The 50,737-nt window shown below is 45.2% G+C and overlaps 4 protein-coding genes across 7 annotated transcripts; 3 read left to right on the top strand and 1 right to left on the bottom strand.

Moving 5' to 3' along the window:
• Window positions 1-25,295: 25,295 nt before the first annotated feature.
• LOC123139979 (uncharacterized) lies at window positions 25,296-27,321 on the bottom strand. Its single transcript, XM_044559705.1, has 4 exons — window positions 27,078-27,321; window positions 26,897-26,974; window positions 26,100-26,192; window positions 25,296-25,538 (listed from the first exon to the last, which is right to left on the bottom strand). The coding sequence occupies exons 1-4, from the start codon at window positions 27,078-27,080 to the stop codon at window positions 25,434-25,436; spliced, it is 279 nt and encodes a 92-aa protein (XP_044415640.1). The 5' UTR covers window positions 27,081-27,321; the 3' UTR covers window positions 25,296-25,433.
• Window positions 27,322-29,077: 1,756 nt separating this feature from the next.
• On the top strand, window positions 29,078-36,076 carry LOC123139978 (FHA domain-containing protein DDL). Of its 2 annotated transcripts, XM_044559702.1 has the most exons (12): window positions 29,078-29,220; window positions 29,536-29,595; window positions 30,179-31,142; window positions 31,527-31,558; window positions 33,047-33,113; window positions 33,286-33,343; window positions 33,523-33,615; window positions 34,973-35,087; window positions 35,177-35,224; window positions 35,348-35,393; window positions 35,507-35,577; window positions 35,705-36,076. In XM_044559702.1, exons 3-12 carry the CDS (start codon window positions 30,186-30,188, stop codon window positions 35,742-35,744), a joined length of 1,527 nt encoding a protein of 508 aa, XP_044415637.1. In that variant the 5' UTR covers window positions 29,078-29,220; window positions 29,536-29,595; window positions 30,179-30,185; the 3' UTR covers window positions 35,745-36,076. The 2 variants fall into 2 exon arrangements, with proteins under 2 accessions (XP_044415637.1, XP_044415639.1); XM_044559704.1 differs by lacking the exon at window positions 29,536-29,595.
• A 709-nt stretch (window positions 36,077-36,785) lies between these two features.
• Window positions 36,786-39,267, top strand: LOC123135172 (rop guanine nucleotide exchange factor 3). The gene is made up of 7 exons (XM_044554262.1): window positions 36,786-37,098; window positions 37,185-37,301; window positions 37,425-37,579; window positions 37,678-37,752; window positions 37,829-38,110; window positions 38,291-38,626; window positions 38,878-39,267. Exons 1-7 carry the CDS (start codon window positions 36,816-36,818, stop codon window positions 39,043-39,045), a joined length of 1,416 nt encoding a protein of 471 aa, XP_044410197.1. The 5' UTR covers window positions 36,786-36,815; the 3' UTR covers window positions 39,046-39,267.
• A 3,117-nt stretch (window positions 39,268-42,384) lies between these two features.
• LOC123139977 (uncharacterized) lies at window positions 42,385-48,083 on the top strand. Of its 3 annotated transcripts, none has more exons than XM_044559701.1 (6): window positions 42,385-42,822; window positions 43,746-46,544; window positions 46,730-46,783; window positions 46,929-47,245; window positions 47,379-47,544; window positions 47,651-48,083. In XM_044559701.1, the coding sequence occupies exons 1-4, from the start codon at window positions 42,430-42,432 to the stop codon at window positions 47,187-47,189; spliced, it is 3,507 nt and encodes a 1,168-aa protein (XP_044415636.1). In that variant the 5' UTR covers window positions 42,385-42,429; the 3' UTR covers window positions 47,190-47,245; window positions 47,379-47,544; window positions 47,651-48,083. The 3 variants fall into 3 exon arrangements, with proteins under 3 accessions (XP_044415636.1, XP_044415635.1, XP_044415634.1); XM_044559700.1 differs by having other exon boundaries at window positions 46,929-47,273; window positions 47,364-47,544; XM_044559699.1 differs by having other exon boundaries at window positions 42,386-42,822; window positions 46,929-47,273.
• Window positions 48,084-50,737: the final 2,654 nt, after the last annotated feature.

The following is a 50,737-nucleotide window of genomic DNA, read 5'->3' as shown; positions in this document are numbered from 1 at the left end:
TGGAGCTTTGCATACTTGTTAGCATCTTATAGGATTGACAAAACCTTCTGGTTGTATCATATACAACCTTTCCTCAAGAAAATTATCGAGGAAACAATGTTTTGACATCCTATCTGCAAGAGTTCATAAATAATGCAGTAACTGCTAATACAATCTCAACAGACTCTTAGCATCGCTATGAGTGAGAAAGTCTCACCATAGTCAACTCCTTGAACTTGTCAGAAAACATATTAACGACAAGTCGAGCTTTCTTAATGGTGATACTTACCATCATTGTCCGTCTTCCTTTTAAAATCCATCTGTACCCAACAGCCTTACGACCATCAAGTAGTTCTTCCAAAGTCTATGGATCCTCTCGGATTTTATGGCCTCGAGCCATTTGTCGGAATCCGGGCCCACCATCGCTTCTCCATAGCTCGTAGGTTCATTGTTGTCTAGCAACATGACCTCCAAGACAGGATTATGTACCACTCTGAAATAATACGCATCCTTGTCGACCTACGAGTATTGGTAGTGACTTGATCTGAAGTTTCATGATCACTATCATCAGCTTCCACTTAAATTGGTGTAGGTGCTACAGAAACGACTTCATGTGCCCTGCTACACACTGGTTGAAGTGATGGTTCAATAACCTCATCAAGTCTCCACCATCCTCCCACTCATTTATTTCGAGAGAAACTTTTTCTCGAGAAAGGATCCGGTTCTAGAAACAATCACTTTTGCTTCCGGATCTGAATAGGAGGTATACCCAACTGTTTTGGGTGTGCTATGAAGATGCATTTATCCGCTTTGGGTTCGAGCTTATCAGGCTAAAACTTTTCACATAAGTGTCACAACCCCAAACTTTTAAGAAATGACAGCTTAGGTTTCTCTAAACCATAGTTCATACGATGTCATCTCAACGGAATTACATGGTGCCCTATTTAAAGTGAATGCGGTTGTCTCTAATGCCTAACCCATAAACAATAGTGGTAATTCGATAAGAGACATCATGGTATGCACCATATCCAATAGGGTGCAGCTATGATGTTCGGAGACACCATCACACTATGGTGTTCCAGGCGGTATTAGTTGTGAAACAATTTCCACAATGTCTTAATTGTGTACCAAACTCGTAACTCAGGTATTCATGTCTATGATCATATCATGGACATTTTATCCTCTTGTCATGACGACTTCAACTTCACTCTGAAATTACTTGAATCTTTCAATAATTCAGTCTTGTGTTTCATCAAGTAAATATACTTAGCATCTACTCAAATTATCTGTGAAGTAAGAACATAACGATATCCACTGCGTGCCTCAACACTCATTGGATTGCACACATCAAATGTATTACTTCCAACAAATTGCTCTCTTATTTTATCTCACTGAAAAACGAGGCCTTTCAGTCATCTTGCCCATGTGGTATGATTTGCATGTCTCAAGTGATTCAAAATCAAGTGAGTCCAAATGATCCATCTGTATGGAGTTTCTTCATGCATATATACCAATAGACATGGTTCACATGCCTCAATCTTTTCAAAAATGAGTGAGTCCAAAGATCCATCAACATGGAGCTTCTTCATGCGTTTTATACCAGTATGACTCAAATGGCAGCGCCACAAGTATGTGGTACTATCATTACTATCTTATATCTTTTGGTATGAACATGTGTATCACCATGATCGAGATTCAATAAACCATTCATTTTAGGTGCAAGACCATTGAAGGTATTATTCAAATAAACAGAGTAACCATTATTCTTCTTAATTGAATAACCGTATTGCGATAGACATAATCCAATCATGTCTATGCTCAACGCAAACACCAAATAACAATTATTTAGGTTTAACACCAATCTCGATGGTAGAGGGAGCAGGCGATGCTTGATCACATCAACCTTGGAAACACTTCCAACACACATCGTCATCTCACCTTTACCTGGTCTCCGTTTATTCCGTAGCTCTTTTATTTCGAGTTACTAACACTTAGCAACCGAACCGGTATCTTAATACCATGGTGCTACTAGGAGTACTAGTAAAGTACACATTTAATATAATGTATATCCAATATACTTCTGTCAACCTTGCCAGCCTTCTCATCTACCAAGTATCTAGGGTAGTTCTGCTTCAGTGTCCGTTCCCTCATTACAGAAGCACTTAGTCTCGGGTTTGGGTTCAACCCTGGGTTTCTTCACTAGAGCAGCAACTGATCTGCCGTTTCATGAAGTATCCCTTCTTGCCCTTGCCCTTCTTGAAACTAGTGGTTTTAGTAACCATCAACAATTGATGCTCCTACTCGTCTTCTAGTTTCGCGGTGTCAAACATCGCGAATTGCTCAAGGATCATCATGTCTATCCCTGATATGTTATAGTTCACCACGAAGCTCTAATAGCTTGGTGGCAGTGACTATGGAGAACCATCACTATCTCATCTGGAAGATTAACTCCCACTCGATTCAAGTGATTGTAGTACTCAGACAATCTGAGCACATGCTCAATGATTGAGCTTTTCTCCCTTAGTTTGCAGGTTAAGAAACTTGTCGGATATCTCATACCTCTTGATGCAGGCACGAGCCTGAAATCCCAATTTCAGCTCTTGGAACATCTCATATGTTCTGTGACATTTTAAAATGTCTTCGGTGCCTCAATTCTAAACCGTTTAACATTACGCATTGAACTATCACGTAGTCATCAAAACGTGTATGTCAGATGTTCGCAACATCCACAAAAGACGCTCGAGGTTCAGCACACCGAGCGGTGCATTAAGGACATAAGCCTTTTGCGCAGCAATGAGGATAATCCTCAGTTTACGGACCCAGTCCGCATAATTTCTACTATCAACTTTCAACTAAAATTTTCTCTAGGAACACATCTTAAATAGTAGAACTAAAGCGTAAGCTATGACATAATTTGCAAAGACCTTTTGACTATGTTCATGATAATTAAGTTCATCTGGTTATTTAATGAACTCCCACTTAGATAGACATCCCTCTAGTCATCTAAGTGATACATGATCCAAGTCAACTAGGTCGTGTCCGATCATCACGTGAGACGGACTAGTCATCATCGGTGAACATCTTCATGTTGATCATATCTACTATACGACTCATGTTCGACCTTTCGGTCTCTTGTGTTCCGAGGCCATGTCTGTACATGCTAGGCTCGTCAAGTCAACTAAGTGTTTTGCGTGTGTAAATCTGGCTTACACCCGTTGTATGTGAATGTTAGAATCTATCACACCCGACATTACGTGGTGCTTCGAAACAACGAACTTTTGCAACGGTGCACAGTTAGGGGAAACACTTTCTTGAAATTTTAACGAGGGATCATCTTATTTATGCTACCATCGTTCTAAGCAAATAAGATGTAAAAACATGATAAACATCACATGTAATCAAATAGTGACATGATATGGCCAATATCATTTTGCTCCTTTTTGATCTCCATCTTCGGGGCGCCATGATCATCATCGTCACCGGCATGACACCATGATCTCCATCATCATGATCTCCATCATCGTGTCTTCATGAAGTTGTCTCGCCAACTATTACTTCTACTACTATGGCTAACGGTTTAGCAATAAAGTAAAGTAATTACATGGCGTTATTCAATGACACGTAGGTCATACAATAAATTAAGACAACTCCTATGGCTCCTGCCGGTTGTCATACTCATCGACATGCAAGTCTTGATTCCTATTACAAGAACATGATTGATCTCATACATCACATATATATCATTCATCACATCCTTTTGGCCATATCACATCACAGGGCATACCCTGCAAAAACAAGTTAGACGTCCTCTAACTGTTGTTGCATGTTTTACGTGGCTGCTATGGGTTTCTAGCAAGAACGTTTCTTACCTACGCAAAAGCCACAACAGTGATATGCCAATTGCTATTTACCCTTGATAAGTACCCTTTTCATCGAATCCGATCCAACTAAAGTGGGAGAGACTGGCACCCGCTAGCCACCTTTATGCAACAAGTGCATGTCAGTCGGTGGAACCTGTCTCACGTAAGCGTACGTGTAAGGTTGGTCCGGGCCACTTTCATCCCACAATACCGTCGAAACAAGATAGGACTAGTAACGGTAAGCAAATTGAACAAACCAACACCCACAACTACTTGTGTTCTACTCGTGCATAGAATCTATGCAATAGACCTAGCTCTGATGCCATTGTTGGGGAACGTAGCAGAAATTCAAAATTTTCTACGCATCACTAAGATCAATCTATGGAGATTCTAGCAACGAGAGAGAGGGAAAGGATGAGCATCTTCATCCTTTGAAGATCACTAAGCGGAAGCGTTACAAGAACACGGATGAAGGAGTCGTACTCTTAGCGATTCAGATCGCGGTTGATTCCGATCTAAGCGCCAAACAACGGTGCCTCAGCGTTCAACACACATGCAGCCCGGTGACGTCTCCCATGCCTTGATCCAGCAACGAGAGAAGGAGAGGTTGGGGGAGACAACTCCAGCAGCAGCACGACGGTGTGGTGGTGTTGGAGCAGCGTGGTACTCCGGCAGGGCTTCGCCAAGCACCGCGGAAGGAGGAGGAGGTGTTAGAGGAGGGAGGGGTTGTGCCACGGAAGAGGTGATGCAGCCCTCCCACCCCCCTCTATTTATAGGGTGAAGGGGAGAGGGGGCCGGCCCCTCTAAATCCCATCTAGAGGGGGCAGCCAGGAGGGGAGGCTTGTCCCCCAAGCAAGGTGGAGGCGCCCCCCTCCCCTAGGGTTTCCAACCCTAGGTGCCTTGGGCCCTTGGGGAGGGGCGCACCAGCCCACTAGGGGCTGGTTCCCTCCCATATTCAGCCCCTTAAGTCCTCCGGGGCAGGTGGACCCCCAGACACCTTTCGGTGGTCCCGGTACAATACCGATAAACCCCGAAAACATTTCGGCGACTAAAACTGGACTTCCCATATATAAATCTTCACCTCCAGACCATTCAGGAACTCCTCGTGACATCCAGATCTCATCCGGGACTCCGAACAACATTCAGTAACCACATACTAATTCCCATAACAACTCTAGCGTCACCGAACCTTAAGTGTGTAGACCCTACAGGTTCGGGAATCATGCAGACATGATCGAGACATCTCTCCGGCCAATAACCAACAGCGGGATCTGGATACCCATGTTCGCCCCCACATGTTCCACGATGATCTCATCGGATGAACCACAATGTCGAGGATTCAAGCAATCCCATATACAATTCCCTTTGTCAATCGGTACGTTACTTGCCCGAGATTCGATCATCGGTATCCCAATACCTCGTTCAATCTCGTTACCGGCAAGTCACTTTACTTGTTCCGTAATGCATGATCCCGTGACTAACTACTTAGTCACATTGAGCTCATTATGATGATGCAATACTGAGTGGGCCCAGAGATACCTCTCCGTCATAGGGAGTGACAAATCCCAGTCTCGATTCGTGCCAACCCAACAGACACTTTTGGAGATACCTGTAGTGCACCTTTATAGCCACCCAGTTACGTTGTGACGTTTGGTACACCCAAAGCATTCCTACGGTATCCGGGAGTTGCACAATCTCATGGTCTAAGAAAATGATACTTGACGTTTAGAAAAGCTCTTAGCAAACGAACTACACAATCTTGTGCTATGCTTAGGATTGGGTCTTGTCCATCACATCATTCTCCTAATGATGTGATCCTGTTATTGAAAGGATCGAGATGGACCTAGAGGGGGGTGAATAGGTACAATTACAAATTTTAATTGTTACTTGGCAATTTTAGGCAATAATGCAGAATATGAAGATGAGCCTAACAATTGCCGTGAGCACAAAGTACTAAGCAAACAATCACAAACATGTAAGTAGGCAGGCACAATATAATGTACGTAAGTCTAATGAGACAAGTAACCACAAGTAGAGAGTTAGGGGTAGGAATAACCGCAACTCCGGGAGACGAGGATGTATGCCGATGTTCACTTCCTTGGAGGGAAGCTAGTCACCGTTAGAGGGGTGGATGTTACCACGAAGGCACACCTATGCCACGAAGGCTCACCCTATTATCCCTTTGAGACAACACCATGGAGGCGTTTCTCAACCACTAGTGGTAGACCTTGGGGTGGTCTCCAAACCCTCACAAACTTTTCCGAGGGTAATCACAAAGTTTGATTCCTCTCCGAATGACTCCTACCGCCTAGGAGTCTCCAACCTCCAAGAGTAACAAGAACTATGGGAAAAAGCTCAAAACTTGCTCAAGTCACGAATTCCTTTGGTGCAAAGAAGGGGAAGGAGTGGATCTATCACTTGATTGGAGAACTTCTCTCAAATGCTCCTAGAACACTTGGGAATCTAGGATTTAGTGTGGATGAATGAGAGAGAGAGTGAGGAGTGTTCTTGAGAGGCTCAAAGTGAATGGTCAACCTTATCCCGTGGAAGGGAAAGGTATATATATAGGTGGTGGGAAGAAGTGACCGTTTGGGGTACAGGATGGCCGGACGTCCGGAGAACGTCGGACGTCCGGAGGCCCAAATAGGTTCGGACGTCCAACAGCCATCGGACGACCGGCCGCTGTGAAAAGTGTGACCCACAACCCAGTGTACAGGATATGGACGTCCGAGCGGGGCCGGGCATCCGTAAAAACGCTTCTGTTGTGAAAGTGTCGGACGTCCGGAGGGTTCCGGACATCCGTAGAAATGTTTCTGTTGTGGAAGTGTCGGACGTCCGGAGGGTTCCGGACATCCGTATAAATGCTTCTATTGTGGAAGTGTCGGACGTCCAGAAGTGTCCGGACGTCCGGGCAATCAGGAAAGACCGGACATCCGTAGAACACCGGACGTCCGAAGGCAAGGTATAGAGATAGTAGCTTTTGAGCAAGTTTTTCACTAGATCCATCGATCCCCTCTTAATAGTGCGGGATCCCTATACTCAAGAACAAACCATAAATGAAGTCAACATCTTGTATCTCCATTCTTGAGTTATATGCTTTTTGTCCCTAGTCATGATCCATGCACACGGTCTTTGGAACATAATCCTGAGATATACTTGATAAATATGATTAGTCCCGAGCATATGTGTTGTCATCAACATCAAAATATGATTAAGGGCATGATTGCACTTTCAATCTCCCCCTTTTTGGTAGTTGATGACAACTCATATGCATACTCATAATAGTAATCGGAAGTATTTGTTGTGGAGCTCAATAACCATAATAAGAATGAGTAGCGAGCGAGCTCCCCCTCATGGTGATACCATAGATACTACTAAAACAAAATGATGAGGGCTCCCCCTCAAACTGATGCCTCCAGTATAGCATACGATAATCAAGAGTTAAACTTCATATAGATTCACCAAATCTCAGATTCAACAAAGTCATAACATAGTTCAACAAACTCATAACATAGGTTCAGTACAGGCTAAAACACAACCATAACAATAGGTTTGTACATAATGATCTAGAATAACATGCATATGGAGCCTACTCCCCCTTTGGCATCAAGTATCCAAAAAAAGAACTAGGGGGGATGACATAACAGCATTAGAGATCATCCTCATCATCATCAGCATGAACACCACTGCCACCAGCCTCGTCGAAGAAATCAGCCCACTCAGGACCAGAGGGAAAACCAAAATCAGAAGGGGGGTCTGCAGGAAGACGCTCATCGTCACTCACATCATACACGCCTGAGTCTCTCAGACGAGCCTTCAGAGCGTTCTTGGAAGTGACCATGCGAGTGACCACATCGTGGTGTTGGGAGCAATGGTAGGTGAACATCTTCATCATGGCTGAATGAGCCTTCCCAAGAAAATGAGCAATGCGCCCAAAGGGGGCAGCACTGGAAGGAGGATGGGTAGCATGAGAAGGAAAACTAGCGGCGGTGCGACTAGCAGTAGCGGGAGGAGGAGGAACATGATCAGCCGCCACATGAGCTGGAATGACCCATCTCTCATGTATATGAGTGCGTGCAATAGGAAAGGGAGCTACACTCTCGATAAAAGCCTGAATAAAAGGTGCATGAGGAAAAGCCCGCTTGTGCTGGAAGCTAGCAAGGCGGATCTCATGCCATAGAAAGTGTGGAACATTGATCTTCCCTTTAGGAGATGTGAAGAGGCGATGCATGAGATCAATGCAGTAGCTACTGCAGGAGCCCTTGTCACCCATCTTGGGATAAATGGTGCGGATGACACACTTATAAATGATGTTGAACGGAAAACGCCAAATGAAGACTTGATTTAGACCCTTTTGTTTTTCAGTGTTAGACAAATATGGTATGGGTCTAAGGAGATCCGCACAGACCGCAATGCCTTTGGGCTTATGGTTTGGGTCATCCATGTGGATTTTGAACCCAGTGTCGGGAAATCCAAGTGCAGTGACAAACTGAGCATAAGATGCTGTGAGTGAAGTGTCGGAGGTCATCCATGTGACAGTGTTATCAGGAGCAAAGTAACATGTGGCATAAAACTGATGGATGGCAGCGTGGTTAAAATCGTGTTGAAAAGCGAATGGAGCAGCTAGATTTGATGACTCAATGAGCTCAATGGCTCCCGGATATTTCTCCGGATGAGTGCGAATGTGCTCAAGATCAATGCAAACATGAAGTGACAAGCCTTTAGGGATGACAATCGTGGTGAAGATGTCGGCTTGGACGTTTGTGCGAAATCGACTATCCTGAGAATCCCTAACAACAGTAAATTGATCTACATCACGATGCAATTTAAGATATGAAGCTTTGGGGACCTCGTTGAAATGCTTAACATGACGGCCTAGTGACAGTGGAGGCTCAATTGAGATGTGACGGTCATCACCGTGGGGTTGCACCGGAGGAGGAGGAGGTTGAAAGGTTGGACAACGAGTGCCTGGCTTGGGTGCAGCGACGCGGACGCCAACCATCGGGGATGGATCCACCTCTTCAAGCTCATCCTCAAAGTCCGACCCCTCCGAAGAGGAATCACTGGACGAGCTGGGAGGACGAGCGGCACGTTTCCGAGGGCGATCTTCCTCCTGGGAGTCGTCGGAGCCACCACGACGAGACGGACGAGCCGGCCCTCCGGTGACTTGCTTGCGAGCGGAGTGCTTGGACCGAGGCATTGTACCTAGGGGAGAAGGAAGGCACATGTCAACACCCCTCCATAGATCAGGGTGAATGCATGAGGGGGGGAGGTTGTGCCCTACCTTGAGAGGAAGAACACGGAGGAGCCGAGCGGCGTGCTGGAGCAGGGGGTCGACGGGCTGGCCGGGGAGAGAAGCCCCGGGCTGAACGGGCTGGACGGGCCGGACGGCGAGCCGCAGATCCGCGGTGGAGAGAAAACCCGGCGAGGGGCATGGCGGCGGGCGACCGCGGGAAGTGGTCGCACGGCGGGAGCGGCGGCGGCGGCGGTGGGGAAACTAGCGGGTAGGATGTGGTTGGTTGAGAAACCCTACGACGCAGTTTATATAGTGCCCAGTAAAAACGTCCGGACGTCCGGAGCCTACGGACGATCGGAGTCGAATATGCGTCCGGACGTCCGGGAGCGGACGGACGACCGATGGCTTCGGACGACCGGATAGATTGTAACAGAAAGTTTATTACGGACGTCCGGAGTCTTACGGACGTCCGGAGTTTCGGCGTCTAGGCCAACTTAAGGGAACCAGAGTGAATTTTACGGATGTCCGGAGAGGCCGGACGACCGGTCGATGGTAGTCAGAGAAGAATTTACGGACGTCCGGATGTCTACGGACGTCCGGATGTCTACGGACGTCCGGATGTCTACGGACGACCAGTAGTGAAGAACCACACGGACGTCCGGAACCTACGGACGTCCGACGCCAGAAGTTTTGTTAGGAGGGAAAGGTGCAAGTGCTGATCATGATGAGGAGAAGGCAATTTTCGTCCATAGTAAAAATTTACTAATGTAGTAACTAATACCCTACCTCACTCAATCATAGCCATATACTACAAGTGGTGGCTACTGCCACAATATGTCTGAGTAGACATGACATGACACGGAAAGATTTGAACTTTGAGTGCATAGTCACTACTCCATCATGTTAAAGCACCATAGGCCTAGACCCATGGATACTTTGAGAGTGTTGGTTCTTTTTATGCATTGAGTAGGGCGAGAACATTCATGAATTGAATGTCTCCCCCTAAGTATATGCCTACATCATGACAAGACATTAGATTCATGCATGAATGGGTACTAGATTTCACATAATGTTGTCAAGCTCCAAGATACCAAGTTCACGCCTAAGTCGACAGAACCTTGCTTCATCTAAAGGTTTGGTGAAGATATCTGCTAGTTGAAAATCTGTGCCAATGTGAGCAATGTGAATATCACCCTTTTCAACATGATCTCTCAAGAAATGATACCTAATATCAATGTGTTTGGTGGGGAGATGATATTTGGGGTTCTCAGCAATATTGATGGCACTTTCATTATCACACAGAAGAGGCACATTTCTATAGGTGATACCGTAATCCTCAAAGTTTGCCTCATCCATAACAACTGAGTTGCACAACTAGCGACAACAATGTATTCAGCTTCTGCGGTAGAGAGAGCAATACAATTTTGTTTCTTCGAGGACCAACTCACCAAGGATCGTCCAAGAAACTGACATGCACCGGATGTGGACTTACGATCCACTTTGTCTCCAGCCCAATCCGCATCCGTGTACCCAATGAGATCAAACTTAGCATCCTTGGGGTACCAGAGGCCCAACTTTGGGGTGTGAACAAGGTATCTAAGAATATGCTTAACCGCCTTATGATGACTTTCCATAGGGAAAGCTTGAAATCTAGCACACATGCATACACTAAACATGATGTCTGGTCTAGATGCACAAAGATAAAGCAATGAACCAATCATAGAGCGGTAAGTAGATGGGTCGAAAGGAGTACCATTTCTGTCTTCAGTGAGAGTAATTTTGGTTGGCATGGGTGTCTTGCATGGACTAGCATCAGACATACCAAACTTTTCTAGAATATCCTTGAGGTACTTTGCTTGAGATAAGAAAATTCCTTCTTGAAATTGTTGAATTTGAAATCCGAGAAAGAACTTCAAATCCGTATTGAGTGACATTTCAAAATTCTTGGTCATTGAAGCCGCAAACTTCTTGCACAAATGAATGTTAGGAGAACCAAAAATGATGTCATCTACATAGATTTGGCATAGGATCAAATCACCCTTGTCCCTCTTAGTAAAAAGAGTGGGATCAATCACCCCTCTCACAAAACCATCATCGAGTAAAAACTTCTTCAGATGATCATACCAAGCACGAGGTGCTTGTTTGAGGCCATACAAAGCCTTATGAAGTTTATACACATAGTCTTTGTGAAAAGGATCAACGAACCCGGGTGGTTGTGACACATATACTTCTTCTTGTAGAGGACCGTTAAGGAAAGCACTCTTCACATCCATTTGATGTAATGTAAAACCATTGAAAGTGGCATAAGCAAGTAAGATGCGAATGGATTCAAGACGGGCAACGGGGGCAAAGGTCTCACCAAAGTCCAAACCTTCAACTTGTGAGTACCCTTGTGCCACTAACCTTGCCTTGTTGAGGATGATTACACCATTTTCATCTTGCTTGTTCTTGAAAATCCATTTTGTTCCAATGACGTTGTGCTCGGTAGATGGCCTCTTGACTAATGACCATACTTGGTTGCGTTCAAAACTGTTCAACTCTTCTTGCATGGCAACAAGCCAATCGTTGTCCATCAATGCCTCTTGTACCTTGAGTGGCTCAATACTATACACAAACGAGAAGTGAGCACAAAAGTTTGTCAAATGTTTACGAGTGACTCTACCTTCCGAGATGCCGGTGAGGATTTTGTCAACATCAACACGACCGGCCACTCGAGGCATGATGGAGGTGAGGGTTTCACGAGGTTCAACTTCATGTCCATCATCCACATCTTCAACATATGGATCATTCATGTGTGGAGGAAGATCTTCTTGTTCATGTTGCATCTGTTGAGGTTCATCATCAATGATTGGACTTTCTTGTTCTTGCTCTTGATGATGATATTGTTCTTGATGATTATCATTAAGAGAGACTTGATCATCCTCTTCAACTTGGGCTAAGGGTATCCGTTGAACAATAGGAGCTTGTGGTGGTATGGATGTTGAGGTTGTTTGATGATGTGTGAGACCTCCATTTTCTTCTTCATCATCATGAGGTTCTTGTTCCATAGGAAGAAGTGCACCAACACCCATGGTTAGAATGTCTTGAGAAGAATCTTCTTCACCTACATCACTTAGATCAACTTGCTCCCCATGGGAGCCATTAAATTCATCAAACACCACGTCACAAGTTTCTACAACACATCCATTGGATTTGTTGTAGACTCTATAGGCGTGAGAGTTTGATCCATAACCAACAAATATACCCTCAATTGTTTTGGATTGAAATTTTCCTAACCGTTCCCTTTTGTTGAGAATGAAACATTTGCACCCAAACACACGAAAGTACTTGACATTTGGCTTGTTTCTAGTTAGCAGCTCATATGGAGTCTTTTCCAATATAGTGCAGAGGAAGAGCCGGTTTGATGCATGGCATGCTGTATTGACAGTTTCGGCCCAAAAACTATGTGGTGACTTGTATTCATCCAACATGGACCTTGCCATCTCTACAAGTGTACGGTTCTTCCATTCGGCTACACCATTTTGTTGAGGAGTGTATGGAGCTGAATATTGATGTTCAATCCCTTCATCACTAAGAAATTCTTCCAAAGTATAGTTCTTGAACTCAGAGCCATTGTCACTTCTTATTGCCCGGATTTCTTTGTAAAACTTGCGTTGGGCTTGCTTGGCAAAATCAATGAAGGTGATCTTCGTTTCGTCCTTGGACTTGAGGAAGAACACCCATGTATATCTTGAGTAATCATCAACAATGACAAGCCCATACTTTTTCCCACCAAGACTATCCCATGAAGGAGGCCCAAAAAGATCCACATGAAGGAGCTCCAGGGGCCTTGAAGTAGATACTATGTCCTTGGGTGGGTGCTTTGATTGATGTTGCTTCCCAGCTATGCATGCACTACATGCACGATCTTTCTCAAAAGAGACATTGTTTAGCCCAAGGATGTGATTCCCCTTTAAGAGATCTTGAAGATTTCTCATGCCGACATGGGCTAGCCGGCGATGCCATAGCCACCCCTTGTCAGCCTTGGCCATTAGACAAGTTGCATGGAATGTGCTCTCTTTCGAGAAATCAACCGTGTAAAGGTTGCCATCCAACTCTCCAACAAAAGCCACTTCGAGAGTATCTCTCTTAAAGACTTTCACATCCGTTAGTCCAAAAAGTGTATCATAACCAACAGAAGCCAATTGGCAAACAGAAAGCAAATGGTATTTAAGGGATTGGACAAGCATAACATTTGCAAGAGACATGTCGTTTGTGATAGCCACCTTGCCCAACCCGAGTACCTATCCTTTTGAACCTCCACCAAACATAATGCTCATGAATGGTTGAATAGCTTCCATGAAATCGTAGAGCAATTTGCTATCTCCGGTCATATGATTTGTACATCCACTATCAATCACCCATTTCACTCCACCGGAGAAGCTTACCTACACACAATTAGGACTTGGTTAGAGGCACCCATTTTGCAATGGGACCTCTCAAGTTAGTTACAAGGGTCTTAGGGACCCAAATAGCATAGAACCGGAATGCATTTCGAGGACCAACAAATTTTGCAAAAACTTCTCCATCCTTAGTCTTACGAAGTACATAGGAAGGAGGCATGAACTCTTTAGGCTTGTTGAGAGTGGGCATGCCCCTTGTGGCCTTCCCACTCACAACCTTACCTTTCTCCTTGTGCCCTTCTCTTACAAATGTTTCGTTTAGAGGAGTTGTGCACTTTTGGGAGGACGTCTTCTTCTTGCTTGTGCTCGGGTCAAACCCAAGTCCCTCTTTGGCAAACACCTCATTGTGTTGGCTCAAAATCTCATCAAGGTTCTTTTGCCCTTGAGCACATGTCATGAGACCTTTCTCAATTTGAGCCTTGAGAAAATGATTTTCCTCAAGAATAGATACTAGATCACTACTAGAGTTAGTAGCACAAGCATCAACATTTATAATAGGGGAAGAGTAAGCCTTGGCTAAAGTTTCAAGATAAGTAAGTTTGAGCGTCTCAAAACTCTTTCTAAGAACGGTGAGCTCTCCTTCCTTAGTCTTGAGAGACACGGATAGAAGCTCACAATCCTTAGATAGAGAAGCATGAGACTTCACAAGCTTACTTTTATCATTCATTAACTCTTCGCAAGAGTCAATAGCCTTTTTCAAGGAGGCAAGATCATTTGTGTGAACATCAATATTTGCACCAATTTTTAAGCATAGTTCATCATTTCGTGCTTCCTCATATTGGACTTTTCGCTCAAGGATTTCACACTTTTCCTTTTCCTCGGTGACGAGGGTTTCGAGTTCCTTAATGGTGATGGTGTGCTTACTCACCATCTCCATAAGCATACGAAACATAGTGAGTTTCTTTCCTTTGAGGGAGCACATAGTGGTGATCATCTAGATCATCATCCTCATAGCTATCCTCCGCATCAATATACTCATCACTAGAAGTAGAAGGTGTGAAAAGAGGAGGATTTGATCGTGGAGTTACCTTGACCTTGTCAGAAGAGTTTTTGTCCTCTCCTTCTTCAACCATGGCCTTTGCCATTAGGCACTTGTGAGCGTTGCCCTTGTAATCTTTCATGTAGTTGTAGGTGACCACGTCACCACTCTTGTTTACTAACCTCAACGTGTTTTGAGAGTCTTGAGAAACTCCGGCAACACCACTAACATCATCCGGATCAGATTCTTCTTGAGCAACCATTGCCATTCCATCTCTCTTCTTGAGCTTGGAGTTCAAAGGATTTGGCAACTTCTTCTTGGGAAAGGTCTTGGGAAACCTTGGTTTATCTTCTCTCTTCTCATAAGGGCACTCGTTGGAGAAGTGATTGGTTTCTTCACAGTTGTAGCATTTTCTTACTTTCTTCTTTTGAAATCTTCCCTTGAATTTTCCGGCGCTAAACTTCTTGACAAAAAGAGCCATGTCTTCATACGAAGGGCCCTCGTCGGATTCAATCTCATTACCATCTTCATCATCTTCATCTTCTTCTTCTTCTTCACTTTGCTCATCTTCACATACTTGCTTGGCCTTCAATGCAAGATTGATCTTTGATGATGGTGAACCATGCATGGCAAGGTGTTTTGTCGCATTGGCCTTTGACTCTTCAAATAGTTGGAAGGTGGATATGATGTCATCTGTAGTCATTTCCTTGAAGGTATGGTGTTGTCTTATGTCCCACACCATTTGATGATGATATGGAGCAAGAGCATGAAGCAACTTATCCACAAGAAACCTCTTAGTCATATTGAATCCATCTTGTGTCTTGTCACACTCACATGACTCAATATCCGCAGTGAGAGTCATGAGACGCTCAAGGAGTTGATTGGGGGTTTCACCTTTTTCCATACAAAAGTTTTGCAATTGCCCCTTGGCAATTTTATATTGAGCACTCCGGAGGGTAGAAGTGCTAGTCCTGGATCATATAATACTTTCCCATAGTTCCTTGGCACTTCTGATGTGTATGAACGGTCTCCTTTGCTTTTCATCCATACCTCTCCTTATACACATGATTGCCATGTCATTGAGGTTCTTGTCATATATTTCTCTTGGTGTGGGGTTCTTTGGATCAACCACATGGTAGCCATACTCTATAATCTCCAGCATCTCATCGTTTCCATGTCGAAGATGATCCTGCATAGCAACTTTCCACAAAGCAAAATCGGAAGTAGCAGAAAGTAAAGGAGGTTTGCCTTGAGGATTATATCTTGGTTTCTCAACCTGAGGTCTTGCATAAAGCCAAGGAACACTGGTGTGTTCATTGCTAGGAGGTTGTTGACCAAGTGATGATGTAGGCACGGTTGGCCTCAAACCCACACCACTTGAGTGTGGTGCAAGCACCGCGGACAACGTGGCTAATCTCAGTTGGACCAAGGCCTCAAGAGAAGCATCATGCTCCTCTTTTTGCTTAGCAAGGGCCCGTTCTAGATCCTGAGACGTAAAGGACTTGACTTTAGAGGAAACCTCGCCTTTATCCTTAGGATCTACAACCAGGGGGTCCCATCTGGGTTCATCTCGCTCTAGGGCGGTTAAGCCACAAGAATAGAGCACGAGGCTCTGATACCAATTGAAAGGATCGAGATGGACCTAAAGGGGGGGTGAATAGGTACAATTACAAATTTTAATTGTTACTTGGCAATTTTAGGCAATAATGAGGAATATGAAGATGAGCCTAACAATTGCACGTGAGCACAAAGTACTAAGCAAACAATAACAAACACGTAAGTAGGCAGGCACAATATAATGTACGTAAGTCTAATGAGACAAGTAACCACAAGTAGAGAGTTAGGGGTAGGAATAACCGCAACTCCGGGAGACGAGGATGTATGCCGATGTTCACTTCCTTGGAGGGAAGCTAGTCACCATTAGAGGGGTGGAAGTTACCACGAAGGCACACCTACGCCACGAAGGCTCACCCTATTCTCCCTTTGAGACAACACCACGGAGGCGTTTCTCAACCACTAGTGGTAGACCTTGGGGTGGTCTCCAAACCCTCACAAACTTTTCCGAGGGTAATCACAAAGTTTGATTCCTCTCCGAATGACTCCTACCGCCTAGGAGTCTCCAACCTCCAAGAGTAACAAGAACGATGGGAAAAAAGCTCAAAACTTGCTCAAGTCACGAATTCCTTTGGTGCAAAGAAGGGGAAGGAGTGGATCTATCACTTGATTGGAGAACTTCTCTCAAATGCTCCTAGAACACTTGGGAATCTAGGATTTAGTGTGGATGAATGAGAGAGAGAGTGAGGAGTGTTCTTGAGAGGCTCAAAGTGAATGGTCAACCTTATCCCGTGGAAGGGAAAGGTATATATATATATAGGTGGTGGGAAGAAGTGACCGTTTGGGGTACAGGATGGCCGGACGTCCGAAGAACGTCGGACGTCCGGAGGCCCAAATAGGTCCGGACGTCTGACAGCCATCGGACGACCGGCCGCTGTGAAAAGTGTGACCCACAACCCAGTGTACATGATACGGACGTCCGAGCGGGGCCGGACATCCGTAAAAACGCTTCTGTTGTGAAAGTGTCGGACGTCCGGAGGGTTCCGGACATCCGTAGAAATGTTTCTGTTGTGGAAGTGTCGGACGTCCGGAGGGTTTCGGACATCCGTATAAATGCTTCTGTTGTGGAAGTGTCCGGACGTCCGGGCAATCAGGAAGGACCGGACGTCCGTAGAACACCGGACTTCCGAAGGCAAGGTATAGAGATAGTAGCTTTTGAGCAAGTTTTTCACTAGATCCATCGATCCCCTCTTAATAGTGTGGGATCCCTATACTCAAGAACAAACCATAAATGAAGTCAACATCTTGTATCTCCATTCTTGAGTTATATGCTTTTTGTCCCTAGTCATGATCCATGCACACAGTCTTTGGAACATAATCCTGAGATATACTTGATAAACATGATTAGTCCCGAGCATATGTGTTGTCATCAACATCAAAATATGATTAAGGGCATGATTGCACTTTCAGTTATCAATGACATCCAATGTCCATGGTCAGGAAACCATAACCATCTATTGATCAACGAGCTAGTCAACTAGAGGCTCACTAGGGACATGTTGTGGTCTATATATTCACACATGTATTACGGTTTCAAGTTAATACAATTATAGCATGAACAATAGACAATTATCATGAACAAGGAAATATAATAATAACCATTTTATTATTGCCTCTAGGGCATATTTCCAACACATCCATCTTGCACTCCTTGTTCAAAAAACAAACAACAATGGAGATTAATCATCCTCGACATGCCGAAGATGAATTGCATCTCATATCAGTGATGTTCTATCCCCCCCTCTCTCACTCACTTACTTGCATGTGCACTTGCACACGCGCACATACACATGAAGAGATGACTTACACACACAAATAGAATATGACTAAATATAAATGGAAAACATAATTTCCTTTTTTGTGATTGAAGATAAACAACTTTATGACAACAACATACATTAATAAGTACTATATAGTGTTGATAAGTAGTCTAATTTGATTCTATGCATGTTAATTAAGGGAGTAACTATTGATATTTTTGTGTGTTCATTTAACCAACTCCATACATCTTCAATGCTATGCTTGTAGAAGTTTCTTCTCCTTGCTTTGCTCATTGCGATCAATGATGTTGCTTCTTCTACATGTTTATAGCTCTCTCTCTCTCTCTCTCTCTCTCTCTCTCTATATATATATATATATATATATATATATATATATATATATATATACCACCAAGGGGCCTCACTTGATGGTGAAGAAATCTATGTTGGAGATGTTGGACCTCGGACATCGGGGCAGGTCGTTTATAATTGATGTATAAATGCATAGCACACCTTTCCCTATCAGCTTGAATTTTTGAGTGAACTGACTGGTGCATGCCGTTCTATACGGTATCAGAGCCAAGAGGTCTTGAGCTTAAGACTCGGCTAGCGTAATTAAATTGTAGCTCACTTTTGGTCCACGTTTAGGTTCGAGGGAGCCGTACGTGAGGGGGGTGTTGGCATATAAATGCACACCTTTCCCCATCAGCTTGAGATTCTTGGTGAACCGGCTAGTGCATGCAGTTCTACAATTTAATTCTAGGAAATTCGATACTAGTGGAGGGTGGGTAAATCGCATCCCCAAAACGAAAAGACCGATCGATGGTCTTATGGCAAGTCATGTGGCTTCCTTTGTATTTCCAATATATGTAAATCTGAACTTGTCATATGCGATTGCTGAATGTGATGTTGTTCTGTTGGCATGGTTCCATCGAGTGTGTGATGGGTTCTTGTTCTGTTGTTGGGTGTTGCCTCTTGGCCCGTATTGTCTGCCATGTTGCTATGTATGTGAAAGATGCAATCAAAGTGCTTTCGGCTACAAATGTTTCTGGTTCATCATCATAAGGAGTTGGTAAGCACATAACCGATTTGATTTTCTTTTAGGATACATTTGCTATGACTTGCCAATGTATATGGTATTTCTTGTCAAACAGTTGTCATTCAATAGGATATTGTAAAAAGATATCATCACTTGCCTTGTTGAAGTTCCAACATCAACATGATTATTTACCATTCTTCTTTTTCCTTAGTCGTAAGCATCTTAGCTCTCTGCCAACCAGTCAGTTAAGGCTTAGGGATACCATATTTTAAATCGGAGCATATACTTGTTGTGGAAGTTTTGGATACAAAGTCTTGATAGACAAAGAGAACGTCCATGCCCATGAACGTCAAAGAAGACTTTAACATTAGAAAGATGAAGAAATAACATGACAAACTCTAGTATTAGAATCTTGATGTCGTAACTAATCATGCAAGTTTTTTACCAGAAATACCCTATCACATATCAAAAACAGTCCGTCATAATCAGCCTCGTGTTCTTTGGCCTCCTCGCGGCAGAAAACTCGATATATGAAAGTTTGCTCAAATACAAAGGAACTTAAACTATGCACAACATTCTTAAGGCCACACAAGGCATTGTACAAAGAGAGTATTTTTCATATAGAAAGTTAGCACCTAGATGACAAGAAAAAAAATTGCTCCGCTTTGTTACTGACCACCAATGAACTTTATTTCTATACCTGCACGTGCGAAAGAAAACAGTCTGCAATGACTACTACTAGTATACAGTAGTACTTACTATACGGTAGCTATCCTTTAGTGCTCGTATGGGCTAGCGGACGAGTGCACAACCCTCTACATGACACATGTGAGCATGAGGCCCATTTATAAGATCTTAAGAACCTAGCATGCACAAGTGTAAGATCTTAAGAACCTAGCATGCATAAGTAGTTGCTCAAAAAAGCATGCACAAGTTTAGTCTCATCCCGCCCATCGACAATGGTTTAGACAAATATATGATGAAGAGTAATGCTACATCTATGTAACCGATCTTACGTGATTAACATAAAGGATTAAGGCCAACTACATTCCTCATTTATATATGATCACAAAAGACAGTACTACAGTCCCCATGAGAACCGGTTTTTTTCCTCTGGCCCTCGTCCCCCACCTCAGCCTCCCCCGCGGCGCCCACAAGGGACTCGTCCCTCGCCTCCACCTCCCTCGCATGCGGCCGCTGTGTTTCGTTTACTGCGACGACAAGGGCAAGTTTGTTGTGAATCCTGAAGATAGTCATTGCGCTGCATTTATCAAAGGCCCCATCGGGGTCGTCTCCGTCAGAGGCTGCCAGGAACAACTTTCTTGTTCAACCAGGTATCCTTGGTGGAGCATCTGAACTTGTGCTCCCACCTTGCCATAGACGATGTCGAACTTATATGCTTTCATATTGATTATTTTACTATCTTCTAGCCATGCCGACTATGCCTACTTACAAACTAGTATTCATGCTAATTACAAAGTAGTTACACGCAATATTGTTTATACTAAACATTATTACTTTTGGTTTATAAATTATTATATTGCAAAATCTAAAATAAACATTATTACTTTTGGTACATAAATTATTATGTTGCAAATCTAAAATATGTTTATAATTTATCACGCAAATCTTAAATTATATTTGTTGTTGTATTTAATAAAACAAACCACAAATCTTAAATCTAATTTCAAATTATGTTTACATTGACAGATTTTGCTAGATTGGACACCCATTTGAGTATAGGAAAAACATAAAAAAGGCAAATTCACATTCATATGTGTAACACAATGTGTTTACAAATGTATTTTCTTTGTAGTATTTTTAAAGGACTTACACAATGTATGGTCTAACAAATACTTTAAGAGAAATTTGCAAGTATGGTTGTCAAGCTTATAGAAAATTCTAGAGGCTGCAGGGGATGAACAAATGGTTCGTCCTCGAATCCCCATATTTTCTCACCTTCTAGCTGGCACTACTCGGTCATTCGTTTTTCTTGTGCTCATTCAAGTTGTTTTTTTGCTCCGTCCATGATTACATGACAATAATTTTTGTAACATGTGAAATAATTAGAACCTGGTCTAAGTACAAAACAATTTTTTGTACTTGGTTCAATTTATTGCTATATATTTTATGGAATTGTTGCACCATTTAGTTGATATAATTTAGCGCCTTCGAGACACCGCAGACTCCAACCACGCAGCCGCCAAACGCCTACCAAGGGAGCGAGCTCGCCCCAAAACTCACCAAAGGTGGCACCTTCATGAAGGTGACAACGCCACGGGCGTCGCTGCCGCCCAATCCAGAAGGATTTGGGCTTTCGCCCGGTAACGAGCAGGGGAGAAAGGCAAAAGGGGGAGGGGAGTACCATAACGGCGCCTATAGGTAGGGGACGGCGCCCGCGGGCGTCGCCGCCGTCGTGGCTGGCTGAATCGGCCTGGATTTCTCCGGGCACTACACCACCCCCTGCCCCATCTTTGAACCCGGCGTCGACATCCTGGGACGACCAAAGACCGGATCTGAAAGGGGACCCGAGCGTTGGAGGCGAAGGCGTCCAGCAGCCTCAACCCGCCGCCGCCTTGCCGCCCGCGCGGCCAAGGCAGTCGGCCAGCACCCGCGGCCGCCGTTGGCTGAGGACTGCGTCACGCCACCACCCGAGGCCGCCGCCTCGGCTCGAGGGCTCCCCGTGCACGACGGAGCAGGAAAATCCTCGCTGCCACCTTCCCCGCGGCCGCACGGCGTGCCGGCGACCCCCTCCAATGGCGACGAGGTGGAGGAGAAGGGGAGGGAGGCCGGAGGCGGGCTAGGGTTGGCGCCGCCTGAGTCACCCCTGCGGGAGCGACACGGGGGCCAAGGGGGAGTCTCCAGTCAACACCCGTCATTCAAATGCATACTAACTGAACTAAGGAACAATGTACAATGGGTAGCTGCACATTACTTTCCTTTTCTTCATATATACTTGAGGTTCATCTTGCATAAAGTAACAAGTATCTATTTATTACTTGGAATTATAATGAACTAACATCATAAACCTGAAGTTGTGCAACACTGACCATCTTTGATATTAATAATAAACGGAACAAATTCTCCATCTTTGCATTGGTAAGGCTAAAACACATATATCAGACACCAAATTACTAGCCCTTGAAATGTGCCAACTAAAATGAAGTACCGGCTTGGATGTCCTCTGCTCAATCATGCAATGTTCAAACTTACAGAATTCGTGAGGATACTGTATATTTGTCAACATTCTCTATGCAATCTAAGTGAAAAATGCAAGCCTAAACCTATGTTGAATATAGATCGGGAACCAAAAGTGGTCGGTCACAAGCGAATATTGGATGAAATAAAAAAAGCAGAGGATGTCATAGATGAGGAAGGCAGAGGTACAAGTGCTCACTTAAGAGGTTCATTGGTGATACAGTGGTCGCAGTGCAGGTCAGCCACCACCGTCGCGCAGCAGAGGAGGTCGCCACAAGATGCACAACTGCGGCGGAGAGGCGGCAGAGGAGGTCGGGGTCGCCACCATCCAGCCCAACCCGCATGAGCACCGAGCTAGGGGACGCCATCCAGGAGGCGGAGAGGCGCGATGAGGGACGCTCTCCGATGGAGAGGAGCCACCGGAGATGCGCCGGCGATGGACGAGATGTTGCAATCGAAACCCTAACCATGGGCTAGGGGTCATGGGCGAGCGCCGGAGACCGGTAGTGGCGAATCCAGCCAGACTGGAGGAGGGAGGGGTTGGAAACTAGGCCGTCGGTGTGTTGTGAGTGGTGAACGTTGCCGGAATCGACATACGTTGGGTCGCACGAGAGAGAAAGAGAGAGAAAAGAGAGTTAGGTTGCGAGAGGGGTGGATGGGTGGGGGATGCGGAGGATCTGACACGTGTTAGAGCTGCGAGGTGAGAGGAGGGGTGGGGGAGGGCCGATGACGAGCTGTGGGAGGAGGGATGGGAAGAGGCGGTGGGTGTCGGCGATAGGGAATCGGAAGGTGTCTGCATGGAGGAGGAAGAGAGGAGGGGACCGAGGAGGAATGTGTTAGGGTTAGCGTTTTATATACGGAGCGATTGGGCGGGCTTTAGACGGGCTTTCAGTGCTGTAGCAGACCGTCCATGACAGTTTCTTATATTGTCACCGCAAATCTGTCATGTATTAACATATTTCTTGTAGTGTTGCCGTAGACGATGTCGAACTTATATGTTTTCATATTGATTATTTTACTACCTTCTAGCCATGCCGACTATGCCTACTTACAAACTAGTATTTATGCTAATTACAAAGTAGTTACACTACAATATTGTTTATACTAAACATTATTACTTTTGGTTTATAAATTATTATGTTGCAAAAAATAAAATAAATATTATTAGTTTTGGTACATAAATTATTATGTTGCAAATCTAAAATATGTTTATAATTTTATCATGCAAATCTTAAATTATATTTGTTGTTGTATTTAATAAAACAAAACAAAAATCTTAAATCTACTTTCAAATTATGTTTACATTGACAGATTTCGCTAGATTGGACACCCATTTGAGTATAGGAAAAACAACAAAAGGCAAATTCACATTCATATGTGTAACACAAAGTGTTTGCAAATGTATTTTCTTTGTAGTATTTTTAAAGGACTTACACAATGTATGGTCTAACAAATACTTTAAGAGAAATTTGCAAGTATGGTTGTCAAGCTTATAGAAAATTCTAGAGGCTGCAGGGGATGAACAAATGGTTCGTCCTCGAATCCCCATATTTTCTCACCTTCTAGCTGGCACTACTCGGTCATTCGTTTTTCTTGTGCTCATTCAAGTTGTTTTTTTTTGCTCCGTCCATGATTACATGACAATAATTTTTGTAACATGTGAAATAATTAGAACCTGGTCTAAGTACAAAACAATTTTTTGTACTTGGTTCAATTTATTGCTATATATTTTATGGAATTGTTGCACCATTTAGTTGATATAATTTAGCAAAATAAAACACAACATATGTGTGACCTCTATGTTTGGACCATGCAATGAAACTAAAAAACGGCTTGCCCCATTGTCCGGAAAGAGTAACATCAGCACAGACCAATGATAAGAAGAAATCTGATACACTATCGAAGATTGCATAATCTAGAGGCCAAAGATAATAATGAACCTAGATCGAGCATAAGGGAAGATGAGAGTAACTTCAGCACAGAGGCTTACTTTTGCCTTGTTTGCTGAAGGAATGAGCGGGCAAGCAGGCTGAACTGTTTCATGACTCCGTATTTTACATCAAAACATACAACAGAAACCTTGCTCTAGAATGGGCATTCAAACCATGGGGCAGCGTTCTTGATACAGGCAATTAACATTTGCAAGCATACGCAGCAACTTAACAATAACACCAACAAGCCAATTTGAATTGGATTGGTAGACTGGTGATGTAAGACATCAAACCATTGTTGTTGTTTGTAAAGAAGATGCTCACATTATTACTCAACAGAAAAGCAACCAACAAACTGACGTTCATCCAATTTATTTTATTTGACCTCAACTCATCCATTTATATGTATATATCCCTCACTCTAGAGGCGGGGCTGATGCAAACAACATAACATCTCTAACTCCAAGTCTCTAACATTGCTACAAGGAGTAAGATGTCATTTTTCCGGAGGCCTACACCCCATATAAACTGTCTACCTGAGACTGTCCCTTAGCCCGTGGGTCCGACACAAGGTTAGAATCCGAGCTCTTCTAGAGTGGTATCTCACTGATGGCTCGCCCTCCCCCCTGGAAGGGGGCCTTCTTTGCCTTCCACCTAAGCTGCGTAGGAAAGGCCCAAAGCCAATCCCAGGGAACAGTAAAGCTTTATTGTCGTGCTACGCCCCATCCCGTCGGCTTAGGGAGAGTGCAATCCATCATGTCATACTCCTCGACAAAACAATATGAATCTTGCAAACATCAGAAAAATAAAATGACACCCTTGTCGCCCGTTTGTCGCATGATTCAGGCAGGGGCATGGGTGGCAATTACCCGTACTACACTGCCTGTTCAAAACAGAACTACCAGGGATATATGACAATTCAGGCAACCAAATCCCAACGGAAACAGAAATATTTGGTCAACCAGATTACATGTCCTGGCTGTAGAAATCCAAAAACTTGCAAACAAACTGCAACCACCAAGGAGGGACACACTAGCTAAATTCGAGATATTCACCATGTCCACCGCCCCAGCAGGCAGAGCAACACAACACACGAAACCTAGAGGAAGAGAAGAGACAGGATGGGGCTTACATGGACCCGACATACTCGAGTATGTCAAGTGATCTTTGACTTGGATCACTTCTTTGTTACCAATGGTGGTAAGAGATTGGACACGCATTTGAGTAATATCACAACACATGCATATGCATAACCTATGCTGAAAGCGGAATATTTTAGCAATCCCTTGCCCAAATATACAATCTTACATTAATTATTTCTCGGTTACGACGCAGTCACAAATACAAATAGTGAGAGTTGTTCACATAAGTCAAATCGGGCGAGCGTTACATGTTCTAATCATCTTTCTTCATTTCTGTGGTAGCACTCTGGGGTTCCACCAGAGGATTTGCACTTGCAACATGAGGATTTGCTACTGGTTTTGATTCACCCGCCACACCCTACAAAGAAAGAGTGCACTGTAAATTTAAAAGCACTTAACAGGCTAAGCTCAAAGGTAACTGCTACTGAAAATCAATAAGCTTAATGGAGTGCTTGGTTAGGCTCAACTCTGGCTTTTGGATTTCGGCTTATAAGCCAGAACAAAGCACCTATTTATGTGCTTCTGGCTTCCACATAATTAGGTTTTCTTTTGGCTTATATAAGCCAAAATCCAAAATCAAAGTTAAGCCTAAACAAGCTAACAGCTGGACCATTTATTCTCCATAGACCGTTGTGAGATTATCATGTAGCTAAGGGAAGCAAAGGATGGGTGCAGTTTAGCTGCTACAGTATCTGTCAGACTTTTGGTACGATGCTGAGTGAAACAAATGTATTTGGCTGTACTTTTTTTTTTTGAATTTTCAAGGGGGGAGTTTCCCCACCTGAATCTTTCATATATCATGTACAGCAAGGATAAACTAGGAAAGAATGCATAATCTGGACGACCAAACGGTAAGCAGGAATCTATGTTTTACACAAGCATAAGGGCAGAAAGGAGTAACATCAGCAGTGAGGCTTACTTCAGTCTTGTTTGCTGCAGGCTTGAACGGGCAGGCAGCTGGGACTCTCTCGGGCCTCCTGTATTCCCATCCAAGCATGCGATAAACCTTGCTCTGCGATGCGCATTCAGACCATGGGTCAGTGTTCATAAAACAGGGAGCACACAGTTGTAAGCATACTCACTTAAGAGTAACAGAAACACATATACTTTTCTTCAGACGATCTCAACATGAGAACGGATTCCACTATCATCAAGAGCAACAGCAACATGCCAATTTTTTCAGGCAATAATACATCGTCAAACAATCATCCTTGGATGTAAAGGCGCACATCACTTGGCAGAGGAACAATCAAAACATGAGTAGAAATCAAACTGATGCATCTAGAGCGACGCAGACACTATTTGATCCTCACAACCCTCGAGTCCTCGACGAACACTAGGCATCTCACAATCTCAGCAATTTGATGAACCCTGCCACCGTTTGCAAGCGCGATAATCCTCATGGCCACTTTGCTTTTTGACACAGCGTCCCATTTAATTTGAGTTTATTCATGTGATAGCTTTGGTGCTGCTAGCTATGTTAGTTAGACGCATGATAAAATTCATTCATCTCACAACCAACAGAGCTAGGTAGCATCACCAACGAAATCTCGCAACCGGTGGCCAATTCAGGACGGCCCGACTGACCACCTACGCGCGCTGCTGCTGCTGGCACCACGAATCCGAGAACCGAGGAGAAACCAGATGAATCGACGGCACCAGATTCGACACCGGCACCAACCGGCGCGAGGAAGGGGAGGGGGGCGGAGGGCTTACGAGGAGGAGGTCGAAGAGGTAGGGGAGCGCGTTGACGAAGGGGATGAGGAAGAGCGGGATCAGGCACGCCACGCACACCTGGCATCAGCAGCAGATGAGATCAAATCAGTCAGTCAGATCGGAGCGGAACCGGCGCCGGAGGATTCGCGCGCGGATCGGCGGCCGCCGCGGCGGGACTCACCATGGCGGGGGATCGGGGCGGGAGGGAGGGAGGGCGGAGGAAGCAGTGAGTCGTCTGGATTTTGACCGGATCGGGTCGGCTCCGTTGGTCTGAGGAGGAAGAAGACGGAGAAGGTGGGTGGGGTGTTGGGGGAGGAGTCAGCGGCGCGTGCGCGTCGGCTTTGTTCGTTCGTTCGCCGCCGCTCGGGGGCCCGCGGCCCAGGAAGTGTTGTTCGTCTTCTGCTGTGAGAAAACGAGCGTGTTCATGGTTCATGATACTATTTCACCCAAAACGATTCTCAAATAGTATATGATATACTCCATCCGTTTGAAATTACTTGTCACAGAAATGGATGTATCTAGACGTGTTTTAGTTCCAGATACATCCAATTTTTGCGATTCCGAATGGAGGGAGTATATTTCATTGAAATATCACAACTATGAAAATCAAAATAGCTAACCCTTGTTTTAATTCAATCATTTCTTTCATCGTTGAGAATTAGGCAACGCGGTATCCTTCGATTTTAAGCACTGAGCATGTTTAGCCCTTTTATTTTCCCCGCGAAAAGAGTAATGACACATTTCAGAAAAAGAAAGTAACGACACCACGTAATCAGAACCCGGGTAAACAAATCGCACCATTGGTTTTACGGGCAATTACGCCTACCCCCGTCTACCCAAGCCCTTGGTTCCACTTCATCATCGCCCCGCTCCGCTCTCTTCCCCTCCCCACTACCACCTTCGCCGGCCTAAATCATCCAGCGAGTAGCAGGACTGGAACTTCCGCTGTCCTTTGAACTAAACTACCCCTCGGAGTATCTCGCGAGCCACCGAGCAGGGGAGCAACACCGGCCACCGATCTGCTCCACAATGCCATCGGGGTGGGAGCATCCATGTTCTTCTTTCCACATCATCATCTTTTTTCCATGTCGTCCTCCTCCCCCAACATCAGCCCTTCGCAAAGATCTCGACGTGCCCTTCCCCCGGTCCCCTTTCCTCACATTTCCATTAAAACCAGGGTTAGACTTCTCTTTCATTGTTTTCTTGTTGATTTGCTGCTGATTCAACGAGTAATTGTAGCTCATGATGTTGTTTTCCCACAGATTGTGCCCGCTCTGTGCACATGTGTTTTGATTTGTAATGTCGGCCGTTACTAAATTATTATTGCCACACATTTGAAATTGGACATGGCGAACAATGGTTATTCAAAATGTTGCTGCCTTGAAGCAATAGTAAGAAGGGGCAATTGTAGCAATTTTAGAAACTAAAGAGTTTTAAACCATAGGCCTCCCATGCCTTGGAGTTGTGTCATGTCTTTCCATGATACCCAGTGTGGTTTTCGCTGACCATCTCTACTTCCCCATCAAATTTTTCTGATTACCATGTTTAGTTTTCACATAGACCCCTTGGGAGTTTGAAGCAAGACATAGAGTAAACTGGCAGAGCTTGGGCTACGCCCTTGACCAAAACTTCTTTACCAGCCATTGACATGGTTCACTCAATCCGTCACTAGATCCTGCTCCAAAGGCGGTCTTTTAAATATTTAAATTCCCCATTCTTCGATGACCCCACATCAGATGGTGTCCCAAGATATTCTTCATTCGACGTCTCATTCGGAACTTGCAGCGAGCCTTTCTATCTCCGTTCTAATATTTTGAAACCTTTTACTGAAGTAGATTGATGACTTGTCAAAATTTATCCGTTACCCTATAGGTTGTAGCCATGCAGTCCACTAAGCATCCAACACCTGGTGCACCTCTGGTACTCCCACACCATTAGCCTCGAAGAACAACAGGTTGTCATCTGCGAATAAAATATGGCTTATCTGTGGGGTCAAAGGGGCTATTTGTGGACCATGAAGATCGGATGACTCACTTTTTTTTTTGGAAGAGATGGTGCACAAATTCCTTTTTTTCAGAATGGTGCGCAAATTCCTTGTTTTTTTTCTCTAGAATACAAATTCCTTGTTTTTTTTTAGACAGGAGAGGAGAGGAAAGGTCGGCGTAGCCTGCCCGGCCCAAACAAAACATCGAGCTCCCGGGCCGAATCCGCTTCTAGGCCCTTCCCTCCCTCTCTCTCGCCCCGTTTCATCTTCACCGAGTCCAGCTGCACGACGAGCGCGCGGCGGCGGCGGCGGCGGAACCCCGGCGGCGACGGCGGCCCAGGTGAGCTTCTGTCCGTGCCCGGACCCTCGCTCCACCCCGTATCCTCCCCGCACCTCCGCTCCCGCGCCCCCTCGTGCTCCTCTCCCATGGCGCCTCCTCCCTCCCTCCCACCAGCGCCCCCCTCCCATGGCGCGCGCCCCCCTCCGTCCCCATCCCTCGTCCCATGGCGGCCCCTCCCGCCTCATTCCGTCCACCCGTGGCGCCGCCTCCTCTCCGCCGTGGCTCCTCTCGCTGGCCTTCTCCCTCTCCGCTCTGAACCCTAGAACGGCACGGCCAGCAGGGTCCCGAATCCTAACCGGTTCTCACCTGTCGCAGGTTAATCCAATCCGGAGCTAGCGAAATCAGCAAAAACCGCAGCAATCAAACCAGGAAACGGTAATAGCACTGCCGCGCCTTCTGATATTCTGCAGTTGATTTCTGTGGCTAGATGCATACCAACTGAACTGAACCATGTGTCCTGTTTTTCTTATTTGGTGTGTCGTCTGATGATTGAAACTCATGTAGTATGTTCATTTGCGCTCTCTACTCAACTAGATTGCTGCTGTGCTGCTGAATTTTCTTATGTTCTCTTTTGTAATTATGTGTAGCTGGATGGTGGTCGAAACTGAACCAAGCATTGATTTTTTATGCCCATGGACACAGACATTGGGGAAAGCAATTCTGTGCTTGCAGCACTGTCAGTAGTCCGAGTCCATCGCCGAGCATCTAATTTTAATTGTATTAATGTTGAACTTGATAGGGTTTCTGCTTTGTGATGGAAACATATTTTGCAAAAGGCATTTATCCGCTTCAGTATGCTTTTGTAAGGCATTTTTTTATGTGAGATATCCTTTTTTTAGCATGTCATAAGTTAGCACCCCACCCTTGGTCATCCCTGGGTCTCCCACTGCTGCGATTCATGAACCCTCACGGTTTGCCCCTTATTTCTCCTTCTGAATTGATTTTGTGATACTTTCAGGTGAGGAATGGCTTCTACTGTGGACCGGAGGGATCAATCCTCCCGGAGGTCAGGGCACACGAGGTCTCGTTCTCCAGCGAAGGAGCGCGTATCGCCTCCACGCAAGCAGAGCCCGCCAGCTCGGAGGGAGAGGTCACGGCCTGAGAGGACTGGCTCGCCTAGGAGGCCGGGGCACACAAGGTCCCGTTCTCCGGCCAGGGAGCGTGTGTCGCCTCCACGCAAGCACAGCTCGTCAGCTCGGAGGGAGAGCTCAAATGCTGAGAGGAGTGGCTCGCCTAGGAGGCGGTCCCCTGTCAAGGCTAGCCTTTCACACAGGGAGAGGTCGCCACAGAGAGAGAAGGTGAAGGAACGGGTGAGGTCGCCGAAACACGCACGGTCGCCGTCACCTGCTGGGAAACGGGAGTCTCGGTCGCTCTCACCACGTTCCAAGCGACTAAGGAGAGCTCAGGCTGAGCGGGAAGGGGCAGATGTAACTGAGGGCGACCGTCGGAGACCTCCCAGTAGTGAAGACCGGGGCACACGGAAGCACAGGGAGCGTGATGAGGGGAGGGATGCGTCAAGGGATAGGAAGGTGGAGCCAAAAGATGATAGGAGTGCCTTCACAGGTAGAAGACTGGACGATGATGATGATGGAAGGGGTCACTCAAGAGATAGAAGAACTGACAGGGATGATAGGTCAGGTGCTTCGAGAGAGGCACGATCAGGCCGGGACGACGACAGACATGATTCAAAAGGGAAAAGGTCAGACCCGGACCGAAAAGGTGGTTCCAGGGAGCAAAGGACAGACCAAAGTCCCAGAAGGGATTCCGTGGGAGATAGAATGGCAGACCGGGATGAGAGCAATGGTGGATCAGGACGATCATCTAGGCGTGGCCGATCAGGGTCTCCAGAAGAGCATAGACATAGGGGCAGGCATGAATCTCACACATCACCAAGGGCATCCAGAAGTGCAGCACATCGTGAGGTGTGTGGTGATACCCAACCCTTTTCCTCATATCTCTTCATAATTCCATATGTTACTTGGCTACCTGTCTTCTTTTGTGCATTTATGTTGTTGCTACCCAATATGTGATAAGGTCTACCAATATGAACAGGATGTCAGAAAATCATTTGATACCTTCGAATATCAATTGGCTGCTGTGCAACTTGTGTAGCCAGTAGCTCACACTTCATTATACATACCATACACTAACCATGACCCATTTGAACCCTCCTGTCTGCAGATTCTATAGGATATAACTATTAGTCATATACCATCTCAATTTTAAACTAATATGGTACTTTCATGTTTGCTATTATATTGTGGCGTGTAGACTTCAGTCTGAAAGTTGCTTTTGATTTGTTTCAGGATACAAGCTCTAGAGTGGATGTAGCATCCCGGTGAGTGTTCAAAACTCTTGACTTATGGACTTTTTTATATTCTCAAAAGAAGGTTTGTTTATTACAGTTTTCTGTTTGTTGATATAAGCACATATATTAAGGGAAATTATATATCATTGTAATGATTAATTTTGATCTATATTAAGCTGGTCCTCTACCTGAGCAATGTTTTAGTGAGACCAGCTAGATGTTGAACATACTTCATGCTCAAAATGAACACACATTTTTCTTTTGTATTCACCACTGTCCAGATACAATATTGCCCAAATTTGTATCAGCTAAGGGCAAAGGGCATAATCCTTTGTTGTCACAGGAAATAGTGTTCGGTCTTTAGTTGCCGTTGGCAGTCTGACAACAGTGATCTCTGATCTGTAATGGAGGCATGAAATGATCTTGATACCTCTGCTATGTAGAGTATGCAGAAGTTAGGATGTTTTGTGATGGCTTTCGAAAAGTTTTGCTTTCCGAACTCTTGTGTTCGAGATGCGTGCTCCAGCTGGCTGGGAGCATGGACGTTATTTTCTGTCTGCATTATACTCCCTCCGTTCGGAATTACTTGTCGCAGAAATAGATGTATCTAGACGTATTTTAGTCATAGTTCAAAAAAGCGCTAGGCGTTAATTGTGCGTTTTGCCACCGCCTTACGCTTTACTGACCAAAGCGCATGCTTATGCGCAGTTATGCACAGATTATGCGTAGTTATGCGCAATGCGTTTTGCCAACGCCTAGAGCCTAGGCGCGCTTAAGCGCTCGCTTAGGCGCGCCTTTTTTAACTATGATTTTAGTTCTATATACATCCATTTCCAAGACAAGTAATTCCGAACGGAGGGAGTATTTGGTTGCTATTTGTTCGCCACCAGTGTCAAACACAATACTCTGATATGATGTTGAGTGGCAATTCAGATTTACTCCCTTTTGTGGTGGCAGATACTGCATTGTAGCTGATTGCTATTTGGTCGCCACCAGTGCCAGATAAAAAAAACTCTAACTTGTTGTTGAGTCGCATGAAGATTTATGCCCTTTATGTTGACAGATACAAATTGGGGCCTTTTCATGGCAAAAGAAGGATCTTCCCAATTTTATAAACACGTTTGTTTGTCAAGCATCTTCCCCTCAAGTGAAAAACATACTCATAGTTGGGGCAATTAATTTTCTGTTGTTTCTGGGTCATTATCATTCTTTTGGAAAGCATCTCAGTTGGGATCGCCTTAATTGCTTGTGACTTTCTATACTGTGAAAGCAAAGCAATCATGCGCCGTTTTTTCTTTGTTATTGGTTAAGTACGTTGGGTTGCCTCTTTTCTGCTGGGCTGCTAAGTTTATGCCATATTTCTGAATCATTTATGTTTTACTCGAGGGTGCTATATAACCAGAGTTTCTTGTTAGTTCTTATGTGTTTGAAGCATGCTATTTTGCCTTAACCAATGTTCTTGCCGCTATGCATTTTTTTTGTCTGCGATTATTAACCGCCAAACACTGTTTTGGTCAGGAGTGGTGATGCTGATTCATTGGCAATGATGAATACTGCTGCAGAAGCTCTGGAGGTGAAAGAAAAGGTAGTCTACACACCATGATGGATATTGCGTTAATGTCGATTCAATTATTTGAAGAATGTTAATATATGAGATGATTGTTATTTTCCGGTAATACTTTTTGTAACAACATTTTTTGGCTTCGTCTTTTCATTTACTACACATTCTTATTTTAGCAAATGTATTTATTTTGCAGCAAAAACCATCATTTGAGCTGTCTGGAAAGCTTGCCGAGGAGACTAACAAAGTTGGAGGTGCTGATCGCAAGCATGTATATCTTGAATATTTATTTTTTGCATGATCAATGATCATAGACACTTACAGTTCCTATTATGGTGGTACAACCAATTAGAAAAGCTAACATAAATAAGCTTTCCCTTGTGTGCACTGTTACTGTACAATCTCCAGAGCTGACAGTTTATTTCCTCTTCAGGTATAACCTTGTTGTATTCAGAACCTCCAGAGGCTCGCAAATCAGATATTAGATGGAGACTCTATGTATTCAAGGGTGGTGAAGCACTGAATGGTACTTATCCTTGACTTATTACTCTCCATATACGAAGCTATTATTTGCTTCATATCATGCTATCCATCAATTTAATAGCTGTTACAAGGCAAATCTGAGAAACAGGATTTTTTTTCCACACATGCCAACGGTTAGTTATCTAGTTTTGCAGTCAATTCTCTATTTTCGTCCCTGCATTGCGAAGAAAAGTAGGTTCAGTAGCAAGTGTTAAGTGACTCAACGTGACAAAACAGGCCTTCATAAAATTTCCATTTGTTAACTAGCCTAATCTCGGCAGTTTTAGACAAACATTTAATAGGGGACAACGGCAGTAACCAGAAGTACACTATGATATAGGCTTGTCTTGGATTAGTATAATTATTTTCTTTGTCTGGGGATTAAATAGGTCCCACGAGGTAACTATACGCTATACCAATCAGATACAGACACTGATTTGTGAAATATAAAGGATGTGTCGATTCAGGGTGCAAGTGGGACTAATAGCAAGTTGCCTGCTTCTGTCTGCTCCATCCTGTGTGTGTTATTGGGTCGTTTGTGGTAGCCCGCCAACCGGCACTGTCTACTACACAGCATCGACATACCCGCACAAGCCCATGTAGTCTTGCTAGTAGTTATTCGTTCCTGCTAGGTACATGGTGTGTCTGTCCATACTTGATACACACATAATTAAACGTGAATCGATCAACAGGGTGTGAAACACGTAGTTAGCAAAACTATCTCAGAATTCAGAAAATCTTTGGTTCATGTAGCAATGAATCGATATCAATACTTTTTATGATCAATGTCCCTGCTGCGTCTGAACATGAATTAATAAGTGACACACATGATCAGCTGATCAGTTTATACTTTACAGCATCAGGTGTGTGTAGAGAAAAATCATTGTGTTCACGTATGTGCTGAGGTTTGAGTTTTCTGTAGAACGGAGAAGAATCACTGCTGCAGACTATGCGGGATACCGGGCAAATATGTTGGCTGAACGAGACGATTTGCAAGTCCCCACATACACCCATGGCCATGGGCACCCGCACACTATGTTATGTGGCATGGTTATGTTGCAGTATTCTCAATTTGGACTTAGTAAATATCAGGATAATGATATGGATTGTGAATGACTCGCTAGATTTGTTTTCAATTATAGTGAATGCACTGAAGTCAATGGCAACAAGCAGCTTCATAAAGACATTAGTTAGCAATTTAATGTGGAATTCCAAATGGATGTTTAGCTCCTTAGTCTTTACAGAGGATTTCCTTAGCAAGGATGGAGGGTGCTGAACTGCTGAAGTACTGGCACGCTCTTCTTGATGACATGATACTTGAGTTGCTTGAATGTTTCTGATGATGCTACCTGATTGAACAGAACCGCTGTATGTTCATCGCATGAGCCACTACCTTTTTGGAAGGGAAAGGAGAATTGCAGACATCCCCACCGACCATCCCTCCTGCAGCAAGCAACATGCGGTTCTTCAATATAGGTAAGCCTAAGTAAGTGCCTAACACTCTTGTCTGCGTATGTTGAGAAATCACACTCTGATCAAATGATCTTTTGCCTATTATTCATCAGACTTGTAGAGAAGGAGCAACCAGATGGCATGATGTCAAAGCAAGTGAGGTACTTAGCTATTGTTGTACATAGCAGTATGTCGTAATTGATCAGCATGCTGGTCCTAGTCCTTGAGTGCTTCATCATATGTTAGTGAATGATGACTTAACATATTTCTGCCTGGTTTGGTAGGCCTTATCTGATGGATCTTGGTAGTACCAATGGGACATTCATCAATGTAAGTTTTCCAGACACGTGTTTTCCACACACGTGATATCATTTCAACCTCGGTTTGGTTTATGACCCTTCCGTTTTCTCTCTCTGTCTCTCAAACATGCTGTAATGCCGCAGGAGGATCGTGTCGAGTCCCACCGCTACTACGAACTCTTCGAAAGGGACAACATCAAGTTTGGCAATAGTAGGTATGGTCAAAATAGTCTGCTGTTACTTTCCTAGATCTTATTGTTTGAGCAACCTATTGTCAACACAACCGGCCTTCTGAGCTCTGACATATGGGCGTGAACAAACGTTTCTTCCTTTGGTTTGCAGCCGGGAGTACGTGTTGCTCCACGAGAACTCGACAGACTGAGCGGGGGAGGGAGGCGGACGTGGAGCGCGTCGTCGGAGCTTTGCTTTCGAGCTGCTGCCAGCGATAGTCGATGGACGGTTGAGATGTTACTTTTGTTCTGTCGATCATGGTTCCTTCCTAGGTGGATTCTTGTGGTCATTGAGTGGAGCTTTCTTTAGCTTGTAGCCATATACATACATGCATAGATTTTTGTGATATCCGGATTTCTTTTTTGCTTGATTGCTGAGAGACTGATTGACTTGCGCATTATCTGCTCTATCTATGGTTGTTGCATTCACCTAAATATTGTATTTTATCGCTCTGTTTTGAATCAGGGACTGCAAGTTATTCTAGTGAATGCAGCAGCCTTTTATTTTTCAGGAATTCCACCCAAATTTAGAGGCCACCTTGACTCCAGAAAATGGGTAATTTTGTGTTAAAAAATAAAATAAAATCAATGACATAGGACTTAGATGCCCCCTCGTCTCTCTGCCCAACATGGACGGAGCTCTCCCGACTCGGCCGCGGCCACCTGGCACGCTGCTGGACCACGGCGGTCGGCGTGCGCCGCGCTAGAGGTCGACGACGGCGTCCATGGCGGGTGTGTCCACGACATCCAGCGGCCCGACGGACTGGCCCTGGCCCGAGCCCAACGCGGCCCAAGTCACATCAAAGAGCCTTCTCTCGGATCTCTCACGTCCTGCGTCTGCTTCTGCTGTCAACTTGATCAATTAGTCGCCTCCCACCTTCTCCCCTCTCAAATTCTATGCTCCGTTCCGGTGTACACATACTAATTAAGACACACCGATCCTACGTACGTGGCCACCATTTCGTAGCCGTCACATACATAATTATTTTCCATTTTTCAACTGGCGGCCATACACACTTGGTGCCAGCCATGATCATGCACACCACCAACCGAAAAAAAAATGAGTATGCCGCACCAATTCTTCTTCATGTGGAGCACGTAGCTGGCCCAGCTGTGGGGAGGATCTATCTGACTTGGCTTACAAGTTTGAACCAGCGGCCCAGCCTACGCCGCCTTCTTGCAGTTGCCAAGCCTCAAACCTACACGCAGCAGCAGCGGCGGCAATGGGCGACAGCTCGGCCTTCCCGGGCTTCCACAGCCAGTACAGCTACGACCGCGACTACGCGCGCCCGCTCTTCCGCGTCGCCTCCTTCTCCCCCGAGAGAGGCGCCGGCGAGCACGAGCACGAGCAGGAGCACTCCTCGCCGCGACGGCGCGGCGGTTCCATGAGCCGCACGGCGTCCTTCAAGGTGACCGCGGCGCCATCGCGCCTCTCGCAGGCGATGAGCAAGCTCAGCATGAAGAAGCTGCAGCAGGCCGTCGACGAGAGGTCCGTGGAAGACGAAGGTATGCATGCATGGATCGCCGGAATCTGTTTTTTCTCTTATTAGCTCATGCATCCTGGCCTGGCTGATGGGTGTTGTGCTGCTCAGAGATGGAGCTGATGAAGGAGAAGTACACCAAGCTGCTCCTCGGGGAGGACATGTCCGGCGGCGGCAAGGGCGTCTGCACCGCCGTCGCCATCTCCAACGCCATCACCAACCTATACGGTACGTGCATACCTACGTACCTAGTGCTAGCTATCTTGGAACTAATTGCAGATGAAACAAGTTCTTTCTCCCTGTTGAATGAACGAACTTGGCCCTGAACTCCTGATGCATCCATGCATGCAGCCACTGTGTTCGGGACCTGCCACAGGTTGCAGTCACTGCCTCCCGAGAAGAGATCGATGTGGAACCGGGAGATGGACTGCCTCCTCTCCATCTGCGAGTACATCGTCGAGTTCGCACCGACGGTCCAGGCCAGGCCCGACGGAAGCACACACGATGTAACCCATGCCAACATCCATCACACATGCATCCTTCCTGATAATTATTAAGTTCAAGCTTTCTGCTTAATTACTAACAAACATATTTGTGTGTGCAGGTGATGGCAACCTCACCACGATCAGACATTCTGATGAACCTCCCCGCGCTCGAGAAGCTAGAAACCATGCTCCTTGTAAAGTCTCCTTCAGACACTCCTATCCTGTGTGGAGATGCCAATCAGCTTGACTGAATCTGCAACTTGCTTGCAGGGTATATTGGACAGCTTTGACAAGGCGGAGTTCTGGTACGCGGACCAGAGGAAGCAGTCCTTGAGCGAAACCAAGAAGCCGTCGTCGTTCAAGCGCAACGAGGACAAGTGGTGGTTGCCCGAGCCATGCGTGCCGGAATCCGGCCTCTCCGACTCTCTCCACCGTGAGCTGCAGCACAAGAGGGACCAGGCCAGCCAGATCCACAAGATGGCCATGGAGATCAACAACGCCATCCTCTCCGAAATGCAAATCCCATCCTCATTCATAGACACGCTTCCCAAGGTATGGACAGTTGAGGAATCTGATCCATAGAGATCAAGCATCCGCATGCATCAACCAGATGCAGAGGCCGGGGGTGTATCCTCCTTTTCAAAAATAGAGTCTCCATGTAGCTAGTTTGTCAAAACAAAATCAGTTTCCCCCTCTCTGATAGATCATGAATTTATGTTGCTCAAACAACAGACCGGGAAAGTCGGGACAGGCGACGCCATATACCGGTACATGTCCTCGGGGGACCAGTTCTCGCCGGACCACCTCCTCGACTTCCTCAACTTGAGCTCCGAGCACGAGGCGCTCGAGGTCGCCGACCGTGTCGAGGCTGCCATGTACGTGTGGAGAAGGAAGGCCAGCATCACCCACGTGGTGACCAAATGGGAGAATGTCACCGAGCTCAATGCCGACGGCGACAAGAACTTGATCCTGGCAAGCAGGGCCAGGAGCCTGCTGCTGTGCCTGAAACAAAGGTTTCCAGGCCTCTCACAGACCACCCTCGACACAAGCAAGATTCACTACAATAAGGTAATTATTCATAAATGCCCTATCAACAGAACTATTCACTGTTAAACTAGTTAGTGTGTGCATATCTTGCCCATATCTATACGATGAAGATCTCTCCCAAATGTCGTGCACACAGAATTATCAGAAACTGCTTTAGCAAATGCATCTCTTCAAGATACCAGAAATGATCTCTTTGACGAAAAAAAAGAGACATTATACATCATATATATAGCTAACCTTTTTGAATCTTCATTTTCCCCTCTGGCCCACAGGACATTGGACAGGCAATACTTGAAAGCTACTCAAGGGTGCTCGAAAGTTTGGCCTACAGCATTGTCTCCTGGATAGATGACGTTCTCCTTGCAGATGAAAATGCAAAGCAAGGGAATAGCACCAGGATACAGAAGCAAGTGTTCAGCCAGGTCTCTCCTCAACGATGACGACCCATGATGAACAAATCGTAGAGTTAAATGAGTTGATTCATTTCCTGCATGCACATGATTATTTTGTGATTGGCGTCATGACTTTACCCAGTAGTGGTGTGTGTGACATTTTTTTTGTGAGATGCATTCATATCATGATGTGTGTAATTACATGTATGACAGCTTCGGCACAATCCAGACCCCAACAGATAATAAAAGGTCACAACCATTAACTGTTTTTTTTTCCTTCGAAACGGAGGCAAAAACTTTAATAAAGAAGAAGAGAATTACCCGGTTAATTACGGAAAACCGGGCGAAAACCGCTACAACCCATGAGGGGGTACAACCTGGCTATCCACACAAGCTGCCGAGAGAGGAGCACCATCGAGGCGGACTACAGGTGTCATCGTCATCACTCCTCCGCGAGCCAGCGACTCCGACTTCACCGCAAACCCCCATCGGCGAGGCACACACTGCAACAGCCTCCACGAAGTCCGCATCGACCTATGCCAAACAGAACCATTATCACTGTTTCATTTAGATACATCTTTCTATCGTGTTTTCATCATTCAAACAATCAGACTTCTAATAGTTCTAACTTCAAAAATGGCCTTGAGTTATTTTAAATCCACGAGTGCCAGAAATAATATATTTGAGAATAAGACGATTAGCATGAATGGAAATATTGTTCTCTTTCTATTTTGCTAGTGTGATGGATACATAATTTTTTTATACATATGTTATGAGTCAATGTGATCGAGTGCAAGAGGGACCGAGGGAGCAACAAGTTGTAGAAGCATACATTTTGTTGAGACTATGGTGGAGTACACCCGAAAAAATCACAAAAAGAAAAATAATACACCTGAAAATATAAACGAATAGACACAAGATGAAGGGTATGGCTATTCTCTTTACCATTCAGTTAAGTTATCCACAGACAAGTACTTGGTAACTTGGAGCCATGAGCAAAAAAAACATGCAATTCCATACTAATATTATGAACATGAGTTATCATGTAAGAGCATCCCTGACCAAGGTATTAGAGGCGTAAAATTCCGGTTTTGCTGCTCTAAACCACACATAATCAATCTGCTATACGCGTTAGAGGAGTAAAAAAATTTACTCCCTGGCCGGCCCGACTCTCAAATATACTCAGTCGCCCGCTGTTGATGTAAAAATTCCCCCCATCCACCGCTCGACCTCATCCATTCCCTGTCACCTAAGCACCCCGCATCCCCACCGTCACACCCCCGCATCCACTTTGGCGCCTCCCCTTCGCCCACATGGCCGGATCCAGCGATGCAGGTCCCCCTGCCGATAAGAAGGGTTGATCCATGCTGTCACGCACAGCCATCCCGAGCCTGAGGTCGAAGCGGTTCCTCCCACGGTGACGCGTCCTCCTCTTGGTTCCCTGACTTGACACTGCTGCCGGCGCCGCGGAGGAGGTACCTTGGCATGCGGCAATGGTCGTGGGGGACATGGGTGGCTGAGATCATGGACCGCGAAACCATCGCGGCATATGAATCGGCTCCTACCAGTCTACAGTGCTGACATCACAGGCGTATGACATCCTTGGTGCGCCTCCATGACACGACGGCGCAACTATGGGGGCACAACTCAACTTTCCCTTTGGAGCCCCCGTGCTGGATTTGGGCCCCATCAACCCCCGGGTGGCCTCCCCACACGAGTTGCGGGAGAACCCGGAGGCCCGCGAGCGCCTCGAGGCGGAGTACGTTGACAAGGAGTACATGGCGTAGCTCCACCGCATGTATCCCGAGTGTGTAGATGAGGAGCGCCGACAGTTCAAACTCTACAAGTTGGGGAAGACCAGTATTTGACCTTTGCTCCACTGACGACGACGGGCCTAACGATAGTGGCAACAGCAGCGACGAGGACGAGCCAAATTGGGAGAAGCTCATTGCCAGTCTGGGACTAGAGGCTCTCCTGCTCCTGGTGGATAGAGGGGCATGGAGAAGAACATGTCGTCTCTAGCGGCGACAAGTGCCTGCTGGTCCGGGCAAGGAGTAGGCATCGGTGTCGCTGCGGACACAGAGCATACTGTAGCCCTTTTAAAAAAAATGTTAATAACATATAAAAATTGTTTGTGCCATTAGAAAATGTTCATAAACGATTAAGAAATGTTCGCAAGTTTAAAATAATGTTCATGAATTTTATGAAAAAAGTTCAATGTGAGTTTAAAAAAAGTTCATTATGTATTTAACAAATGGTTGATATGTATTAAAAAAGTTCAACATGTATATGAATTTTTTTATCCGCACTGAAAAATGTTCAACATCTATTCATATAAATATTTGACATGTATTTGAAAAATACACAGCGTGTATGCGAAAAATGTCCAACATGTATTTAAAAAGTTGTTCTGTAATTGAAAGTAGAAAAAGAAAGAAAGATGGAAAAAGGAAAAAGTGAAAATAAAAAAGAAAACCCCGATTAAACATGTACAAAAGGAACATGGAAAAGAAAACAAAAAAAAATGTCAAACCTTCCAAAATCTGGACGGAAGGTTCCCAACGTACTCGGTCTCTCAATAGGCGAGACATAGCTCTTGCTGGTGCGTGTAGAGCTGAAGAGAAGATCAACTCGAAAAAAGAGAGATGAAGGGAAGATGTAGTGCTGTTATATGCGCCCATAGTTGGGCTGGAGCATCCTATGCGAGACAAGGCCCATATACGACGCCAATGTGGGGCACCCATGTTAGTGGTGGGAGAATAGATGGAAATGGCGATGGACTCAGGAAAAAAAAAGATGAAAATGGCGATGCGCTTGGAAGGGTTACCACCCAAACTCGAAGGAGGGGAAATGAATTCCCTTTCGCAAGAATATAGATAATAAATGCTATTTAAATTAGCTCTAAACAATCGCGCATGCTTATGGTAGTATCTTCTGTCGAAGCCAAGGCAAATAGAACCCCACTAAAAAGAAAATGCTATGAAAAATTCCACTCCACCTTTTTCTTTCATTCTCTGATGCCTATTTTTCACCCGAGACACCTCCTGGACACGTCCGGTGCCACGCCGACACCGCCGCATGCAACACTACGCCTCAATTGAGCTTATGCCAAGCACGATCGATCGATGCGCCGATCTCGCCGCGGCTCCATCAAGTAACCCTAGAACATCAAATCTGAAGAAGAACACAACTTGCAGAGGTAGCACATTCATGCCTCGATTTTGGATTAGCACATGGATTTTATTACTAGTATTAATATTTCTAACATCACATGGATTTCTTTTAACCCACATAGATTTAGTTTTTTTTGGCTGAAGTAAATGAAAGTTTTTATTTATTTATGTCGCAGACCCGAAGAGCGACCAAACACCAAAGCGAACGACTCCCCGGGAACTACTTGGGCTTCCTCGCGCGTCGCGACCGCCGCCGGCGATGGAGCCGCGGCCGCCGCCGTCGCCGTCGCCGCCTCAGGCGTCCCCCTCCTCCGCCGTGCGGGTCCTCTCCCGCGCGCCTCCCCCCGCCTCCGCCCCCTCCCCGGCCGCGGCCGCCGCCTCGCCGCCGCACGACGGCGGCGTGGTCGTCGTCGGCTTCGTGGGCGGCGCGGGGGGCGCCGCCGCGCGACTCGCGGACCGGATCCTCGACGCCCCCGTGTTCTCCCCCGGCGGCTCGGCCAGGACCCTCGCCGGGGGCGTCAGGTACCACCGCGACGCGGACAGGAGGATGGTCTTCCTCCACCTCGCCTCCCCGCCCCCGCCCCCGCCCCCGCCGCGGGAGCCGGGCGGCGGGAGCACCGGCGGCCTCCCGGAGATGCTCTTCATGTTCTCGGTGAGTGCTGCCCCTCACTGTGATTCAGCCATGGATGGATTATTATTAAGCTCAGCAGATGCTGCTACTCTTAACTCTGAAGCCCTCAGATTTTGTGCCTGCCTGATTCAGCCATGGATGGAAACTATTGTGCGATGCTGTCTTCATCACATCAGACTCGCTCTCGCAATAATTTCTCATGGTTGCTTGCTAGCTACTGATGCAAATAGCGAAACTTGAGAAGAAAATGGGGGCATAATTTTGATATGCTGTATTCAGAGTTCAGACTGTATATATTATTTCTTATGCTTGCTGCTTTCACATCTGGCCATTGTGGGTAGTTGAGTACATAGTCTTTTAGACTGGGTGTTACAATTCTTATGATGACTGCTACAAGTTCAAGTGATTAGTTGCAAATAGCACTGTTTTCTCATCCTCATTTGCACTTGAACATGAAGTGGGTGTTGATTTGCAAAATTCTACTACCTGGTTTTGGAAATTTGGTGCTAAGGTGGGAAGGGTTAGCGATATTTCCCTGGCATCACACTGCATCATCTTGACTTGAGTATGGGGGAGCTGATATGTTCACAGATGTAGGCTAAGCTCATGGAAATTCCTGTGGTCCACACATGGCAGAGTCACAATTACTAGTAGCTTTGGTAATCATAGCTAGGGACTTACTTTGGTCTATGTAGAGCTGGCATCTTAGAGCTACACTTCCAACAGTTTTTCTTGCTTACATGTAATGGCACCTAAGATTTAGTGCTGATCATAAAGATAATAGACTTCAGTGTGATAATTCCCTTATTATTATTCTGTTTGTTTCATTCACCAGTGTAACGAAAAATAGCTTTGGAAACAGAGGTGACTAACCGAAGTTTAATATTCACTTATTTGAAGGTTGATTCTGATATGTGTTTTTTATTTTTTTTGGGAAATTCTAGGTATGCCATGTAATAGTATTTCTCCAAGAAGGCTTCCGGTTCGACACGCAGATCTTGAAGAATTTTAGGCTGCTGCAATCTTCGAAGCATGCTTTTGCACCATTTGTGAGATCACTAGTAGCACCGGGAACACCATCCAAAGCTGCCCCTTCTGGCACACCGGGGACACCATCCAAAGCCACCCCTTCTGGCACCCCGACTCGGCCTACCCGCAGGGCTTCATCGATCTCCCCTCCGGCACGCCGTGGAGGTCACTCGGGACGCCAACCCTCAGCCATCTCGTTGATGTCAGGAACCGGTTCGCATGCTTCTGTGTTGCCAGGCCAATGCATCCCTGTTGTCCTCTTTGTCTTTGAGGATGATATCATTGATGGTCCAAGTGTTGCAACAAGTGTGGATGATATGGGGGAGACATCTTCATCAAATCAGGCTTCTGGCACTTCAAAAGGTTCTGGCTCAGTGGTAATGCTCGCCCGACCACCCAGCAAATCTGAGGGTAGTTTCACTAAGAAGCTGCATTTGTCTCTGGAAGGTCAGATCCGGTTCTTGCTGAAGAGGTGCCGGACACTAACCGGTCTGGAGTCGTCAGGGCATAATGGTCCAAGGGGTGCTGGTAACGTGAGCCATCTTCCTTTGTTCTCACTTGATCCATCCAGAGTTGTTGCCCTGTTGGACCGCTCAATTAATAAGAAACAGGAGCCACTGGATATCATCGCAGGACTGTTTGAAGATTCTTTCAGCTCCAAGTCATCGTTGGATGTCGCTTCATTAGAAAATAACTGCCAATGTGCAAACCACGAAGATGTTCAGTTGATCAAGGATTTTATATTTCGGCAGTCCGACGGACTGAGAGGGAAAGGCGGGTATTCAGGCAATGCGCCTGCTGGCTCTGTTGCTGGTGTTGGTATGGTGGCTGCGGCAGCAGCTGCAGCAGCTGCGTCCGCATCATCTGGGAAGCCAGTTAGTGTTCCTGATCTTCCTAGTTTTGATAAATGGTTCTCTGTTAGTACATCTATTCTTTCTGAACTGATTAGTGCAAAAGATGGGATCGATAATTCCGAAAGTATGAGGGGATCATCTACTCATACAAGTTCTAGTTTGAAGAATGAGCAATCTAGTGCTATTGAAACTGCTTTATCTTGCTTGGAAAGCAACAAGGGGCTTAACATGAAATTTTCCTCATCGTGGTGCCAAAAGGTGCTTCCAGTTGCTAAGGAGGTGTACTTGAAAGACTTGCCTGACTTTTACCCAACTAGCGTGCATGAAATGCAGCTACAGAAAGCATTGCGATCCTTTCACTCAACAGTCAAAGGACCGGCTGTCAAGGTATTCTCCAAGAAGCTAGAAGATGACTGCAAGACAATCTGGGAAGCTGGAAGGCAGCAATGCGATGCTGTCAGCCTTACTGGCAGGCCATGCAAGCACCAGCGTCATGGTAAATTATCTTCATCAGATGCTGTCGAACAGCATTCTAGTGGTTACGTCTTCCTCCATGCATGTGCCTGTGGACGGTCACGTCGCCTTAGAGATGATCCTTTTGACTTTGAGACAGCCAATGTATCATTTAACTGCTTCTCCAATTGTGAAGACCTACTACCCACCCTTGTGCTACCGAGGGGGGTTGATGCTAGTTCATTTCCGGCATCCTCTTGGCGTTTGGTGCGCCTTGGAGGAGCAAGGTATTACAAGCCAACGAAAGGGTTGCTCCAAGCTGGTTTTTGCTCAAAGGACAAGTATCTTTTGAAGTGGACAATATCTCTTGGCAAAGGACAAGGAAAAAATGGCACCCATGCTGCCACTAAATCTTCCTCCATGACATCTAATGTGAACCCCCAGATTCCACCTGCTGTTTCCAGAGAAGTAAAGCCCATTACAAACCAAGTCGCACCAGAAATTAGATCTGCGAAGCTTGAAAATCCCAGAAAACAACCTGAAGTGCAATCAACGAACAACTCAGCTATTAGTTTTGGTAAAGGTCATCCAAATTTTACTATGAAAAAGCCTTTTGCTGAAGTTGTTGCTGGCAGCACAACTAAAGATTCTGAGTTTCCTGCTCTCCAGCTGAAGAGACCACCAAAGCCTGCTAGCCGAAAAGATGAACGGCAAGTGAGCGTAGCGGAACAGACTAATGGCCGAACCAATGCAGCTCTCAGTCAAGGACCTGTAGCTGAAAATGAATCTGAGAAGGTGAGCAAAAATATGAGTAGTGAAACTGCTGATGGGAAGCCCTTTCTACAGATCGGGAGCAACATGGTGCCAGTTACTGTTGGAAATGAGACTAAAGAAGCTGCTCAAACCGTACAACAGTTTGTAGTATATGTGGGATTTGAGCATGAGTGCTCGTACGGTCACCGTTTCTTACTGTCAGAGAAGTATCTCAAGGAGATTGATTATGAAAGATCTTATCAAAACAATGAAGCAGAAAGTAAGCACAGTTCACAAAAGTTGCCCCCAAATGCATCTAAGTCGGCAGCAACTACTGGAAATGGGAACAATGGCCGGAAATCCAATAGGCCAATGGAATCATCAGGGAGAAATAGCAGGCAGCAATTGCTTCAGCCCGGCGTTGACGGAGAGACCTTGCGGTCTGCTCATATTCTGTCAGATGCACATACTGTCAGAAAGGGAGAACATTCTCTTCAATACATTACAGCTGATGATGGTGGAGAAGCATATTCACTTTTGAACAGAAATCTGCCGATATATATGCACTGCCCACATTGCAAGAGCTCAGACGGGAAGGGGCATCAAGATGTAAAGGCTGCTGGTGCTGTGTCACAACTTCAACGGATTTTTATCGTAAGTTTATTTTTTCAAGCTACAGTTCTTTTATCAGCATTTATATGATTTACATTGGGAACATAGATTGATGGATGTTAAAATTTTATTTCTAATACTGATCTTTAAGCACTCCCTGCTTAACATTGCAGTATCTATATAACTGATCTTTTATGTCATTCCACTGATGTTGCTTTCCGGCGCAGGTGACGCCTGATTTCCCTGTCCTGTTGGCTAGCTGCCCACTCGTGCAGTTTGAGGTGAGTACAATCAATCAACAATACATATGTTATCCTCTCAACACTTTAATGTTGAGCAAATAAATTAAGTAAATCGTAGTAATATACCTCGTGCATTATCATATTTATTACTAATGGATTCCTTGTTTTTCCTTTTGGGCATCAGAGGTCATGCCTGCCATCAAATGTATCTGACAGTGATCAACAAGGGTCGTTCAGCCTTGGATGCCGAGTTCTCCTTCCACCCGAGAGCTTTCTTACCCTGCGGCTTCCATTCGTGTACGGTGCCGAGACAAGGGACGGAAGCACATCCCCCCTCAAACACCTCGAGCAGCAACCGGAGCTCACAGCATGGCTTGTCGGAGGCACAGCTTTGCAGATCGTGTCAGCAGGATACGTCGCCGAGAAAGAAGCCAACGTGTCGTGATGAACTCAGGATGTATAAAGCTTCAATGGTTCATGCGTGACTCTACTCACATTCAGGTCAGGATATGCATGCAGCAGCCAACAGGTAGTTCTATCTACCCTGCACTCTCTTTGTTACCCAATCTCACCCTCTTTTTATTATGATATAAATGTATGTATGTATAACTTGTATCAGTCTGTGATTCTTCAGTATGTATCCCACACTCAAGGCATCGGATCCCGGGTTGCGTGTCTGTGACCGGCGCCGCATGGTTCCTGTCAGAGGTGTTTTGCTTGAGCCCCTGGATTTACTTATGCTGCCAAGCTGTTGATGTAGCCACTACAAGAATTACTTGCTGCACAGCCAGAGATCACAGGTACACACACGACACGACACATACATACATGGTTGAGATAAAATCCAGACGGACAGAGCACGGATTGCTTTGACAAGTGACCCTGAAAACTCTGCATTGGTTGCAGCCTGTTCCCCGGAGAAAAAACATGGAAGATCGAGGCTGCCCCCCCGCCGCCGCTCCTTGCAGGCCACCGCGGGATGTCGAAACACATGAAGACCTCCGGGTCGGCAAGCCAGAAAGTGGCGAGGGGGTCACGGTGGAGGCCATCAACTGCCTGCTCTGCTTGCTTTCCTTTGTTTCATCTTGCCCAGCAACGGTTTTCAGGTGAAGGGAGGAACCCGGAGGGGGGTTTTGCACGGTCTAAGCTGTGTAATGTGACCGGTTTTCTGATTTGGTCGCCAATCGAGGCACCGTTTTTTCTTCTTCTTTTTTTTGCATTTGACGAGCGGTTCTGCTCTGCTACCTGATGATCTTTTTTTCTTTTCTTGCGGGTGATGGTCTTTTACTTGGCTGGCTGAACTGGGTTTATTACAGTAATCATAATGCTTTTTGAGTCATGATGAGAAGACCTAGCAAAGGTTATGCGCCACACGATTGGCATCCCTCGGCCAGTGTTCAAATGACAGCGAACCGAAAAGTTAAGCAATGGGAAAGCACTCCGTCAATCAAAATACAGGTATAGGGGCTCCGAACCTCTGTCACCCCATTGCACGCATCAGCGAGCTGAGGTGAGCACGATTGCACAGTTTTGCCAAGTATTAGTCGACCGAGACTTGATTATGTCTCGGTCCATGCTATATGTTTGTTTGATCTCGCATGGAGATTTGTGCAAGTTTTTTTTTTCTTTTCTTTTTATATATACTGTGTCACTTAGGTCTCAGTCAGACTATGACCTAGCCACACCCATTCAGTACACTTAAGGCCATGGAGAAGAGGTACCGCTTCCCCCCTTGCGGCATCAAGAATGCGATCAAATAAGCACGTCGAGCCTGCCATGGCTTCACCTCGATCGTGTCTGAGGGGTGCTGCAGTCAGTCGAGCCCGAGCCACCATAGAAGAAAGATGCGTCGACATTCTCAGTTCCCAGGTTGTGAGCTTCCCGGTTGGCTGACTGACGAGGCAAATCAAGTTTAGTACCACTGGACAAATTTGGCTTTGTAGATGTTGATATATATATTTTTATATAAGAACTGGGTCAAACTTAAAGCAATTTGACCTAAGTAATCATAGAACTTCAAATATTTTGAAACGGAGCGAGGGAGTTTAATTTGGGGGTGAATTAATGGGGAAGCAAGCAAGAAAGAAGAAACAAACACGTCATATGAGAATGAGATCGATCATCAATCCCATCCACTGAGAGTAGGGATGAAAAAGGGAACGGAAACGGATGCAACTGGGCGCTATCATATTTGTTTTCATATATTTTTGCATAAGAGGAAACGAATACAGAAATTTTGGAAATGAATACGAAAATAGATACTACCGAAAACGAATATGGAGCGAATACAAAGCGGACACGGAAACAAAAGTGGGCACTGACCGGAACTTTAAAACCCCTTGAATCATATACAAATACACACAAAACATAGACTAATTTAATGAATTGTTAACATGGCTATAAAATAACATCATTATGTTAGCAACTTTGTGTCGTATTGTAGTAGTATTGGACAATTGTGTATAACATCACTAGTAGAAAAGAGGGCTTTGGTCCACCCCGGGTTAGCCCATTAGTCCCGGTTCAGTCTAGAACCGGGACTAATGGGGGCATTAGTCCCGGTTCGTGCGCCCAAGGGCCACGTGGGCCATTTGTCCCGGTTCGTCTGGACCTTTTAATCCCGATTGGTGCCACGAACCGGGACTAAAGGGTGCGATGCCCATTAGTCCCGGTTCATGGCACCAACCGGGACTAAAGGGTTAGACCTTTAGTCCCGGTTCGTGCCACGAACCGGTACTAATGGGGTTTGAGGCATTAGTACCGGTTCATGGCACGAACCGGTACTAAAGGTCCCATTTTCAAACTCCACCCCCCCGGATCGCCTTTTCAGTTTAAAAAAAATTAAAAGAAAATGATGAAAATGTCAAAAAAATAAAAGAAAATAAGTTTCCCATGTGATATATGGTCTAGTTGTTGGGAAAATTTACAAATATGAATTTCGACTTTATTTGCAAAATCTCTTTAAAATTTAGTCAAATGGGCATAACTTTTACATACGAACTCGGATGAAAAGTTTTTTATATGAAAAATCATCTACTCGAAAAGTTACATCCAAATTGTATACCATGCTGAATATAATCATGCTCCGAGGAAGCTAAAGCACGCATCTCGAAAGCAAGATTCAAAAAGTAAAACTTTCAAAAGCCATCATAAAACATCCAAACTTCTGCATATTCTAGCTAGCACAGGTATCAAGATCATTTTGATGTCTCCATTACGGATTAGAGATCATTGTTGTCAGATTGCCAATGGCAATTATAGAGACCGAACACTATTTTCTAAATATTGCATATAGCACAGCATCGTAGCCCGGCAGACGGGCTAAAAAAGGGTCAATCCAACATACTTGAGCATTAACAAAGAAGACATGGTGCATGGTTGCTTTTGCAATATGGAAAATCACAAGAGATAAGGCATTCCCAAATCCCAACTGAGATGGTATTGAAAAAGAATTATAATGACCCAAAAGCAGGAGAAAATTAATTTCCCTAACTATGAGTATGCTTATTCACTTGAGAGGGGAAGATGCTTGACACACAAGCGTGTTCACAAAATTGGGAAGATCATTTTTTCCCATGCAAATGTCCAAATTTATACCAGCCACCATAAACAGGCATAAATGTTCATGCCACTAGACAACACATTAGAGTTTTGTATTTGGCACTGGTGGCGACCAAATAGCGATCAACTATAATGCAGTATCTGCCACCATGAAAGGGTGTAAATCTGAACTGCTACTCGACAACATATTAGAGCTTTGTGTTTGGCAATGGTGGTGAAAAATAGCAATCAAATATAGTGCAAACGGAAAATAGCGTTCATGCTCACAGGCAACTGAAGCACACATCTTGAACACAAGAGTTCAGAAAGTGAAACCTTTCAAAAGCCATCACAAGACATCCTAACTTCTGCGTACTCTTGTTATGCACATGTCTCAAGATCATTTTGATGTCTCCATTACAGATTAGAGATCAGTGTCGTCAGACTGATAAT

The sequence above is a fragment of the Triticum aestivum genome, chromosome 6B (assembly GCF_018294505.1).
Source record: "Triticum aestivum cultivar Chinese Spring chromosome 6B, IWGSC CS RefSeq v2.1, whole genome shotgun sequence".
NCBI lineage: Eukaryota > Viridiplantae > Streptophyta > Magnoliopsida > Poales > Poaceae > Triticum > Triticum aestivum.
Note: the sequence above shows the minus strand (reverse complement) of the source record. Positions and strands in the feature narration are given on the sequence as shown.

Coding starts and splice junctions, on each gene's coding strand:
- LOC123139977 (XM_044559701.1), top strand. CDS start 42,430: ATGGAGCCGCGGCCGCCGCCGTCGCCGTCGCCGCCTCAGGCGTCCCCC. Junction 42,823..43,745: donor AGATGCTCTTCATGTTCTCG/GTGAGTGCTGCC, acceptor GGGAAATTCTAG/GTATGCCATGTAATAGTATT. Junction 46,545..46,729: donor AACTTCAACGGATTTTTATC/GTAAGTTTATTT, acceptor TTTCCGGCGCAG/GTGACGCCTGATTTCCCTGT.
- LOC123139979 (XM_044559705.1), bottom strand. Junction 26,193..26,896: donor ACCTCTTCGACCTCCTCCTC/GTAAGCCCTCCG, acceptor TGCGCATCGCAG/AGCAAGGTTTATCGCATGCT. Junction 25,539..26,099: donor CTGCAGCAAACAAGACTGAA/GTAAGCCTCACT, acceptor CTTTCTTTGTAG/GGTGTGGCGGGTGAATCAAA.
- LOC123139978 (XM_044559704.1), top strand. CDS start 30,186: ATGGCTTCTACTGTGGACCGGAGGGATCAATCCTCCCGGAGGTCAGGG. Junction 33,616..34,972: donor GGGTGGTGAAGCACTGAATG/GTACTTATCCTT, acceptor CTGATTGAACAG/AACCGCTGTATGTTCATCGC. Junction 35,225..35,347: donor ATGATGTCAAAGCAAGTGAG/GTACTTAGCTAT, acceptor CTGGTTTGGTAG/GCCTTATCTGATGGATCTTG.
- LOC123135172 (XM_044554262.1), top strand. CDS start 36,816: ATGGGCGACAGCTCGGCCTTCCCGGGCTTCCACAGCCAGTACAGCTAC. Junction 37,099..37,184: donor GAGGTCCGTGGAAGACGAAG/GTATGCATGCAT, acceptor TGTGCTGCTCAG/AGATGGAGCTGATGAAGGAG. Junction 38,627..38,877: donor GCAAGATTCACTACAATAAG/GTAATTATTCAT, acceptor TCTGGCCCACAG/GACATTGGACAGGCAATACT.